General features: G+C 39.1%; 2 protein-coding genes across 3 annotated transcripts; one reads left to right on the top strand and one right to left on the bottom strand.

Moving 5' to 3' along the window:
- Nucleotides 1–10,923: 10,923 nt before the first annotated feature.
- Nucleotides 10,924–35,140, bottom strand: CUTC (cutC copper transporter). 2 transcript variants are annotated; one of them, XM_082635851.1, is made up of 9 exons: nt 34,969–35,140; nt 30,984–31,055; nt 27,750–27,809; nt 24,098–24,307; nt 23,396–23,431; nt 20,845–20,978; nt 15,900–15,927; nt 12,631–12,736; nt 10,924–11,461 (listed from the first exon to the last, which is right to left on the bottom strand). In XM_082635851.1, exons 1-9 carry the CDS (start codon nt 35,027–35,029, stop codon nt 11,347–11,349), a joined length of 822 nt encoding a protein of 273 aa, XP_082491977.1. In that variant the 5' UTR covers nt 35,030–35,140; the 3' UTR covers nt 10,924–11,346. The 2 variants fall into 2 exon arrangements, with proteins under 2 accessions (XP_082491977.1, XP_082491978.1); XM_082635852.1 differs by lacking the exon at nt 34,969–35,140 and adding an exon at nt 34,683–34,944.
- Nucleotides 35,141–35,237: 97 nt separating this feature from the next.
- COX15 (cytochrome c oxidase assembly homolog COX15) lies at nt 35,238–53,322 on the top strand. The gene is made up of 9 exons (XM_082635842.1): nt 35,238–35,421; nt 36,634–36,824; nt 38,818–38,940; nt 39,222–39,408; nt 41,253–41,420; nt 43,484–43,565; nt 45,715–45,869; nt 47,403–47,516; nt 48,438–53,322. Exons 1-9 carry the CDS (start codon nt 35,332–35,334, stop codon nt 48,567–48,569), a joined length of 1,242 nt encoding a protein of 413 aa, XP_082491968.1. The 5' UTR covers nt 35,238–35,331; the 3' UTR covers nt 48,570–53,322.
- The last annotated feature ends 660 nt before the right edge of the window (nt 53,323–53,982 follow it).

The raw sequence follows: 53,982 nt of genomic DNA, 5'->3' as shown, positions 1-53,982 counted from the left end.
GATGTGCACTGGAGAGAATAATACTCTTCTGAGTCCTGGAAAAAAAAAAGTGATATCAGAAAACAGAAAATGTCTACACAATTTTTTTTTTTAATTTTCAAGAGACTTTTAGAAAACAAATACAGTCAGCCAGGCCTCTGTACCCTTGGGTTCCACATTCACAGATTCAACCAATCACGGATCAAAAATATTTGAGAAAAAAAATTCCAGAAGGTTCCAAAAAGCAAAACTTGAATTTGCCATTCACTGGCAGCTATTTACATAGCATTTACATTGTATTTACAACTATTTGTATTTACATTGTATTAGGTATTATAGATAATCTAGAGATGATTTAAAGTATACAGGAGGATGTGGGTAGGTTACAGGAAAATACTACACTACTTTATACATGGGACTTGAGCATCTGCAGATTTTGGTATCCAGACCAGAGAGGTCTTGGAACTAATCCTCCCTAGATACTGAGGGAAACCTGTACTAATACAAAAGCAACCAAACAGGAAATACATCTGATAAAAATAACATGGAGGGGCAATATAAATAGTAATTATCACATGGAAAGCCACATAGCTTTACCAGCAATTAAATACGAGTAAATTATAAAAATTTCTGGAAGGATACAAAAGAAATTGTTAATGGTGGCTGCTTTCAGAAGAACTGGAGGAATGAATAAAATAAGCTAAAAGAAAGTACACATAAGGTGTTGAATTCTTTGGAATACTGGTTCCCCCAAAACAGTACCAAAACAACCCGTTAAGACAGAGCTGAGTTTATTCTTATCACAGTAAGAGATAGCACTACCTTAACATACACTGGCCTTTTTACTAGGAAGTTATTTAAATTCATAATACCAAATGCATTCTTATAATTTATGATTGGGCTAGTACTATTATTATTATTATAGACAGTTTTGTGAATTGAGAACATGAAAATGGCCAAATTAGTGAAAATTTGCTGGACAATATCTTTAAACCTACTGCCAAGACTGTAAAAAATGCATTTCTCTGTATGTTCATGTTTGTTCACACATATATGTAGAAATCTGGGGAGTGCTTTAAATAGCAGTTTCTTTACTTATTTGGGGGACATATATGAGAGAGATTACCAAGTGGTATTTGCAAAAGGAGTTTGAAGAGCCCCATATTTTATTTAAAGGAAAAATCTGTAATTTCAATCATATAATTTCAACTTTAAATTCTTTTACTATGGAGGTTGTATCCACAGAGCAGCAAGTACAGTGCTAGGCATATGGATATGAGCTATATAAATAAGATGTGCTATTCTCATAATCATTACTTTTGACCTGGGTTTGATCTGTAAAGGGAAGGGCCATCTCTTTTGCATCTTGTGAGTGGACCCCTGTGAATGGGTTGAAAGATCTCCAAATAGGATGACTTATTTATGGGTGTCCTTCCTATCTTCAAACACATAAACTGTAATTGACTTCAGAGCAATTTTGAAGTATAAAGTGCATTCTCTAAGATAGGTGTCTGAACTTCATTGAACTCTTTTTTTTTTAAGATTTAATTTTATTTATTTTTGGCTGCTTTGGGTCTTTGTTGCTGTGCGCGGGCTTTCTCTAGTTGTGGCGAGCGGGGACTACTCATTGTGGTGCACAGGCTTCTCCTTGTTGTAGCTTCTCTTGTGGCAGAGCACGGGCTCTAGGCATGCAGGCTTCAGTAGGTGCAGCACGCAGGCTCAGTAGTTGTGGTATGCGGGCTTAGTTGCTCCAAGGAATGTGGGATCTTCCCGGACCAGGAATCGAACCCATGTCCCCTGCATTGGCAAGCTGATTCTTAACCATTGCGCCATCAGGGAAGTCCCAAACTCTGACTGTTTTAATTAAGCTATAAAGAGGTTTAGAGGACTTTGAGCTCAGTCAAGCCAGTGGTTACCAGTAAGGTTGTTTTTCTAAAGATAGGATTTCCCTTGCAATTTTCAAACTGTATAGAGATTTGGAAAGTTCTTAACCCTATGCAAGAAGGTTGCTATGAAACCTTCATAGCAACTGCTGGAGGGGAAACTCACTCTCCAATTTTTTTTTTCTTTTAACCACCTTTACCCATTTTTTCCACCCCCACCTCTAGCAACCACCAATCTGTTGTCTATGAGTTTGCTTTTTTGTTTTAGATTCCACATGTGAGATCATACACTATTTGTCTTTCTCTGACTTATTTCACTTAGCATGATTCCCTCAAGGTCCATCCATCCCACCATATTGCTGCAAATGGCAGGATTTCTTTCCATCTTTTTTATGACTGAATAGTATTTCATTGTGTCTATGTGTATGTATGTGTGTATGTACCTTATGATTTCTTTTTTATTTTTTAAAAATTTTTATTGGAGTCTAGTTGATTTACAATGTTGTGTTAGTTTCAGTTGTACAGCATCTTACAATTTCTTTATCCATTCATTCATTGATGGGCACTTCTTTCCATGTATTGGCTATTGCAAATAATACTACACTGAACATGGATATCTTTTTGATAGTGGTTTCATTTCCTTCAGATAAATACTGAGAAGTGGAATTGCTGGATCATATGGTAGTTCTATTTTTAATTTTTTGAGGCACCTCCATACTGTTTTCCATAGTGGCTGCACCAATTTACATTCCCACCAACAGTGCAAGAGGGTTTCCTTTTCTCCATATCCCCACCAACAATAATTTGTCTTTTTGGTAATAGCCATTCTAACAGGTATGAGGTGATATCTCATTGTGGTTCTGATTTGCATTTCCCTGATTAGTGATGTTGAGCACCTTTTCAGGTACCTATTGACCTTTGCTTTGTCTTCTTCAAAGGAATGTCTATTTGGATCGATTCTTCTGCCCATTTTTAAATCAAATTGTTTTTTCTATTGAGTTGCACGGGCTCTTTATGTATTTTGGATTTTAACCCTTTATTAGATATATGATTTGCCAATATTTTCTCCCATTCCATAAGTTGCCTTTTCATTTTGTTGATGCTTTTCTTTGCTGTATAGAGATTTTAGTTTGATGTAGTCCCACTTATTTTTGCTTTTGTTGTCTTCGCTTTTGATCAAATCCAAAAAAACACTGCCGAAAATTCATTCTCCAATTATATTAGAACCCTTATAAAGGGTACACCCAACTTACTGTTGCTCCAATGAAAATATTTATTGGTTCACATAACCAAAAGCCCAGAGATAATGCAGTTCTCAGGGTTGATTTATTCCAATGGTTGTGCTCCATTTCCCTCTCATTCTTTTGGCTTTGCTCTCTTTTGGCATCAGTTTTATTCTCAAACAGGTAGTGGGACAGCTGCAAGTTTCAAGACTCATATTCACACATAACATATAGGAAAAGAAAGAAAGGGTCATTTTTCAGCAAGTGTCCTAGAAATAGAAGCCACTAGCAAACTTCTCCTGGCATCCCAATGGCCCAAATTTCTGAATCAATGCCTGACAAGGAAAATAAGTTTATCCTTAGATTACTCAGGCCCATCCCTGAAGCTGTGGGTGAGGTCGGCCTTTCCTAAATCACATGGGCTACATGCAGAGTGATTGCTACAACAAAATCAGAACTGGGAGAAGAAATGAGAGAGAGTTTCGGTAGGAAATCAATGATGTCCACTAGGAATAAACTCTTAGTTTTTTTCCAATTCAGATTCAGGATAATATGGGAAACAATGTCTACTATTTAGTGTCTTATTATAAAAAGGATTTTAAGCAACTTACAAAAATACACAAAATATAACAAGATAAAATGAGTAAAGAAAAAAAAGGATAGAAAAAGATAAAACAAGGGACAAGCCACTACACAAAATTTATTCAATATGATCCTGCTTACCTGTGGGATACAAGTTTGACTCTGAGCTTCCGTCAGTTGAAAGAGGAACTCTGAATCAGTAGCTGTATCAGTCAGGCCTCTTCTGGTTGCAAGTGTCAAAGATCCAAGTCAAACAGGCATAAATACAAAAAGGAAACTTATTGGCTCATTTAATAGAACACTCTGTGAATGGAACTAGCTTTAGGCACAGATGGGTCCAGAAACTCAAACAAGGTTCTCAGGACATTTACTTCTGTGTTGGTTTCATTCTCAAGTAGTCTCTTTTCACTTGCTGGCAAAGATGGCCTCAAAAGCTCTATGGTTTCACAGGTCTTACAGCCAGTGGTGATTCTAGTGAAAAGAGAGCACCAGAAGAAAATCCTTGGTTGGATTCTGTTTGGCCCTCTTTGTGTTGTGTTCCCATCTCCAGACTAAACAATGTGGACAAAGGAATGAGGCATTCTAACTTGTTAGCCTGGGTAAATGTGCCCTCTCCCATGAGCAGGGAGAGCTATATGATTGACAATCCTATCAGGAAAGCATTATCTTTCAGTGGAAGCTTCAGAAAGGAAAAGATAGGCAAACAAAATGTCTTGATAACAACGTAATTACATATACATAAGATATAAACAAACCAATTGTTCAGAAGCCCAGCTACTCCCCAGACGAACACTTAAGAAAAAATGTCTCCTCTAGGACCTCAACAACACAGTTGTATTTTGTACAACTGTCTTCTATTACATTTCCAATATAGACCAGTGGCATAATGCCAATGTGGTTCTTTTTTTTTTTTTTTAATTCTATGAGGGACTAGAGCAATGCAATCCAAACACAGAGCTCTTTGTGATTTTATCCAAGGATAAAATTTAGCATCTATACAGGAACAGATGGAATGAATATTCTTCAGGTGTCTTAGTCACAACTCTCAGTTGCAGGGAACAGAAATCCATTCAACCAGTGTAGCCATCTTACTGAGAGCTGTAAACTAAATACAAAACAAATAAGAAACGATATATTGCTTCTACCATTGTCTTCAACCATGCTGTATCAAAACTCTTTCTCTGCCCTTGACCACATCTCAGGCAGATCCTATAGCTTTTTGGTCTCTTTCAGGTTTAAAAGGTCTAAGCTAATTTAATCTAATTTAAAACTCTCTCACATTTACTTTTTTTTTTATTTAACAAATTTAATCAGTTATACATATACATATGTTCCCATATCCCCTCCCTTTAAAAAGCAGCTTTATTAAGATATAAATTACATACAATTCACCCACTTAAAGTTTATAATTCAGTGGTTTTTAGCATATTCACAGAGTTGTGCAACCATCACTACAATCAATTTTAGAACATTTTTACCACCCACAAAAGAAACTCACACCCAATTTAAAGTCCCTCCCCTTTCCTGGCTCAGGGACCAGCTACCGCTGGGGAGGGAAGTATCATTCTTTTTATCATTTTTCCTTGTTATTCAATTTCTCCCCTACAAATTCCAGGATTGGGGCAGGGAGGTGAGGACCCGGGGAAAAGAGGCAAAGGTAATTTTACTGATCTGGTAGGATGACCAAACTTGCCCAGTTTGCCTGGCACAGAGGAATTTCCTACGATATGGGACTTTCAATGGTAAAATTGAAAAAGTTCCAAGAAAACTGGGATGGTTAGTCACCGTATTGAGCTGGTGCTGTTTATAGTTCACTCTTGTTTGATCAATAGCTAACCATCACACTTTGTTACTGCCACTTTCCAGGTGGTCCAACCCTTAGCTCTTCTTTAAGGCACCTGGGTGACTTCCCAACTGCAATTTCCTAACACAGGTTATACACACTGGCTGACCTCTACCCCTCTCAAATCCTGTCTTTCAGCAGTATACTCTTCCATTGCTGGTAATGTTAAATTTGATTACTGGGTTAAGATGGTAACAACCATATAGCTCCATCATAATGTCAAGTTTCTACTTTCATGACTAGCAAATAACCCATAGGGTGATACTTTGGCACCATTTGGATATTCAGTCCCCAATCAACCTTTTACCTAATGGTTTCAACATTAATAGTCTCTGACTGATTTATTTCATTAGAGGTTGCAAAATGGTTATTCTCTAATTCGTGAAAGATGAGTAATGTTGCTGGGAATATTCATGTACAAATTTTTGCGTGGACATATTTTCAATTCTCTTGGAGATATATATATATATATATATATATATATATATATATATATATATATAATATTATATTATGCTATATAATATTAACCTAAGAATGGAATTGCTGGGCCATGTAACATAAAACTCTATGCTCTATGTTTAACGTTTGAGTAACTCTCAGACTATTTTACAAAGCAGCTCCACCATTTTACAATCCCACCAGCATCACACAAAAGTTCTACTTGCTACACATCCTTGCCAGCACTTGATAACGGTCAGTCTTTTGGGGTGTATAGTCATTCTAGTGGGTGGGAAGTGGCAGCTCAGTGGGGTTTTCATTTGCATTTCCCTAATGACTAATGATTTTGAGCATCTTTCCATGTGCTTGTTGGCCAACTGTACACCTTCTTTGGAGAAATGTCTACACAAATCCTTGTCCATTTTAAAACTGGGTTGTCTTGTTATTGTTGAATCCTAAGTATTTTTTATACATTCCGGATACAAGCCCCTAATCAGATATATGATTTGCAAATATTTTCTCCCATTCTGTAGGTTGTCTTTTCACTTTCTTGATGTTACCCTTTGAAGCATTATTTTTTCTTTCGTGACTTGTGCTTTTCTTGTCGTATCTAAGGCTTTGCCTAACCCAAGCTCACAAAGATTTATTAGTTTTCTTCTAAGAATTTTGTTTTAGCTCTTTTACTTAGGTCTATGATGCATTTGAATTAACTTTTGTACATGATGTAAGGTCCCACTTCATTCCTTTGCAAGTGTATATCCAGTGGTCCAGCACCATTTGTTAAAAAGACTATTCTTTCCCCAGGGAATTATCTTGCCACCCTGGTCAAGAATCAATTGCCTATAGTAAAAGGGTTTATTTCTGGACTCTCAATTCTATTGCATTGAGCTATATATTCATCTCTTTGCCAGTAACACATGGTCTCAATTATTGTAGCTTTGTAGTAAGTTTTGAAATCAGGAAGTGTAAGTCCTCCAACTTTGTTCCTTTTTAAGATTGTTTGGCTATTTTGGGTTCCTTGCATTTCCAGATGAATTTTAGGATTGGCTTGTTAATTTCTGCCACAAAGGCAGTTGGGATGCTGGTAGGGATTGCCTTGAATCTGTAGACCAATGGGAGAATACTGCTACCTTAACAATATTAAGTCTTCCAATCTATGAACATGGGATGTCATTCCATCTATTTATTTGTTAGATCTTTAAAAATTTCTTTAAAAAATGCTTTGTAGGGACTTCCCCGGTGGTTCAGTGGTTAAAACTGTGCCTTCCAATGCAGGAGGTGTGGGTACAATCCCTGTTTGGGGAACTAGGATCTCACATGCCATTGGGTGCAGCCAAAAAACTTAAAAAAAAAAAAAAAAAAAAAAGCTTTGTAGCTTTCAATGTACGGTCTTGCACTTGATTAAATTTTTTCCTAAGCATTTTGTCATTTTTGATGCTATCATAAATGAAACTATTTTCTTAATTGCATTTTAGGATTGTTAATTGCTAGCATAGCAATACAACTGATTTTGTGAATTGATTTTTATATCCTGCAAACTTGCTCAACTTTTAAAAATTTTTGTGTGGATTCTTTTCCACACAAAAGTATTTTCCATATATAAGATCTTGTCACCTATAAATAGATGACGTTTTACTTCTTTCTTTATAATCTGGATGCTTTTTATTTCTTTTTCTTGCCTAACTGCCCTGGCTAGGACCTCTAGTACAATGTTGAGTAGAAGTGGTAAGAGTGGACATCCTGTCTTATTCCTGATCTTAGGGAGAAAATATTAAGTTTGATGTTAGCTATATGTTCTGTTTTCTTACAGATGATCTTTATCAGGTTGAGGAAGTTCCTTTCTATTCCAAGTTTGCTGAGTGTTTTTATTATGAAAAGGTGTTAGATTTTGTCAAATGCTTTTTAAGTGTTGAGATGACCATGTGACTTTTGTGCTTTATTCTATCAATATGGTGTATTACATTGATTGATTTTTGGATATTGAACCAGCCTTGCATTCCTGGTATAAATCCTATTTGGTCATGGAGTACACAGTAAGTCCCCTATATATAAACCTTCAAGTTGCAAACTTTCAAACATGTGAACACGCATTCCCATGTCTAATCACGTAAATTAGTTTACCTGTCTGGTGTACGTTGTCACATGTGTGCACCCTCTACAAGTGGTTGTGCTTTTGTGTACTTTACCGTACAGTTCTGTTTAGAGTATAGTAGTACAGTATCTTTATTTCAAGCCCAGGATGTCCAGAAGCAAGCATAAAAGCAGTGGTGATGTAGCTGGTACTGGTATGATGAGAAAAAAAGAGCTACTACCCAGACATAACTGGATTGTTTTTTCAGGAGGGTAGATAAAATTGAATCCAGCAAGGAACCAGAACCTGTGCCATGAACGTCAGGCATGAGTGAAATGGCAGCTTGCCCTCTGTCTCCTATTGCTGACGATCCTTCAGCTCTACCATCTCCCACCTCCTCTCCTTCCTCCAGTCAGTAACTCTTCTTGTCTGGTGTTCACTTGATGCCAGCCCCTGTATGCCAGCTGTTGTACTGTACAACTGTACTTTTCAAGGTACTGTACTGTAAGATTAAAAATGTTCTCTTTATTTTTTGTATTTTTTTAATGTATTATTTGTATGAAAAGTGTTATAAACCTATTACAGTATAGTACTATATAGCCGATTGTGTTAGTTGGGTACCTAGGCTAACTTTGTTGGACGTATGAACAAACTGGACCTACAACTCGTATATGTAGGGGACTTACTGTAATTTTTTTTATGTTGCTGGACTCAGTTTACAGAACAAAGTGAAAAGTGGATCTCGATGGGGCAAACTGAAGATATCTAGCATAGTTCCCAAAGTCAGTAATCCTGATTCTCAATCCAGTGCTTTTTTTCCATTAGCAAAGTAAATCAACAGTATGAGTACACAATTGATGGTTGTAATGAGAAATGTATAAAAATATGAAGACATGGTTCCCTAGTCTCAAAATACTTATAATATTGATGAGAAGACATATATACATGAAATAATGAGTAAATATTTTAAAACAGGACTATGTGTAGAAAAAAAAATCAAGGTAAGGGGTTACCTTATACTTCTTTTATATTCACATAGTGGAGGGCACAAGCTATTGGCTTCAGTACTCAACACCTAGCTTCCTGGGAGGACTTTTAAACTATCAAAGACTGATACTAGGAAACTAACCTAGAAGAAAAGAACTTTAATGGGTACATACTATATACTTGGTGTTTTAATATATCCTTAAACCAGAAGCCATAGTTTAGTTATTATTCCTGATTTAAAGATAAAGGAATTAAAGTTCAAAAAATTAAGTTAACTTAAACTAGAAGTGAGGATATGATTCCAGGTGTGTCTGATTTGCCCAGGAGAATCGCTCTCTGTACTACATCCAGATACCAGAAGCATCCTTAAGCATAAGACTTAGAGGTTAGTAGCCTAGCATTCAAGTCTTGTAAACAACATTAATTTGTTATTAAATTTTGAGCAATTCATAGCACCTCTCAGATCCCTAGCTAATCTGTCTAAATAAAATACAGATAATAACATAGCCTGCTCTTATCTCTGGAGGATCATACAGTGAAGTCCAAGCATGGGGGAGGGTTAGGCCAAAATACTAAACATGATGTGTGTGCATGTGTACATGATACTTACATGTCTCTTTCTACATTCCAAAGCCAATATTAAAACTATTAACAGAAACCAATATTAACAGAAACCACTGAGGTTATTATTAATTTTTAAATAGTCTGCCTCTCATTTCTCATAAATTCCTTGGCAAATATTCTATGTTGAAATCGTACCTGAAAAAGTGAGGAAAGAAGTTAAGATTTAAAAGTGAGGGAAGGGGGACTTGCCTGGTGGTCCAGTGGTAAGGAATCCACCTTACAATGCAGGGGACGCAGGATCGATCCCTGGTCGGGGAACTAAGATCACACATGCTGCGGGGCAACTAAGCCCGCGTGCCACAACTACTGAGCTCATGTGCCTCAATTAGAGAGACTGCATGCCACAAACTACGGAGCCCACACACTCTGGAACCTGCGCGCCACAACTAGAGAAGAGAAAACCCGCACGCCACAACTAGAGAGGTGCCTGTGCACCATACCAAAGAGCCTGCGCACTACACCAAAAGATCCCACATGCCTCAACAAGATCCCACGTGCCACAACTAAGACCTGACGCAGCCAAAATAAATAAAATAAAAAAATAAATAATAAATCTTTTAAAAATAAATAAATAAATAAATAAAAGTGAGGGAAGGGGCACATTAAAAGAAAGGGAAGGCTTTTGGTATACACATTCATTGGTACCCAAGTTTGTGCATGCTATGTATAGAGGCTCCACTAACTAGCCTCATGACCAAGGGCAAGCTCTTCATATTATGATTCAGTTACTCTCCTAATACAGAAGCATCAGTGGGTAAGCTCTTCATATTATGATTCAGTTACTCTCCTAATACAGAAGCATCAGTTCTATTACCAGAGCGGTGTTTGTGTAAAATGAGATAATAAATATGGAAGTGACAGAAAAAACTAGAAATGAACCTCACCATTTGGGACCTGCCCATAGGAAAAGCAATTTTCATCACTAGAATTCAGTCTCCATATCTGTGGCCTCAGCGGAAAGAAACAGCTATTCTGATAACCTTCCTAACCTCTCCCAATTCTCTATAGATCTTTGTATATTGTTAGATGAACCTCATAGTTAAGCCATTTCTCTATCTGGGAGCAGAGGTAGAAGTAACCTGATGAACAACAGAGATCACTTCTGCCTTTCTAAGTCTGGGAACTTTTATATCCTACTTCCCAAGTCTAGGAATTTTTATGCTATACCATTTACTCTATATCCTTAGCATCCTGCCCAGGATCCAAAAAAGTACATAATAAAAAGAGAAAATAAAATTAAAAAAAAATCCTCCCTTTAATACTTGGCTACAGATAAGTAAGAGACTCTACCATAATAGAATGGCAATTTTTATTTTACAAATGAAAAGGCGAAATACTGCTACTGAGTTGACCATGAAGTCACATCTGAGTTGAATTTTCATACTTTGCAGTTGAATTTTCCCACCTTGCAGTTGAATTTTCCCAGCTCATCAGTTAATTCCACTGAAAACAGACTAAGCCTCCACTTGTGGAAGAAGCCTAGGCCAGATTTAACCATGATGATGGAGATGGTCGACAAGATTAAGCAAAGGAAATGACTGCATTCTGTTTCAAGTTCTTTTTCTTCTTGGAAACATTCTCCATGGTAATGTAAGACTTAAAACAAAGACTGTGACTGTCCTGGCCAGAGAAGGTTAAAGCTGCGTCATAGAGAACTGTAGACTATTCTTCTACCTTTGTCCAGTGATATCCATCTCTCTCAGAGAGGTGTGGCTAAACCAGAATATTCTTTGCAATAGCATTCAAAGTCCTTACTTGGGTCACATCTGTTACCTTTAGAGAATATTCTGATCTAGAAAGAGAGGCTCCCATAGCAACAGAGGAATTTCTGCAATAGAAGTAATAAAGGAACAGATAATTACATAAGTTGTTAAATGAGCTCTCCTACTGGCACTTCATTTTATAGGCAATTTCATGGCTCAAGAACAAAGTTAGGTCAAGGACCCTGAACTACTATATTTCATAATTTTTATTAATTACTTGAAACATTTAGTATCTAAATCTATCAGATAGTACACTTGATTTTATATCTGGAGTTGTAAATTCTAAGGCTCTTGCTTCTTTTACATTTCATTTTTTCCAACTTAGAAATAATCAACAATTAACTATTAAATATAGGAGTCTCTCAAGTATAATAAAAAAAAACATAATAGTTTAAATTCCTTAATAGTGATATAATTTCCAAATAACTGAAAATAGGGAATTCCCTGGCAGTCCAGTGGTTAGGACTCCATACTTTCACTGCCAAGGGTGCAGGTTCAATCCCTGGTTGGGGGAACTAAGACCCCACAAGCTGTGTGGCGTGGCCAAAAACAATAAAATTTTAAGAAATTAAAAAATAAAAATAAAATAACTGAAAATAGCAAAGGTGAGGAAAGACTTAAGTATTAACAGTAGGAAAGATAAAAATGACTACGGCTCTTCCATCCTTATATGATAGTTATTAACTTTGCTAAAGGAAATCACAGGTGAATGGCCACACATACATATCTGATTCATTTGAAGTTTAGCTGCTGAATTAGAATTTATTATTAACTGGTCTAAGTTCAGCAATGCCTTAAGGCTTTTTTTTTTTTTTTTTGCATTACGCGGGCCTCTCACTGTTGCGGCCTCTCCCGTTGCAGAGCACAGGCTCCGGACGTGCAGGCTCAGTGGCCATGGCTCACGGGTCCAGCTGCTCCGCGGCATGTGGGATCTTCCTAGACCAGGGCACGAACCCGTGTCCCCTGCATCGGCAGGCGGACTCTCAACCATTGCGCCACTAGGCAAGCCCGTGCCTTAAGGCTTTGAAGGTTAGCCTGTGTTCAGAAGAGCCTGCTTATTTAAGGCAGAAAAAGAACCACTCTGCAGTTAAAAAACTTCAAAAATGACTGTAATACTTACATACTAATCACAACATTCCATTCATTAATCATGCCATCAACTAAGGTTTTCCTGTTTGGGGAAGTAAAGATTAACTGCATTCATTTTTGCAGGAGTCAAAGAATATATTTTTACCGAAACTTCATTCCTGAATCTCTAGCCAACCGAGCGGAACAGTGGAATTCTGTAGCACCTGAACCCTCAAGGATCCTTTGTAGATTTCTGTCTGTTATGCCACCCCCTGTTGGAAAGAATAAGTAATATATTAAATAGAATATATTTTCATATAAGATTTAATGAATAATATGACTGCCAACTCTACCTGGAACCTCCATACTGAAATTTCTCATTGATTTGAGAATTATTCTCTCTTTACTCAGCTAGAATGAATTTAGAAAAAAAATGATGAAAAGGCAAGACTACAGACTCTGAAGAACAAAAGATAAGGTCAAAGAACCTTTATGACAGAATTTGACATGCCCACTGGTTTATATAACAGTGCTGTACGTTACTGATTTTAAATCTATAAAGATTACTCTAGGGAAAGGAAAATCACTGAGTGCTCTAACCCTGCTTCCCCTCAATTAAAGCAAAATCAAATTGAAGTGAAAGGTAAGATAGACTTGAGGAAGAAGTCACAAAAGCAAAGCCTCAGAAATGTATCTCAAAGAGAAAACCTCCAAGGTTCTTTCTCTGGCCCAGCATTTGATAAACACATAGATCTCACTGGAAATGGGAATAATGCAAGGTGTTATACAGCTTATTTATTATAATATCAACTTTTTGTTTCATTTTACAGAAGAATTTGATTCTACTTTATTAAAACTGCACAATCAAGTATTTTATGACTCATTTGTTTTAATGAACAATCTCTTAAATGTCTGTATATAAAGAATAATATTCTGAACTGATACCAGATTATAAATATAAAATCAGCTTATTCATCTTTATATCATTCTCTCCTAATATATAGGACGTATTCAATACATATTTTTAAATGACTGTTAAAATATGTACTTTTTATCTCAAGCTATTCAAGCTACTAAAATAACTTGACTTACACACTCTTTCAGACTCATTAACTTTTTCTTGGTGGTACAGTAATATCACTGAGCCCTAAGAAGCAGAAAGAACAGACTGAGAAGTCAGATTTAGATTGGAATCCTGGCTTTACCACTGTGGCCCTTCACAGCTATGTGATCTTAGATAAATTACTTAAATCCACTGAGCCTCAATTTTTTTCACCAAAGAGGGATAGTATTGCCTACTTCACAAACTTGTAAGGATTAAAAGACAAGTACATTATTTCCTTCTAATAAGTAACAAAATATCTGGCCACTGCTCAGTTATCAGAACATAAGTAATACATTTTCCAAACACAGACTAACAGGTGGGACTTGAAAGAACAGCTAGCTCAATATCCTCTCTTTATAAAGATAAGGAAACTGGAGCCTAAACTATATTGTAAACTTCATTATGAAAGTCCCTAGAGGGGAGTTACTAAGTTCTAGTTATCTTTATATTTCCCAATGATGGACACTCATTAGGCATTCAGGTTGACTTACCCAGGAATTTTTACTTGCTGGTAATTACTTACATGAAATTGTTATAATTTGTTTATAGATCTATTTGGTGAGCTCCTCAAGTAGAAGGATTACTTCATATACATTTCTGTGTTTTACACCTACCACAGAACCTGTCATATAATTAGCATTTTCTTGGTAAGGTTTGTTAAATAATCACAAATATTTTTGGATATAACATCTTCTTACCTAAGACTGTAAGCCTCTTGAGGAAGTAGTTTCTTGTGTAACTCTGTATCCCAAGTAGTGCCTTGCACATAGCACATAACTTAATAATTACAAATAAAGCAAAGGCAATCTTACGTTAACAACTGTCTGTAAGTCTGAGTATTAGTTGTCAAGTATAAATATATTTAGTCTTAAATGGAAATGCATCAGACTCAATTAAGTTTCTTTAACATTCCCTGATTCATCTACTAAGGGTCTCAACGTAACAAATAATATATGCTTTCTGTTTGCTCATGTTTCAGGAACTTGCTACAAGTCAAAGCTTTCCTAAATTTCTGACACTATCCATCTGTTTGGCTTCTTTTTAAAAGTTGGGCTATATCTCACTATCACCATTTTGACCTCTGGTCAGTCTTGGCATCATTGGTATTAAGACAACCAGACATTGTATGCCTTCTGATGTGATGAAATATGAAGTATTCAGAATTATCCATGAAGTATTCCTACCAAAAATTTTTAACCAGAATCTAAACAAGCAGTTTATAGGAAAATACAGAGGCTAGTCTAGGAAATCCATGCTAAACAATATCAAAAGGAAACAATCTGATAAATCCAGAAATTAGGACATTTTACGGGGTAAGTAGTTCAAACTTTTTAAATGTCATTTTTTTTAAAGCAGAAGAAGAAAAGGAAAACTTCTATATTAAAAGATATTAAGAAAGATAAAAACCAAGTACAATACTTGTTCCTTGATTGGATCCTGGTTTGAACATATCAGCTATAAAAAACATTCTGCGTATAATAAGAGAAAGGAGGGCATTGGCTGAGTATTAAATGGTATTAGGGATTTAGTGTTTATTTTGATAGATGTGATAATGGTATTGCGGTTAGAGTAAAATACCCTTATTTTTTTAGAGACGTATAAAGAGAAAATGTCATAATGCCTTTAATTTAATTTTAAAATACCTCAGGATAAAAAAAACATGAAACAAATGCGACAAAATGTTAAATCTAGAAATTGAGTACATGAGTATTCATAATGCTGTTTTCTTTTTTATACTTTCGAGAAATTTAATAAGAAAAAATTAAGATTGTCTTTATATTCATCTCATTCTGGATCTAGGTCATCTTATCTAATTCTTTAAAAACTGTTGACTTCTAATGAGCCATTATGTACTTCATTGATCTTAGAGTTATCATTAGGAGTATGTGATCCAACTGTTCTGACTACAAGGAAGAATTTCGTAATCAAAGATTTTCAGAAACTGAGTATTACATTATCCAGGGATATTACCTATGTTTGCTTATACCTTGTCAACAACTAGGACATTTGGCCCTAATGCAGCGTAGCAGCATCAAACTTGGTGTGCCTCACCAGAAATGAACATCTACATTCACAAAATTGTATACTTTGGGAAAGCAAACATGGAGAAACCCCAATCCTTATTTGCTCTTCTCTGAGCGAAACCCTACTAGAGTGTTCCTCATATAAAGTTTTAAATTGTAGCACAGATCCCCCAATCTTAAACATTTTAATCAAATTATATATTCTTTCCCAACACCATGGACTAATACTACCCCCCATACTGTCCTGCCTCTTTTGCTCTTTCTCACTATAGTGTTACACTAGTAAACAGATAGATAAATAAATACCTGGCATTACCACAATCCTGCCTTTTGCCTGAAAAAAGAAAAAAATAAACAATTTTAATATCCTTCTCTTACATGGGATAATAAGGCAGCAAAACAGAAACATAACTATATTAAATTTATTAAGTTACTACTAGTATCTAATTTTCAATAGACCTTTCTGTTTCTTTGGGATCTTGGGTAAGTAAAATGTTCAGGGTAGTAACTCCTTCTACCCAGAAAGGTTATTTTATTGTATTGCTTTAAAGACTTGTACTGTTACAAACACAAAGAATAGGAGAATAAAATATAAAAACTAAATAATCACACCACCTTAAGAAAACCCATTACTAGAGGCTCCCCTGGTGGTGCAGTGGTTGAGAATCCACCTGCCAATGCAGGGGACACGGGTTTGAGCCCTGGTCTGGGAGGATCCCACATGCTGTGGAGCAACTAAGGCCATGCACCACAACTACTGAGCCTGTGGTCTAGAGCCCACGAGCCACAACTACTGAGCCCATGTGCCACAACTACTGAAGCCTGCATGCCTAGAGCCCATGCTCTGCAACAAGAGAAGCCACCGCAATGAGAAGCCTCCCCACCACAACGAAGAGTAGCTCCCGCTCACCGCAGCTAGAGAAAGCGTGCGCGCAGCAACGAAAACCCAACAGAGCCAAAAATAATAAATAAAATAAATGTTTTAAAAAAGAAACAAAGAGGGCTTCCCTGGTGGCGCAGTGGTTGAGAGTCTACCTGCCGATGCAGGGGACGCGGGTTTGTGCCCCGGTCCGGGAAGATCCCACATGCCGCGGAGCGGCTGGGCCCGTGAGCCATGGCCGCTGAGCCTGCGCATCCGGAGCCTGTGCTCCGCAATGGGAGAGGCCACAACAGTGAGAGGCCCACATACCGCAAAAAAAAAAAAAAAGAAAAGAAAAGCCACTACTGAAAAATAACACTAATTCTGAGTTCTTGGCATGCGATGGAATGGAAGTAGTTGAATTTAAGTAAGATTTCAGCAGAAAAGAAAGAGGACAGCATAATCGTAAATTACTAGAAAAAATATCTGTTCAAATCATGTGTCCTCAACTAAATTCCCTAGCTTATTATACCAATTAAACAAAACCATAGGTCCATTTTATTGAATATTAAGTAATAAAACTGAACTATATGAATTGATTTAATTTCTGATAATAGGTGTTGAAATTTCCTTACTTTTATTCTAATTTTCATCCCATTTCCTAAATAAATTTCGGGGATACACCCAGTATCACTGAAAGTCAAAAGGAAATCACCTTTTTACAAATGCATACTCAGTGGAAACTCTAGTGGCAGGTAGGTAATAATGACAGAATAAAAATAACATATAATGTTATAACAAGCTCACTAACTTGCAGAATAATACCCTGATCAAATTGCTCTATCATGAAAGTGTTTATCAAATGTCACTTTACTCACTCCTCCATCCATCCAACAAATATTTATTAAGTGCCTACCGTATACCAGACACTGTTGTAGGTATGGAGAATACTGTGACTGAAGGGGTCCAAAATATGCCACTGTGGCATAAAAATTATTTTGAGCTAAAGGCTGAAATTCCTTATCTGCCTAAAAGCAGAGCCTCCCAAAAGAACTGAAAAAGAACTCAACTGTCATAAATCCCCTCACTGGAAGCAGCTCATCAGCACCACACCCAGACAGACAATATCATAAAACTATCCTATCTCCCATCTATTCTTCTAAGGATACAATAATCTTTCCAAGAAGTCATTTGTTTTCCCATAAGGGCCCTTTCTCCTTCCACTTCTAAGTCCCTAAGTGCTCTCTTCCCCCTCCTTCAACTCTTAGAAGATGGTATATAAGCCCCAAATTCTAAGCACCTCTTTGAGTCACATTTCTTTGTGAACTCCCATACATACATACACACGTGATTACAATCTTGTTTTCTTGCAAATCTATCTTTTGTCAGTTTACTTTGCAGGATCTCTAATACTGAACCTAGGAGGGTTCACTTTTTTTTTTTTAAAGAGGGTAAAGAAAAAGTTTTTCCTCCTTGACATCATGAGCAAGAGAAAGTTCCTATTCTCATGGGGCTTTCATGTTCAACGAAAACAGACAACAGATAGGTATATTTATAAAATATAAATATTTAAACATACAATGAAAAAAAAATAAAGCAAGGAAATGAAATAGAGAGTAAAAGGGAGAGGGGGCTATTTCATAAAATTTAATAATTGTCAGAGAAATAAGTGAAACAAGGCTGTTTAGTATCCTCAAACAGACTACAGCAAAATACCCACAAAACTAAATATTTACTATCTAGAACGCTGAAATGAGTTTAGGAGCAAAAAAGTCATATTTACTGTAACTGTTTCTTCCAACTGAAAGCTTTCTAAAACATGGACAAATGTTTAACGGGATGAATTCTATCACTTTTTTTTTTTTGGCCTTCCATGAAAGATTATTTAGAAGTATATGCTTACCTGAGGCTATCAAAGTGATTTACCAATACAGAGCAGTTGCTAAGTGTCAGACCTTGTGCTGAAGTAATCCACAACTATTCTAGGAGGTAGGCACTATTATTATGCTAACTTTGTAGGTAAGGAAACTGAAGTTTAGGATGGTTAGGTAAACTGCCCAAGGTCACTGTTAATAAGTGGCAAAACCAGGATTTAAACATAGACCTTTCTAATCCCAAATCCTATGCTTTAACCAGTATATTGTACTACTAAGTAACTGCTTCAAGAAGTAAAGTTAGCATGATCTCACTTCTATGTGGGATCTAAAAAAGTAAAATACACAGAAGCAGAGAATAGAATGGTGGTTACCAGGGATGAGGAGGTGAAGGAAATGGGTAATGTTGGTAAAATGTTGGTAAAAGGATACAAAGTTGCTATGTAGGATGAGTACATCTATAGATCAAATGTATAGCATGATGACTATAGTCAATAAAACTGTACTGAATACTAAAAATTTGCTAAGAGAGTAGATTTCAGGTACTTTCACCACACACACACACACACCACACAAGTTAACTATATGAACAGATGAATATGATCTTGACTGTAACCATTTCATTCTGTATATGTACATCAAAACATCATGTTGTACACCTGTTATATATACATATAATTTTTACTTAAAAAAAGTAAAGTTAGTGTATAAGCATATTTAACCCAGCTCTTCCTGCCAACCAGTGATTAAACTACAAATCTCTCTCTCTCTCTCTCTCTCTCTCACACACACATACACACACACACAAATATTTTGAAATGCAATATATGACTACAACAGTTATTCTCTACTCCATACTGAGTAGCCATTTTAAAATGGAAACCTGACTCATCAATCCTTCTATTTTAAAATCCTTTGGGCTTCCCCAGTGCACCAAGGATAAAATACAAACTCTTAAATAGTTTTCAAGGCTCTGGACAGTATTCTTCTCTTCACATTGAACATTATAGTCATTCTTCAATATCTTAATAAATTTTCACTTTTGTTTCTAGGCCTTTGCATATACTGTTTTGTCTACATCCCCCCCAACCCCACTCTCCCTCTCCCTATTCCCTTTTACATTGATGGCTCCTAATCATCCTTCAAATGAGTAAGACATTGCAGTGTGGATTTCTTTTCTTCTGGGAAGCTAACTACTGATAATCCCAATCCCTCAAATCTCGGGTTAATTCCTCTCCAATGTGCTCCCACAGCACTCTTTTTTTATATAGTACTCTATTAAAAGTGCCTGTTGTGCACTAGTTTGTAAGGGCAGTGACTACACACACACACATGCGTGCGTGCGCAGGCACCCCTTGGTCACCACCATAGTGCAAATGCCCTGCACCTTAATATATACTTAATAAATATTTATAAAACCAGTAAGTTCCAGTCTAGAAAAATTTATCTGATCCTCAGGTGAAATTTCTGAAAATTATTTTCATGGTTACAGAAAAGTAAACATAAGCAGATGTCTACACAAAAACACTAAATAATATTATTAATAATAGCAGTAATAATAATTACAGACACTAACATGTATTAAAATCTAATACATATCAAGCACTCTGCTAAGGCTCTTACCAAGAGCCTTTCTTATTTCTTATATTATCTCTTATCTCTACCAATCCTACCTGATCTCTACCAATCCTCAGAGCAACCCTATATAGGAGATATTAAACTTATCTCAATTTCACACAAGGAAACAGAGGCTTAAACACTAGTAATCTACTCAACATTATACAGCAACTGTGAAAACTGTCTCAAATCCAGAACATTCTCATCTCAAAGTCCACACTCACTAACTTAGAATGCCTCTGGACTGGTGTCAGAAAAACAGACATACCACAATTACAAAGCCATCTTCTGACTGTTCTACAAATGATGCGAACTCACAAGAGGAAATCATGTAAGAGAAAAATGTATTTCCTTCCTATCTTGGTAGTTGGGGAGAAATGAGAGAAGGATACAGTTTTAGTTTTTTTTTTTTTTTGGCCGTGCCATCTGGCATGCAGGATCTTAGTTCCCCCACCAGGGATCAAACCTGTGCCCCCTGCAGTGGAAGCGTGGAGTCTTGTTAATCACTGGACCACAAGGGAAGTCCCAGTTTTAGTTTTAGAATTCACCTCGAAATGATAATTTTCTCAAATTTTATGTGGGAACCCCTGAGTATACATAGGTTGACAGTAAGAAGATAGGGCTTAAACTATGCAACGCTGATGGCAGAAGAAAGGTAAAATTTGCTGTGGTTATCCAAATTAGATCAGTTATTTAGGCATTGTCTATAATTTGATCTTAAGAGCCTTGGCTACTAAAAATGCTCATGTGAAAGAAATAAAAATTAAAGAATATGTTATTTCCTGCTTGCTATGGAGTAACCACAGTCAGTAATACGTAGTTTCACAACCTCGCTGAACAGCAGAATATCAGAAGTAACCACAACAGAGTCTCAGGAAGAAAGGAAGGAAATTGTGTGTACCTGATCTATGAGTCGCTTTATTAGGGGTAGTCCTTCTAGTGCGGAACTGTCGCATCCACTGGTTAATACTCTTTCAAATCCCAAAGTTAAGAGGGTCTCTAGAGCTGCCATTGGATCATGAACCATGTCAAAGGCTGAAATAAATAAAACTGACATGAATTTTGAACAGATATCTCTAATACAGTGCTTTCCAAAATGTAGTATACACACAGTGGTATGCTGGACCTAGCTTGTCCTGGCTTGCAAGAGTCAGTTGTTAAATATTCAGGAATTTTGCAAGCATGACTGTCAATCCATTGGCAGCTGAAATTAGTCAAGGTGAAAGTACAAAACCACAGAAATCAACAAATGCTACAAATCAGGGCTCTTTTTCCCTGAGAACCAGTTTACCAGCATACCACAGTCAGCATGCCACCAGTGGTAGGCAGGATCATTTTAGATGGTACGCATTTGAACAGATGCATTTATTTAAAGGCAGATTAGAAGTGAAAAGTTTCCAATTTTCATTAGTTATAAAGTTTCTCTTTAAAATAAATTTACTTAAGATTTTAAGAAAATTATTAAATAAATTTGCACAAGCAGCCCTTGGATATGGTAAAATTGTAAACGTAACAGGCAAGTGACTCAAATTTGGGAGTCTGCTCTAAGGGTTCAAACAAACAGAATGAAAACATTACACTCACCAGTTCTAGAAAAAGCCTTGGGTCACATTCTCATTATTGACTAATATTTTATTCTAATCCATTTATCCCATGTACTCAAGACTCATAGTATAAGGATAGTTGTTTAGAACAGACTATATGAGGTTTCAGTTCCATCCTACTTTCTAAGAGACTTCTCTCCTCCTCACTGAGGAAACTGGCACTAGGAACCCCAAAGAAAACTACTTCTGCTTTGGTTCTCAGCACTGCTACATGGTACGCAAGTGCTAATCTATGGTGGATTAGGTGGTAGACCCCTTCCTTTCACCCTTTAGTGTATGTAGGCAGCTAAATGTAACACAGAGGATTTTCCTTTTTTGGTGGCAGTAACTTCTTAGTGATTACACTGTCATAATATTAAATACATGAGTGAAAAAAATGTGGAATACAGGACAATATAACAATAAAAAAACATGGAAATATTTTTGCTAAATTTATTGAAGGAAAAGACAAAAACTTTGAAATGATTTTCTTAGTTTAAGAACAGAAAAATATATTCTATATGGTGGGTTTATTTTGTTTGTTTGTTTGTTTTATTAGTTTCTGCTTTATAACAAAGTGAATCAGTCATACATATACATCTGTTCCCACATCCCTTCCCTCATGCATCTCCCTCCCTCCCACCCTCCCCATCCCACCCCTCCAGGCGGTCACAAAGCACCGAGCTGATCTCCCTGTGCTCTGCGGCTGCTTCGGTGGGTTTATTTTGAATTATTTAGCATATCAAATTTTAAACTATATATTTTTCAGATAAATGTTTACTAATTTAAATTACCTCATATTTTAAAACTTCTCTTTTTTTTTGGCTAGCTTCAAAGTTCTGACTTTTAAGCGATCTAACATCTTTTAGTTATTGCTAGTTTATGAGAAGCTTTGCTAAACAGCAAGTCAAGGAAGTTTTCTGGTGTTACTCATTTCATAAAGAAACAAGGATTACAAATGCTATATACCTAATTTCTATAAATGGATGCAAATCCTAGTGTCCACTCTCATCCTGATCTCTGGATGCTTACTCAAAAGGACAAAAAAAATTCAATAATTTCTCATGCATATCATCAAATAAAAAAAAAACCTGAAGACTTCTTTCTTTTCATGTGCAATGGCAGTGCCTCTGAAGGCAAAATTCACACCTGTTCCTCCATTTTACCAATGTTAGGCAAAAATGTATGGAAATTGTAACTGCCTGATTTAGAGATAAGAAGTATTTTCATATAAAATTACCAGATACTTTTTAGAAATCATTCTGATGCAGACAAGCTATCAATAATGTACAATAATTTTGTGCACTATAGTGAACATTTGTTCATTGATTATCCAGCACCTATTTCTTTCCTCTTCCTAATAGTACCCAATTCTTCATCAGATACCCACCCCCTCTCTGCCCATGAATCTTATATTCATCTGGGAAAGCTGACCTCACTCCTAGCTCCAGAATGATCTTATCTGGCTTAAGCCAAGTAGCACATTTCCTTTCATTGGCCACAGTGATTTATCCTTTTTGAGACTGCACATGACCTGAGGCAAACTAATAAAAATGAATCTCAGGATTCTTGCTTGGAAAGCTGTGACAAGCACATGCACTTGTAGGCGATGCTTACTCTCTCCCTCTATTATATGCCACCACCACCACCTTCTGCTTTTAACAACTTCTCATAACTAAGGCTTCATATTTTCTAGAAATTGTGCATCTCTAAATTTACAACTGTTAGTCCCATGACCAGTATAAAAAAACCAATTGGTAACACTGTAATGACACTATACAACTGTGTTCCAGAAAAAAGGTTGTGGCATTTGGTGAAATGAGAAAACTGACACCGTTCAACAGAACTTCTAAAATGGAAATGACTCACCTCGGTGGAAAGTGACTGGCAGAGGACGACAAATAGCTATATAAAGAAAATCACATGACAACATGAATGAAAAGATCATCACTGATCACTATTTACAGAATTCTCCATGTTAGAATGAACTTTTTAATACTTTCTTCTCTTAAGCGAAGACACTGGACTAAAATAATAAAAAAATGGCAACCTTCCAAATCCAAAAGTCCTATGTTTCCATTAATCTCTGATTTTCATTTAAAAAAAAAATAGTCATCCACTTCTTAAGAGGCACCAAATAAAAACTATATGATTTGGCAACTATAAGGGTAGCATTACATCTATTACTTACCCTTCTGAAAATCTTCAAGAAATACTCTGGCCTAGTAATATAAGTAGTTTGCTTCTGTCCTCTCTACATCTCCCCATCCTCACCAACTGTAATAGCTTTTCAACTTTTTGGTGCTGTGATTAAAGGAATCAAGGTAAATTTCCCTTAAACCCTAAAGGAACAGTAGCAGAACCCAATTGATAGTAACTGAGAGAGTCAGGAGGGCTATGTCACACATAGTCTCTACCCAAAACACCTAAATAGCTAGTGTTTAAAATAGGTTAGTATAAGTGTCTGCAGGTGTGAATGAAAAGTCAGTTTTGTGATTGCGTTTTTCTATATTGGGAGTATTCAATGCAATCATCATTAGAGGCTTTTTGGTCTCAGATACAAATTCTTACCCACAAGGGACATGCACAGTTCTTTGTCAATGTGTCCATCTTCAGTCAGTGCCCCAAATACCAAACCATCAGCACCATAAAGCTTGGCAAGACGAATGTCAGCCTTCATCACCTCAACTTCACGGTCTGAATATAAAAAATCACCTCCACGTGGCCGAATCATCACAAAAACTGGTATCTGGACATACTGCTTCACTACTTGAAGGACACCTATAAGAATAAAGCAGACTAATTAAAATTCAAATGTGAGCTAAAAGCTCAAGGAAGTCAATAAAATATTACTGTACTGGTCTTTTACATTTGCTCTGGTGTATCACTTCTACAAGAAATGGAAGAGTTGATGGAATAAACCATAGAAAGATGGATCTAAAGGAAAAAGGAGACACTGAGTAGAAAAACGTACATATAGTAGAAGTTACGTAATAAGAAAATCAAGGGTAAATAAAAAAGCAATTTAGAAAATAGAAGGAAGTTACTACATTTTAAAAGCACTTGTCAGTTGACTCAACTAAATTCTTTTACTGGAATGTGACACTTGAAAGTGTAATAACTACCAGGCTCCATGTTCTGCCAGTGTATTCCCTAAGATCCAGTTTCTCCTTCATAATGATTACAGCTCTATTTAAAACCTACTATAGAGGTGGTTACATAGTTCTAAAGTTTATGATTCCTTAATGGAAAACGGTATTTAGCAAAGCCTTTTTTTTTCTTTTTGCAGTACACGGGCCTCTCACTGTTGTGGCCTCTCCCGTTGCGGAGCACAGGCTCTGGACGCACAGGCTCAGCGGCCATGGCTCACGGGCCAGCTGCTCTGCGGCATGTGGGATCTTCCCGGACTGGGGCACGAACCCGTCCTCTGCATCGGCAGGCGGACTCTCAACCACTGCACCACCAGGGAAGCCCCAAAGCCTTTTTTTTAAATAAGAGATATGCAAAAGGGAGCGAAGTTGTACTTATTTGTGATTTTATGAGGAGATCTATGAATAAAAGTACCCAAATCTGACACAATTCGTGGCTAGTTCAGAAACACTCAATGGTATAAGATCTGTGGCAAGCACCATTAGTGTTTACCCAATGTGAATTTACGTCTTTTTCCTTGCTACAAGAACCCCAATTCTGCATGGGATAGCAATATGCCCATCACCAAGTAATGAATCATACATGACTGCTGTTGCAAAAAACAGACTGCACTCAAACAACAGGTATGTTCTAGGTATTTCACAGAGTGGCCAGGGAATGCCCTCCTTTATTTTAGAGAGAAGAGTCCAAAAGCCCATTGCATATATAAACCTTTTATACTAAATAACGCTATCATCCATCTCAGAGTAAAATATAGGAGTCAGAATTTCATATAGGGACTTGGGCTTCTGACCGAGACAGAGTAACAGGAACTGGATTTACCCTTCCCCCCATAAAACCAAAAAACAGACAAAACATACGAAACAATGGTTTGCAACAAAGGATAATGTTGCCTGAGAGATGGGAAACAAATGAGGTGAGCTCTCTGAATGACCCAGATTACCATCTTGAGAGTTTTCCAGGCCACAGCATAGGGAGGGGGAACCCAGGCGGAGGCCAGAGAATTCTCTGAGTTGAGGAGACAAAGCTGAGAGTCCAGGAAGACCAAGTGACTAGAGTTCACAGCAGAGAATAGCAGGGAGGAGAGAAAGAGAACCCTGGAGATCTGCACAGAACCACACCCCCCCTTCCCGCTAATATTCAGCTGAGTACCGATCGGCATATGCACGCAAGGAAACTACACAAAGCCAGAGAAAGACCCACTGAAAAGAATTAGAAGAAATAGTGCCTGTCATTCACACCAGGCCAGGAATAATGCCTGTTCCCACCAGCCACACAGGAAAATTTCAAGATTCATGGGGCACTGGGTAGAGTACACAGAAAGTCTTGCCTCAGTAGTGGGGAATAACACTATTCCAGACCCACTTAACAAATTTTAAAAACCCAATCCAAAATGAACAAACTGTTTCCAATACCTAACTGCTCAAGAATATTTATAGGAATACAAAAATATCCAGTATCCAGCAAAGTTAAATTCATAATGTCTTACATACAATGAAAAATTATCAGGTAGAAAAACAAGATACATCATTAGGTGAAAATCAATCAAACAAAACCAACCTAGAACTGATACAGATGTTAGAATTAGCAGCCAAGTCATTAAAATAGCTATTGTAACTTTATTCTATATGTTCAAAAAAGCTAAAAAGTGACATGAGAGATATAACAACAATCTCAAATATCTAGGGATGAAAACTACAGTGTGTGAGGTGAAAAATACACTAGGTGGGATTAACAGCAATTAGACATTGCAGAGAAAAGATCAGTAAACTTGAAAACAAAGGAATAGGATCTATAGAAAATGAAACAGAGAAAAAGTTTTTTTTTAAGAGTAGTTCATCAGTGAGCTGTGGAACAACTTTAAGCAGCCTTAAGTAAGTTAGTTGAAGTCTTTGAAGGAGGGAGTGGAGGACATTAAATGCTGAAAAATTTCCAAATGTGATGAAAAGTATAAATGCACATGTCCAAGAAACATGAAAAAAACTACACTCAGGTATATCATAATCAAATTGTTCAAAACCAAGAATAAAGAACAAAATCTTAAAAGTAACCAAGAGAGGGCTTCCCTGGTGGCACAGTGGTTGAGAGTCAGCCTGCCAATGCAGGGGACACAGGATTGTGCCCCGGTCCGGGAAGATCCCACATGCCGCGGAGCGGCTGGATCCGTGAGCCATGGCCGCTGAGCCTGCGTGTCCGGAGCCTGCGCTCCGCGACGGGAGAGGCCACAACGGTGAGGGGCCTGCGTACCGCAAAAAAAAAAAAAAAAAAAAAACAACCAAGAGAAAGACAAATTACACAGAAAAGAACAAAGGTTTGGATGGCAGATTTCCTGTCAGAAACAATACAAGCAAGAAGACAGTGGAGAAGCATCTTTAAAGTCCTGGCAGAATAAAACTGTCAACCTAGAATTCTACACCCAGCAAAAATATCTTTCAAAAAATGGGGAAAGGTGTTTTCAGATATACAAAAGCTGAAAGAGTAAATCACCAGCACATTGTACTACAAAAAATGTTAGAAGAATTACTTCAGGCAGAAGGAAAATGAAACCAGATGAAAATATAGATCTATACAAAGGAAGAGCATCAGAAATGGTTAATTACACATGGGTAAATATGATGTCTTCTTATTATTTCAGCCTCTTTAAAAGATAACTGGCTCTTTAAACAAAATAATAACAATGCAGTGTGGGGTTTTTAACATATGTAAAAGAAAAATGTATGACAACACACAAAGACTAAGAGGGGTGAAATGAAGACAAAAGTCAGTATACCAAGGATGCCAGAATGGAAAGATAAAAAAAAAACACAGTCCTTCACATTACTGCAGAGCATATGAACCAATATTAACAGTAACTTAATCTCAACTTTATGATATATAAGGGAAAAAAACATCTATTTGATCACATCTGTGATAGACAAGTTTATTTGCAACCATAAACATTTCTAACTGATACAATATCCATGGCATAGTTAACATGTTAGTAACTTCAGTAAAAGATCCCAATGAAATAGATTATCAATTGTCTCCAGGCTCTATAAACTCCTATGAGAAAATCCGAAAAATGGACACTTACCCATGCTGGGTGTGGTTCCTCCTTCCACTAAGCCAGAACATAATTCAATGCGATCAGCACCTATAATAAGAAAAGCATTGCTAAGCATAATAATTTTTTTAATTAAAAAAATTAAGAAAAAATTTCAAAAGCATTGCTCAAAAGTTATTGTCCAAAATAAACTCTTATTAAACAGCAAACTTAACATTTTTTTCTAAATATAGAACAGAGTCTTAGAAACTGAGAGAAATAAAATTATAAAACTAGAGTAAAACTCTATTTTTAAACCCAACTATATTCTGCAACCCACATTGTTACTGACAAATTTAAGAGTTAATTCAAGTTAAGCTAGGTCTCTTAAAATTTTGTATTATAGGGTTGCTTCTCTATGTACAAGGAAGTGATTTACAATAAAGAAGTTTCTGGATTGACCACAGTGGAACACTGACTCTTCATTGATTAAAAAAATAGCAACTTTGGGGGCTTCCCTGGTGGCGCAGTGGTAGAGAGTCCGCCTGCCAATGCAGGGGACATGGGTTCGTGCCCCGGTCCGGGAAGATCCCACATGCCGCGGAGCGGCTGGGCCCGTGAGCCATGGCTGCTGAGCCTGCGCCTCCGGAGCCTCTGCTCTGTAGCGGGAGAGGCCACAACAGTGACAGGCCCGCGTACCACAAAAAAAAAAAAAAAAAAAAAAAAAAAGCAATCTCGGGACTTCCCTTGTGGCGCAGTGGTTGGGAATCCTCCTGCCAGTGCAGGGGACACAGGTTTGAGCCCTGGTCCAGGAAGATCCCACATGCCATGGAGCAACTAAGCCTGTGCACCACAACTACTGAGCTTGTGCTCTAGAGCCCATGAGCCACAACTACCAAGCCCACGTGCCACAATACTGAAGCCCACATGCCTAGAGCCCGTGCTCTGCAACAAGAGAAGCCACCGCAATAAGAAGCCTGCACACCGCAACGAAGAGTAGCCCCTGCTCACTGCAACTAGGGAAAAGCCCGTGTGCAGCCATGAAGACCCAGTGCAGCCAAAAATAAATAAATAAATACATAAATTTAAAAAAATAAAATAAATAAAATAAAAATAAAAGATGAAAATCAGTTTCTTCAACAAACTATAAGGAAAGAAAAGAAAGAATTAAAGAAAGAAAAAAGGGAAACATAGACTGAAACAGACATATCAAAAAACTATGTTTATATCTTGATTCAAAGAACTGTAAAACAAAACAAAACAAAACTGTGTGAGCCAACTGGGGAAAGCTGAAAACTAACTGGGTATTTTTGATGATATTAATATTAATATTAATAAATATTATTTTAAAAAGATGTTACTGATATTTGGGTTATTATTATTATTTTTAAAGGTTATTATTATTTTTTTTTAAACCTTTTAGAGATACTGAAATATCTGCAGATGAAATGACATAATGTCTGGGATTTGCCTCAAAATAATTTGGGGATGGGAGAGGGAAGGTAGGAATATAGATCAGAGGTCAGCAAGTGATGGTCTGCAGGCCAAAGGCTCACAAGCTTCTTTTTGTTATGGCATTCAAGTTTAACATGTTTTTGTGTATTTTTAAAATTTTATTTATTTATGGTCATGTTGGGTCTTCTTTGCTGCACACGGGCTTTCTCTAATTGTGTCGAGTGGGGACTACACTTCATTGCAGTGCGTGGGCTTCTCATTGTGGTGGTTTCTCTTTTTGTGGAGCATAGGCTCTAGGCACGTGGGCTTCAGTAGTTGTGGCATGTGGGCTCAGTAGTCACGGCTCGTGGGCTCTAGAGCGCAGGCTCAGTAGTTGTGGCGCATGGGCTCAGTTGCTCGGTGGCATGTGGCATCTTCCTGGACCAGGGCTCGAACCCATGTCCCCTGCATTGGCAGGTGGATTCTTAACCACTGCCACCAGGGAAGTCCTGTTTTCGTGTATTTTTAAAAAACATACATTTCATACAACTGACCCATATCATACAATTCACCCTTTTACAGTGTATAATTCAATGGTTTTTAGTATGCTCACAGAATTTTGCAACCATTGTCACCAATTTTAGAACATTTTCATCACCCCAAAAAGAAACCTCACACCCTTCAGCAGTCACTTTCCCTTCTCCCCATGCTCCTCAGTCCTCGGCAACCACCAATCTATTTTGTCTATAAAAAAATTGCCTATTCTGGATGTTTCATATAAGTCGAATCATACAATATGTGGTATTTTTTGACTGCTTTCTTCCACTTAGAATAATATTTCAAGATTCATCTATGTTGTAGCTTGATCAGTACTTCATCCTTTTTTTATTGCCAAACTGAGAATGGTTTTTACATTTTCAAAGGATTTTTTAAAAAAACAAAGAAGAATATATGACAGAGACCAAATGTGGCCAGCAAAGTCAGAAATATATTCTGTCTTGCTCTTAACAAAAAAGTTTGCTCACCCCCAATATAAATGAAAGATTGGCCATATACTGAAAATGATTAAAGCTGATGGGTACCTGGTGATTCATTATACTATTCTCTCTACTTTTGTATATGTTTGAAATTTTCTATATAAAGTTTAAAATTTTTTCTGATCCTGAAATGATGGGAATTCCTGTGCTTCCTGTTAAAGCAAGCTCAGGGTGCAAAAGAAACCATGAGGTAAAATATATCATGTTCAAAAAAAAAAGATTATGATAAAAGTCCTCACAATGAAAAAAGCATCAAATCTCTAAAATCAGTGGGCTGAAAAAAATTAAATCTTTGCTAAGTTCAATTTTTAAAAAGTTATTTAGGGCTTCTCTGGTGGTGCAGTGGTTAAAGATCTGCCTGCAAATGCAGGGGACACAGGTTAGATCCCTGGTCTGGGAAGATCCCACATACCATGGAGCAACTAAGTCCATGTGCCACAACTACTGAAGCCTGCCCACCTAGAGCCCGTGCTCCACAAGAGAAGCCACCGCAATGAGAAGCCCACGGACCACAACGAAGAGTAGCCCCTGCTCTCTGCAACTAGAGAAAGCCCGCATGCAGCAACGAAGACCCAACGCAACCAAAAAAAAAAAAAAGTTGGTTAGTAAGCACTATTATAGACACCTGACTCAAAATGTAACCTACTGGGGAAGAAAGACTAGATGATCAGTAGGTTTTCTAGTTGGTTGGTTGTTTTCAAAAGGATTACTGGGATCCTTAGAGAACACAAAGGTTCCTGAGGTCAGTTCACAGGATTCATTTTCAGACTTTTAAAAGGACTGACAATTGCCATGATTTTCTAATTTCTCTTACCTCCTCTTTCTGCATTTACAGCTGACTCCACTGAATCAACACACACCTCCATAAGAAACCCATTTGCTGCTCCTAAAATATACAGAGAACAATGAAATTTCATGATGATACTATCCATACAGACCAAGTGACCACAAATATTTTACATTTTGCTGCCAAAATCCAAATGTCTAATAATAGGTAAGTATGTAAGTACACTAGGGCTCATGAATGCAATAAAATACCATATTAATTGTTAAATTGATGTCTCTGGACTGCAAAATAAAAACACAGACATATGTATAAGAAATATTGAGAAATGCCCATCGACAGACTAATGGATAAAGATGTGGTACATATATATAAGGGAATATTATTCAGCCATAAAAAGGAACGAAATTGGGTCATTTGTAGAGATGTGGATGGACCTAGAGACTGTCAAACAGAGTGAAGTAAGTCAGAAAAACAAATATCATATATTAATGCATATATGTGGAACCTAGAAAAATGGTACAGATGAACTGGTTTGCAAGGCAGAAACAGAGACACAGATGTAGAGAACAAACATATGGACACCAAGGGGGGAAGTGGCAGGGGTTGGGGTGGTGGTGGGATGAATTGGGAGATTCGGATTGACACGTATACACCAATATGTATAAAACATAACTAATGGGCTTCCCTGGTGGCGCAGTGGTTGAGAGTCCGCCTGCTAATGCAGGGGACATGGGTTCGTGCCCCGGTCCAGGAAATTCCCGCATGCCGCAGAGCGGCTGGGCCCGGGAGCCATGGCCGCTGAGCCTGCGCGTCCGGAGCCTGTGCTCCGCAACGGGAGAGGCCACAACAGTAAGAGGCCTGCGTACCACCACCAAAAAAAAACACATAACTAATAAAAACCTGCTGTATAAAAAAATTAATTCAATTAAAAAAAAAGAAATTATACTGAGAAAAATATACACTGAATGCCAAGTTAATCTTCCTAAAACACAGACCTCATCATCACATTCCAGGTCAAGATTCTTTCGATGCTTCTCAACAACTGCAGAATATGTTTAAACTTCTTCATAAGGTATGTATGTTTAAGAGCAGGAATGGATCTCAAATCCTGACCAGACAACTGACTTGTGTGATTCTAGACAAATACTTAGCCTAAGTTTTCTATAAAACAGAATAGGTTTTAGTACCTACCTCAGAGTAGTGAGGATAAAATGAGATAATTCATTTAAAGTGTATAGTACCCACTAAGTATACAAAAAGTACTAGTTGTCATTCATTAACTATACATTATTTCCTCTGTATGCCTCAAGTTCCCCCTGATCCCCATCCTTGCTCTTGGTTATGCCATCTCCTCAATCCACAGTGCTTCCAGCTCTATCTTTGAATGCTAAAATCTTCCAAGGTTCATGTCAAATCACATTTCCATGATATTTCCTCTCCCAAAGTAGGAAATTGTATCTCCCTTTTTTGAACTCATATAACTCTTCATAAACTATATGTTCCTCTTTAAAACACTAACTCTATCTCTTTAATACATTATTTTCTCATATTATTATTTATGTAGATAGGTGTCTGATCACTCTTACTTAACCTAAACTTCCTAAGTAAAGTCTTTATGTGAGAAATCTTTATTATTACCCACAGTAAGGACATTGTCTACCACAGTACACAATAGACACACGAAGATTTACTAAAGGCTGAATATTTATAAATTCATAAAAATTCATGTATTTACACTAAAGAGTGTGATAAAACAGAGTTTTGAATTTTTTCTATAAGTTAAGCACATACTGTTTTAAAAAATTAAAACTACTGAATGCATACTTAATAATGCCTAAAAGAATGTTCACCACCTACTGATAATTGTTAGTACTAGGTGGTGAGATTTAAAATTACTTTTACTTTCTTCTTTTTACCTTTCTATATTGTTTGATTTTTTTCTACCCGATGTTGCTTTTATAGTTTTTTTAAAATCAATTTTCAATTTGAAAAACAAAAATCTGTCGTCCACTAACATCAAACTGTAACTGCCTCATTTATTTAAGAGAAGACTATCAGAAAGAGCTAAGTGACACTCTGTGCTCTTAACCAACAGCACTGCATTAATTCCATGGGTTTCCTGATAGCCACCCACACCAGCTGTCAGATCAATCTAACTGAACAGTGCTGCAGAGGTACCATTTGCCTCACACAAGAAAACACCTTGGTGGGAATTCCCTGGCGGTCCAGTGGTTAGGACTCCGCGTTTTCACTGCCAGGGCCCGGGTTCACTACCTGGTAGGGGAACTAAGATCCCGAAATCTTGTGGCTCAATCTTGGCCAGGAGAGGGTGGGGATGCACACTTACAGAACAAACTTACCAGGGGAGAAGGATGGGGGGGGGAGGGACAGACTGGAAGTTTGGGATTGACATGTACACACTGCCATGTTTAAAATAGATAACCAGGGCTTCCCCGGTGGCGCAGTGGTTGAGAGTCTGACTGCCAATGCCGGGGACACGGGTTCGTGCCCCGGACCGGGAAGATCCCACATGCCGTGGAGCGGCTGGGCCCATGAGCCATGGCCGCTGAGCCTGCACGTCCGGAGCCTGTACTCCGCAACGGGAGAGGCCACAACAGTGAGAGGCCCGCGTACCGCAAAAAATAAAAGATAATAAATAAATAGATAGATAGATAACCAACAGGACCTACTGTAGTGCACAGGGAACTCTGCTCAATACTCTGCAATAACATAAATGGGAAAGAATTTGAAAAAGGATACAGGAAAATGTATAGCTGAATCACTTTGCTGTACACCTGAAACTAACACAACACTGTTAATCTACTCTACTCCAATATAAAATAAAAATTAAAAAAAGAGTAAGGCAATTGTCCTAAAAAAGGAAGTTACTTGTAGGGATCAAAGAAGAGGACATTTGTTTGGAGCAGCAGTTCTCAAAGTGGGGTAGTCCAGTTAACTCTGGACTAGGGCACTCTAACACACTTTCAGAGTCCGTACAGTGAAAATTATGTTCATAGTAATACTGAGACTTTGCCTTTTTCACTCTCATTCTCTCACAAGCGGAGTGAAGTTTTGGGGAGGCTACTTGACCTGTCAGATTGAATGCAGAAGCAGGTATGAGAATTCCATTTAGCCAGATGTTAAAGAGATCTGCAAAAATACAAAACATTGGGACTATTCTCACTATTTTTTGTTTGCTCAGGAAAATGGTGATTTTTTTTTCATAAAAAATGTTGTGTTAACATGTAATGGGTTTATGTTTTTTTCTAGTTAATAAATATTTTTTTAATTCCTGTTTTAATTTCTAACGTGGACAATATCGATAGATTTAACCTATATAAATAAAAGGTCTTTGAGGGTCTGAATAATTTTAAGAGGGCCAAGGGGTCTTGAGATTAAAAAGTTTGAGAACTGCTAGTTTGGAGAAACCAAGAGTTTACGGAGGACGGATGTGCCAAATTCCCTAACACCCGCTATGCCAGCGCACCCTGGCCCGTTAGAAAGAACTCCGGGCTTGGGGCAGTTAAGCTCTGCCACTTGGGAGGGGTGTGGCTTTAGGGGCAATCCTCGACCCCGCCGCAGAAGCTACAGGTTATTAAGCGGTCCCCACAGGTTTGGCACTGAGCTCCGCGCTCGACACTGAACCATCACAGCGGTGCCGTGAGGGGGTACTGGTATCCTCAGTGGAGAAGGGAAAAGCGAGGCGGAGAGAAGAAGTTAACCAACTTGAATACGGTCGCACGACGAGATGTGGTGGCGCCGGGATTCGAACCCACATATCTGGCTCCAGAGCCGGGCCACTCTCGCCACCAGCCCCCGGGTTTCCACACGTTTAAAGCCGGAATGACAGAATATACCGCACGGGGGCGGGGGGGGGGTGGTTGCTGAGAGGAGCAGGAGCAAGTACTTCCAGGGATATCGCGATTAATCCCCTGGCCAGAACCACCGCCGGGCCCGGCCCTCACCCCGGAGCGAAGTTGGCCGACCGCCCCCTCCCCGCCCCCTTCCGCACCCGCCTTCCCGGACGGTATCCGCGCTCGCTTCCGCCCGGACGAGGCTCCCTGCCTCTTCATGCTGCACGCGTTCCTCCCACTTGCGTCTTCGGTTTCCACTCAAGAGTCCGGGTTCCAGCGCGCGCAAGCAGACAGGCGCGTCCTCACGGCTGCGCACACCCCAGCGCGTCCCCGATTTCCACGCCCCAGCAGCCCCCGCGAAAGCCCAGGAGCTAGCGCAGGCGCAGTCACTGCTCGCCCCGGCCTTCTGAAAAGGAGGGGCTCGTTCTGCGTGACCCGGTAGTGCTTCTCCAGTCGGTGGCGGAGAAAGGAGACCAGGGAGTGCAGGAGTGTGGCGGTGGCAGTTGTGCACTGTTCATAGTATGCAGCGATTACTCTTTCAGCCCTTAAAGGCAGTGATGGGGAGCCCGTGTCTCCGGCTCTTGATTCCTGGGGCGGCGCCTAGAACACAGGTACCGCACAGCAGCGGACTGAGTCGCGGAAGCTGGCATGGGGTGAAAGGGCCAGGACAGAGCTAATAATTCTCACATGTCACGTTTCCGTAGCTCCTTGGAGTTCACGACGCATTTACTTATGTCTAGGGCCCCTGAGTTCGGATCTGGACTTACCACTTAGTAGCTGTGGGCTATTAGCCAAGTTGGGTAACCTTTCTGTGCCTCAATTTATTCATCTGCAAAATGGGGATAATAGCACCTACTTCATAAGGGTTGTTGTATTAAATAATTTAATATACATAGAGGCTTGGCACATAGTAAAAGCTCAGTGATTTTTACCCATATATTTGATTTTTGCTCAAAGCTCCCGGATAGGCTAGGGACTATAACCCCATTCTACAGAGAAAAGTAAATTGAGGCTTAACTTGTCTAAAGTTACTTAGTTAATTAGAAGCAGAATAGGGAAAACATGGGTGTTTGGACTCTTAGAGATAGAGTCAGGAGAGGGCGTCTATTCGCTGAACTAATAATTATTGCGTGATTAATGTGTGTTAGGAACTGGGAAGCAAAAGATAAAATACCAAAAGTTTCCTGCCTTAGAAGAAGGCTCAGTTCATTCATTTGTAACTGATTTGTCAAATCTTTATTTAGGTCTTGTTATGTAAGGGAACTGTGTTTGAAACGAAGTGTGCAAGAGGGAAAGAGCCAGACTGACTAGACATTGCTGTCCCACAGCTCATAGCTTAGTGGGAGATGGAGACAAACCTCTGTGTACTGAATGGTACATTACAGTGTGTGATGGAGAGGTATAGTGTGCTGGGAGAGTGACCTATTGCAGATGTGGGGGAGTCTGGGAATACTTCCTAGAGGAGGTGACATCTAAGCTGAGATCTGCAGTAGATATTATCAGTCAGGGGACCAGTAGTGCCCCGGTCAGAGAAAAATCATATTTAAAGACCCATAGGAGAAAGAAAATAATCCATATTTAGGTGTAGAGTTAAGTCTGGGGGAAATATGCAGAGACCAGAAGGTTCAGGTGGTGTGGGGATGGATTGGAGGCAGTTGGGGGTGGATGTAGTCCAGATAAGAGATGATAATTTACCAGGGCAGTAGCAGTGGAAATGGGGCCATTCAGGGTACTCCACACCAGATAGAGATTGAGTGTGAGTAGCAGTGGAGTGAAGCCTTTCCCTCTTTCTCCAGTTGTAATTTGTCTGTCTTGATCCTTAGTGTGGTTGCAGCTGTGGGATCAGGCGCCCCTTGAGGCCAGGGCAATACAGCACCATCTCTGAAGTAGCTTTGCAACCTGGAAGGGGTACAGTGTCCCATCCTTCAAAGGCTGCTGAGCGGGTGGTGGGCCGATGGCTCCTGGTCTGCAGTGGAACAGTGGCTGGAGCAGTTATTCTTGGTGGAGTAACTAGGTGAGTAGTTTGTTCATAGTGAGTCAGCTATTTGAGTCATCATTAAAGTGCAGGATGACGGAGGGGCAAAGGACATTAGAAATCATTTCATCTAGCTCCCTCATTTTACGTATGAAGAAACTGAGGCCTACAGAGGGAACAGGTCTGATGGCTTGCCCAGCCCTAGAACAGTTTAGGGTTTTACTAGTAGAAGCCCTTCATAAAGACTGGTTCAGGTCTTACCTGTTAGCTGTGCATTGTTTGTGTATATTGCCCCCTACAATCAGAGTTCAAATTTGTCACAAAAATTTTTGTACAGTTTGTTTGAATTAAGTACAGATAAGTTCCATACCTCTCAGTTGGTTCCTATGCATGCCTCTTAGGTCTCCTTAAATCTATAAAGAGATTTTATAGATTTGGATTCTACTCCCTCCACCTCTCCCACCCCCTTTGCAGTTTTTTTGTTGTTGAAGAAACCCAAGTCATTTGTCCTTTTGGAGTTTCTCACAGTCTAGATTTTGCTGATTGCATACTTATGTTGTTTAACATGTCCATTGTCCCTGTATTTCCTGTAAACCACTTGTTGCTTGATCCGATTCAGGTTGGGGGGCAGGGGGCAAAATACTTCACAGGTGATTAGAACATTCATAAATATCTGGTGTCTGTTAGAGATGTCAACAGCCATTGATGATCATTGCCTAAATACATTATTTCACTAGAGTTGCAAAATTGTAATAGGTATTTTATTCTATAAAGAGAAACTTTCTCTCATCAGCAATTTGGTTATCCTAAGGTACAATGTGTTAGGAAAGGCAAGATAAACACTTGATTCCTTTCCTTTTATTTACCAATTTTCAAAATAAGAAATTGGTTCCCAAGCACTCTCCAAAGGTGACCAATAAAGTGAGTTTTTAAGTATTAGGAGCTCCTCGTTTTAAATATATTTGATATGTTTCAATCCATTGTACTGAGATTTGCCCAAATTGTCCCATCTTCATCAGTGGGAACCTCCTCATACTGGCTCCAGAGTCTTTTTGACAGGACCCTAGTAACCTTTGATTCCTTGCTTTCTGGATAAGATGTTCCAGGTTTGTCTTGTACATTTCCCGCCTCAGACCAGAAATCAGCTTTTTTACTTTTGGAACCCTGACCCCTTTTTGTGAAAATACTTTATAGTGTTAATAAAGTTTGTGTTCCTCAAATTCTCTCCACATTCCCTGTGCCCTTATTTCAAAATACCTATGTGTTATATAGGCTGTTATGGGAAACTGCAACAAATTTGAGTTGTATTGTCTTTAAATTCACTCAATAACCTAAACCGATTTATATCTGTAGCAGTCTCTTCTCCCTGTGTAAATGATATTGGTTGGGGCTTCCCTGGTGGTGCAGTGGTTAAGAATCTGCCTGCCAATGCAGGGGGCACGGGTTCGAGCCCTGGTCCGGGAAGATCCCACATGCCACGGAGCAACTAAGCCCGTGCACCACAACTACTGAGCCTGCGCTCTAGAGCCCGCAAGCCACGACTACTGAGCCCGCATGCCACATGACTAAGCTCACGCACCTAGAGCCCGCGCTCTGCAACCAAGAGTAGCCCCCACTCGCCGCAACTAGAGAAAGCCTGCGCGCAGCAACGAAGACCCAACGCAGCCAAAAAATTAATTAATTAATTAATTTAAAAAAATAATATGGGTTATGCATTTAGGACACATTTCTTTCGTCTAAGGGTTGGTTTTATCTGTCAAGGAATGCTAGCGAAAGAAGTAAGGAGAGTTTAATGAAATAGTACAAGGAGTAAAGAAATTTGTACCTGATAGCAGCTGCTTCTGACAAAATTCTAAGCAGTAAGAAGACAGCAAGTTGTCAAAAGAGGAAACGATGAAACGATGTGTTTACCTTTATAGGGGTAAAGTTCAGATCCACTTGCTGCTGTAAACCATTTATGAATAATCCAGTGTGGTGCACACACATATACACACTCAAGTTTAATACACTCAAATTTCTTTCCTATCTTAAGGTTGACAGAGTCTGGCCTCTCAATGGTAGATTGGCATTTAATAAAGGAGATGAAGCCACCTACAAGCCAAGAAGAATGGGAAGCAGAATTCCAAAAATATCAGCAGTTTCCAGAATTTAAAATGTAAGTATTATAGAAAATCGGGTAAACTTCCCACGCAATCTTTTGCTTATTTAAACATTTTAGAATGTTTAGGTTCCATTATTTTTCGATATTTGGTTCAGTTATGTTTAGTGAGCTCCCTACTCTAAACCTCCAATTCCAAAGTGATTCTGAGGTGGCCGATGAGGAAGAGGGCAGACCAGTCAAGCTTTAAAATCGAGAATGTTCCTACATTCTATCAGGAAATAAAAATTAGATGAACTTTTTTCTCTTTCTTATTTTTGACGTCCCTTTTCACCCAGCTTGAATCATGATATGACGTTGGCAGAATTCAAGTTCATCTGGTACATGGAGTACTCGCACCGAATGTGGGGTCGCCTTGTAGGCCTCGCATACATCCTGCCTGCTGCCTACTTTTGGAGAAAGGGCTGGCTCACCCGTGGCCTGAAAGGACGTGTTCTTGCCCTCTGTGGTTTAGTTTGCTTCCAGGTGAGATTTACTCAAGTTTGGGAAACCAGAGATGTTCTCAGGAGCCTCCAAGTTGGCATTGTTTTTAATGAAGTAATCTTTGAAACAGTGTAACAAAGTGGGTAAGAGCATGGATTTTAGTGTCACAGGCCTGGTTTCAAGGCCCAGCTCTGTCACTTAGTAGGGCATGTTGTCTAACCTCTGTAGGCTGTGCTTTCCTTACCTGTAAATGGGGATAATAATAGAACCTACCACTTAGGTTCTGTGAATATTAAGTGAGATCATGCATGTCAAGTGCTTAGAGTAGTGCCTGGAATCAGGAAGCACTGAGTAAATATGTTTTTATGTCACAAGAATTGGAGTTTCTTTTCCATCATGGCTTTCTTCCTGGGTTCTTGTATCCTCCCTTTTTCTAACTTGCCTGCTCTATGGGGAAGTGGGATCCCTATGCTAGAATGGCTATAGAAGCAAATAGGGAAATTCCAGAAGAGAGAAACATTCTGTGGGATGAAGAATCTTAGAATACAGATGTAGCTGAGAGCTGAAAGTATAAATGGTGATTAAAATTATATAAGTTGAACTTCTCTCTTTTCTTAAGGAAAAGGGCTTTGAATGACTCCCACAGTTAAGGGGTTAGGGAAGCCTGAGAGCCAAGGAAAGGAGTGTTAGAGAAGACATATGTGAGTATTTGGGTCAAGGTATACAGGCCCTAAGGGAGAGTCTCAGAGCATCAAAGAAATACCAAAATTTGATCAAGAGGAAGCTAATTGGTTGATTTAACTCCAAGTGGTAAGAATACGAACCAATGAAAAGGAATTAAGGAGGGAGATGTAAGAGACAAAATAAAGGTGATAGAAAAAGATAATAAAGAGTTAGACATTAATAAAAATCTAATAGAAACTAGGAAGGATTGATGAAACAAAGTGAAAGTTTGTTTCAGAATTAAAAAGAAAAATAAAACCTACTTAAGATAGACTTCCAGGGAGGCAAAAATTTGAAGATGGCAAGATAGGATTATGGGAGGAGGAAAGTGAGGGCTGGCAAATCACACTGTATACTCCCTCATCTTCCAGTGTCCTGTGCAGATGAAATCACGATCATTAGAACATGTAGGGTAGTCTTGAAGGGGGAAAGAAATACCCAAAAAGACTTCCTGAGGAGTATATATTTAGAAAAGGTGGGATTCTCCCACCTCTTTAAACATGATTATTGGCTGGGGAGAGTCAGGGTGAAAGGGTACCTTATCTGATATGACTAGAGCTGACAGTTGTTTGGTTACTTGAAAAAGTCAGTTAAAACAGGGAATCATAGAATAATAATACATACCTTAAACTTTTCAACTTAAACATGTACTTTCATTACCATTTTTTAAAAGAGGAATAGAAATTTAGACACTTGCAAACCAATTTGCCTGAAAAGCCTTATAGATTTTTATGACGTCCCCCCAAACCTTTATAATTGTCTTTTTCCACCTAACATGACAGTAATTGTTTTTAAGCAGTTACCTTTGTGAGGTTTCTCCAAAGCATCTAGTTTTTGTAAAATCAAAATGTCTTTTTACTTTCATATTTCACTGGTTTACATAATGTTAAATTATGCCAAGTATTTGTAAGCTTTTGCCCAAATACACTTTTGTGTACTTTTCTATATTTGGCTTCTACTTCAATAAAATGTTATTCTAAACAGTGGTGAAGTATTTTTGGTGCTGTATGTGGAAATTGGGTAGGTCTTGATTCCTGGGATACTGGGGATATGGGAGGGTATGGAAAGGAGGAGTCAGGTAGGAGTACTCACTTTCTCAGAGAGTAAAGTTGAATAAACAGCTTCAACCTTGTTTTGTTTGCCTCTTCTCTTTTTGGTTGCAGGGCCTGTTGGGATGGTATATGGTGAAAAGTGGCTTAGCAGAGAAACCAGATTCCCATGACATCCCTCGGGTCAGTCAGTACCGCCTTGCCGCCCACCTGGGATCGGCCCTTGTGCTTTACTGCGTCAGCTTGTGGACCTCGCTTTCACTGCTGCTACCTCAGCACAAGGTGAAGTCAGTCTGTATTGTCTACCACATCTGTACAGATGCTGCCAGGGTCAGAGAAATGGAAATTCTGGTACTAATGGGAAGTTATTTGTCAAAATGCATGCATTCCCTTAGTAACACCTATCAGTTTTACCAGAAGCTAGATATAACCAAAGTTTAGAGAAACATTGAACTTTGGGACTCTGGATAGCTTTGGGACGGCAAAGTAAAAACTGCAGTTATTCTTTTGGGCTGGAGCAGCTTATTCAAAGGAGAATTAGTATAGGTGCCAAATATTTTGTCAGCATTGCCTATCAAGAAAGATGAAAAGATGAATTTTAGAAAAAGGAAAGAGTACCAACAACAAGAGATACCCCAACCACTTTATTTCTGACTCCCAGAGGGATGATGGATGGAGAGGTGAGGAAGACCAGAACGAGAGCTATTTGTAGACCTTTAGTGGTGTACAAGAGTGACGTTGAGTTGTTTGTTCTTTATATGGGGACCCTACCATTCAGCAAATCTCACAAAATAGTAAACCGTAGTGATCTTGCTTAAAAGTATTTTCTCTGTATGCTGATTAAAGGAAAACACTAGGGTTTTTTTTTTTTTTTAGGTATTTTTTAAATGAGTATTATTTTAGGTATTAAAGTCATGGTTAGCCTGGATAACCTGTTCATGGAGTGAAGTTTAGGATGATAGTAGGACTTTTAAATAGAATCATCCAGTAGGTACTTGGAGCCAGTGGTCCGAATCCCAATAAGGACAGGAGATGTTGACTTGGCAGTCATCCCACAGGGAAGCCAGGTGGGGCTGAAACATTGGTATAGTAGATAATCCACACCTGAGTAGTTCCTGTTCTTCTTACTTTCAAAGCCAGACATCTAAAATGAATTGACTACATCTGTAGCTGTACATCCTGACAACCCATTCTTGTTTTCCAATTCTTGTCATCTGGCTTCCCCACCCACCCCTATATATACCCAGCCACACATTCACCTCCACACTTACACACATGCCCACACTCTCCTAAATACTCTCCACCGAATGGTACTCTTAAAGATTACCAATGACTTTTTAATTATTAATTATTTTTCTCTTTTTGTTTATTTATATTCTGCACTAATTACAGAAAGGATTTGAGATGCTAGTCAACCACATAGAACTGTGCTGTCCAGCACAGTGGCTACTAGCCACATGTGGCTATTTAAATTCTAGTTAAAATTAAATAAAATTAACTATATAAACAAACTTGTTATCGACTTAAACTTTAAATAAAATTAACTTAAAAAAATTTTTCAGTTGCTCTAGCCTCATTTTAAATCCTCATTAGCCATATATTAGACAGCACAGATAATAGAACATTTCCATCATCACAGAAAATTCCAATGGACAGTGCTGATATACTGTCCTGCAAAATCTTAGTAATGATGCCTAACTCTTCACATACTAGATTGTAAATCATTTGAGGGCAGCACTCTGACTTTCCTTTGTATCTTTATGGTTATCTGTGTATAAAGTTCTTACTAAATATTTGTTGATTCACTGATTATTATCACAAGTCGGCTACAGTAGAAATAAAAACAAATTTTGGCTTTACCCAAAACACTAAATGCAAGAATCTCTACTCTAGGCATTTTGTGCAGTTTTGATTCTGATTATATTTGCTAAACATGAATTATTACACACAGCATGAAAATCCAGTTCTGTACCTTAAGTCACATCACTTTAACCATGGTGAAGTATTTTCCCGTGAACAATGCAGATCATTCAGTTACTGAACAGATATATATTGAATACCTATATGCCAACTACTGGGCTAGGATTACTATAATAAGCAAGTCAGATGGCAGTTCCTGCCTTCACAAAACTTACAAGATAGCAGGGAAGACAAATAGTAAATGTATAAATTTAATAAAATTTAGATAGAATAAAATAGAATATCTACTGGGAGTACTTAACCTAGTCTAGGGGTCAGAGGAGATCTGACCTCAGATGGTCTCTGGGGTTTGGCTTTGGAGATCTTTGCTGCCTTTCATAGTTCCTGCATTCAGTTTATCTGTGTGATTTTCTTTTCTTGTTTAGTTGCCTGAAACGCGTCAACTCCTGAGGTTGAGACGATTTGCTCATGGAACTGCAGGCCTGGTGTTCCTTACAGCTCTCTCAGGTAGGACTCTTCTTATCAAAGTTGGCCTAGCTTCATTCCACATCAGGTGGGATTTCTTGCCTAATGCTTTCCTCCTGTATCTTTATATTTCCTTTTCATACCTGCCTCTATCATATACCACCATCTTCATCCTCTTGTTTTCTATTCCTTCCTCCCTTCCCCAAATCCTGCTTTCCAGTTAGTTGAACAAAAATATTGAGTATCTATCTGGATCCAGACTGTCTAGGTTCAAATCCTGGCTTTACCACTTGTGAACTACATGACCTTGGACAAGCTATGTAACCTCTCTGGGCTTCATGACCTCATCTATAAAATGGGGAAGATGATAATAGTTTGAGTAATATATGTGAAGTGCTTAGCACCTCACATGTAGCAAAGGCTATGTAAGTGTTAGCTGTTGTTATTATATAAACATTATTGTTATTATTATTTTTTTTTTTGGCTGCGTTGTGTCTCTGTTGCTGCGCGTGGGCTTTCTCTAGTTGCGGCTAGCAGGGGCTACTCTTCGTCGCAATGCGCGGGCTTCTTATTGCAGTGGCTTCTCTTGTTGCAGAGCATAGGCTCTAGGTATGCGGGCTTCAGTAGTTGCAGCACGTGGGCCCTAGAGCGCGCGGACTTCAGTAGTTGCGGTGCCCAGGCTGTAGGGTGCGTGGGCTTCAGTAGTTGTGGCTCATGGGCTTAGTTGCTCCGCAGCATGTGGGATCTTCCTGGACCAGGGATCGAACCCATGCCCCCTGCATTGGCAGGCAGATTCTTAACCACTGCGCCACCAGGGAAGTCCCGACATTATTGTTATTATTACACTACACCAAGATGGGTCCGACAAAAGCCTGTCCTCAAAGATGGCCTTAGATGGGGAGTTTACTGGGGCAAAGAGACTAACACAGATCTTTATCATTCTTTAAATCACACCTCTACCTCTCTTACTCTGGAACTGCCCTATACAATTATCAGTAGCCTCGTGTGACTATTTAAACTTAAGTTACTTAAAAGTAAATAAAATTCAAAGTTTAGTTTCTCATTCACATTAGCCACATTTCAAGTGCTCAGTAGCCACGTGGGTGGCTAGCAGCCATTGTATTGGATGGATGACAGATATAGAACATTTCCATCATCTTAGAAAGTTTGATTGGACAGCACAGCTCTAAATAAAACCATCAAACCAGTGATCCACCCAAGCCTCCTCCCCTTTTTTGGTGGAAGAACATGAATTTTGACTTTATAAATGCCATTTATAAAAATAAGGAATGTGATTTAACATACCTGAATCTTTGATCATAAGTAATGGATCAGTCATCCATTAAATTCATGGATACCTTCTTTGTGTGTTTACCCAGGATTTAGTTTATAAGATTTTTTTGAGCACTTGAGGAAGACAGATAATAAACAACAAAACATAACATGTCAGATAATGTTTGGTGCTTCGAAGAAAAATAAAGCAAGATAAGGGGATAGAGGTGGGGTGGGGGAGGGCTATCTTATGCAGTATAGGATAACTGGGGAGATCTCTTTGATAAGGTGACATTTGAGTGGAGACTTGAGGAAGTGAAGGAGTAAATTAACTAGTTCCAGAATAGATGAGTAGTTCTCAGTTGGGGAGGTAAGCAGGACATCACAAGCACTAAGGGAACTTTTCTAAACTAATATGCCTCCTCTAGAGCTTCTAGTCCACCCCTCTAGGGGAGGCATGCCAGAATCTTGGGGTGGGAATAGGTAAGGATGCAGCGTTTTTTGGGGTTTTTTTTTTAAGTTTCCGTGGTGATTGTGATATATATTCCGTTTGAGAACCTGTGCTACTGATCTTTCTATTCTCTGACTATTCCTTTTGTCTAACTCTGGGATAATAAACATTTTCTGTGTCAGAACTAGTATTTGGGGCTTCCCTGGGGCGCAGTGGTTGGGAGTCCGCCTGCCGATGCAGGGGGCATGGGTTCGTGCCCTGGTCCGGGAGGATCCCACATGCCGCGGAGCAGCTGGGCCTGTGAGCCATGGCCGCTGCCTGCGTGTCCAGAGCCTGTGCTCTGCAGCGGAAGAGGCCACAGCGGTGAGAGGCCCACGTACCGCAAAAAAAAAACAACAACAACTAGTATTTGATCTTTGATCTCTTCTTTCTTTCATTTTAATAAATACTTTTTACCTTGGAATACAGGGGCTTTTGTGGCAGGGCTGGATGCTGGGCTTGTTTACAACTCCTTCCCCAAGATGGGAGAATCTTGGATCCCAGAGGATCTCTTTACCTTCTCCCCTCTCCTGAGGAATGTTTTCGAGAATCCCACCACGGTGCAGTTTGATCACCGGATTCTGGTAAGTCTGGCTGGTGGTGACTGGCTACTAAGCACAGGGAGCCTCTTCCCGGCTCTACGGCGTCTGAGCACTGATGGCAACACTGAGACGGTAGAGTGGGAATTAGATTTCCTTTTCTTTTTAGAAGAAATTTAGTACCAGTTTTCTGATGGGACGTTTTTGTCTTAATCACCCACACCCCTCTAGCCAAATTCTGACTTTCAGGATACTGCCACCTTCTGAAAGATTCAAATATGCCTTTTATCATCTGGCAAATGATAACTCCCCTCAATCCTGCACATGCATAGGAGAGTCATTTTAGCAAAAATGAGGCTGAGTAGAGAAGAGAGTACAAGACGGTGGTTGCTGAACACACAGCTGTCAGGGCCGAACCAAGACCCCAAGGAGCCAAGAGCATCATAAATACTCATTTTATTTAAGCCAATATTTATTAAGGGCCTGCTGTAAGATCAGCTTGGTGGCCTGGGCACGCTAAATTGGAGCAGGGAGAGATGAGCAGCAGGGAGCCCCGGGAGGCAGTAGTGCTACTGTATAGTAATGCCGTGAGAGTGACGGGCTTCAGGGCTAATGGTGGGACTGGGACTGGAGAAGCTTGGTGAATCTGAGAGAGGTTGTAGGGAACGGACGACTGGCTGCAGGAATAAAGGGAAAGAAGGATCACGGGAGATCCCAGAGTTTCTTCTGTGGCATGTTTAAAACGCACCAGGAGAAGTGGGACTATTGGAAGGAGCGTTGAGCTAGAGACAGAGGATGTCATCAGACTGGGGTACGTTGAGAGTGAGATGATAGTAGTGCACCCAGAGAGAGGCCCAGGGGCCTCATACCCAGATGGGACGCCGGGGCTTGGGCAAGTTACCTTGTGTGGGCTCAGTCCCCACTGCCGCACAGCATTTTGGAATAAGTCAGGTCTGGTTGAAATTGTCATCGTGGACAGCTCTGAAAAGGAAAAGAAATGAAACTGGTATAGAAAGTGATAGAAAAACATTCTGCTTGACATCATGGAAGGGGGATGGAAACCCTCCTGCCAGCTGCAGACCCTCTTTCTGAAGAGGTGGAAATGAAAAGGAGACTTCAGATCATTTTCAGCCCTCGCTGGCAGCACCACCACCTCCTCTAGCCACAGCCCAGGGAAACAATAACCTTCATGTGCTGGTGTTAGCCCTGTTTTAAAAATACAGGATTGGAGTAGAGATAAAATTAGGGATAAGGATGACAAGAATAATTTAAAAACTGAGGGCCACACCTGGGGGACACCCACATTGGAAGGTGGATAAGATTGCTGAGAGTAAGTGTGTATAAAGTGGTACGTGCAGAAACTTTAGGTGGAGCCATGCCTGGTTGGCATTGAAGTGGCAGACAGAAGAGGAGCGTGGAAGAAGCGGAGGAGGAGTAATCAGGTGGTTCTCTGCCTGGGAGGGGAAAGTGCTTAGTGGTTATTCAGTGGATCTGGTGGAGTTACCTGTAAGGTGAGCAGAAACCAGGAGGGTGGGACATTTCTTCCTGGCACTTGATGAGGCTCTTTCCTCCCTGCAGGGAATCACTTCAGTTGCTGCCATTACAGCACTCTACTTCCTCTCCCGGAGAATTCCCCTTCCTCGAAGGACCAAGATAGCAGCAGTGACTCTGCTAGCTTTGGCATACACACAGGTATAAACCACTCTTTTGTTCTGAAGGTGTCCCCAAAACAAAATTTAAAAAGAAAGGTAACAGACTAGGAGAAAATATTTTCAATATTTATAGTAGACTAAAAGGTTAACAACCAGAAACTAAGTAAAGGATATTAATACGCAATTCTCACAAGAGGAATGAAGAATGGCCAATAAATATGAGAAGCTGTTTAGCCTCACCTGTGATCAGAGAGGAACAAATTAAAGCAATGTGTGCCATTTTGTACCTGTCAGATTGGAAACAAAAGAAAAAAAAAAGGTAAGCAGATGTTGGCATGGGTATAGGAAAAGGGATACCTTTGTATATTCTTAGCGAGAGCATGAGTTGGTATAGCTCTTTTTAGTGGGCGTTTGGCAATATCTTTTGAAGTGTTAAGTGTTTAGTCCTTTCATCAAGCATATTGACTTATTAATGCCTGCCCTGTCCAAGGAAATTCATTGTGGAATTACTGTGATAGTGAAAAATTGGAAACAGCCTAAATAAACATCTATGGTATATCCATACTGTGCAATACTGTACTGTAGTTTAAAATAATAAGATCTCAAGACATACATTAAGTGAAAAAAAGCAAGTGACAGAACAATATATTTTTTTAAAAGCACCAAGCTGTTTTTCTATAAACATGTATACAAAAGTATAGGTGTGTAGAAACTGGTAACAGTGGCTACCTTTGGGGAGGAGAACTGGGCTAGATGAAGGATAATTAAAAGGAATTTTAGGTTTATCTAATTTGTTTGAATTTCCTTTGTTTTAAGTCTACTTGTGAAATTTAACAATATATTTTGTAACATTCTGATGGGAGAATGTGGAGGATTTGTGTATCTGGTTATCCATGCCAGTCATTTCAGCTCTGAATATGTGGTTCCTACTTGGCTTACTGCTTTCTTTCCTTTGTAACAGGTGGGCTTGGGGATTAGTACTCTGCTGATGTACGTCCCAACTCCTTTGGCTGCCACTCACCAGTCGGGCTCCCTGGCTGTGCTCAGTGTTGCCCTTTGGCTCATGAATGAACTCCGAAGAGTCCCAAAATAATTCTCAAGGATCAGCTTCCTAGGACTGAAACTGTGCTTTTGAGAGATTATCAGAGAACACAAGAACTTGAGCTTTTCTGAGAGGATGACCTTGGCATTCCAAGCAGTTTCCAAATTGGTCAAGTTATGTAAATTGTTTGCCTGTTTTTGGGACAGTCACTGAATCAAGAAAGTCATTAAGTATGGTTATGCTAAAGGTTCCTTTTTAAATCCATTACTTTTTGTGTTGAAAATCGGATTTAATGTAGAGAAAGAATTGTCTGTCATTTGCTTCTTAATAGGCTCTGTCTCAGGATTCTTAAAAGTTGACAAGCTGTTGGTTCTACATGCATAATCTCTGTCTCCTTGACCTCCTGAGTCCTGGATTCTGCCTATGTAGAAATTCTTTATGGACTCAACTTCACTTCCATCACGTAAAGATTCAAAGGGATAGATTGGCATACCCTGAAGTAGCCAGATAGCCTTCAGCAAGAAATAGCTGCTGTCTTCTAGTGTTCTGATTTTCAAAACTGGGGAAAGCACTAACCTAGTTCCTCCTGAGATAGGGCTGTTACATTACTAGGTGAGATGAATGGAATACAGTATAAATCAGTTCCTGAAAGGGTTTCTCAACAGCCTCATGGATAAGAAAAATATGGCCTTGATGGTGTAGTACATGGACATCTATTCAGGTATTTAAACAAATTGTTGATTAATGAATGTGTGATTTTGGCCTCTACTGATATTTCACAGGGCTCTTATTCAACTTTATCTTTTAAATCAGCAATTTGAATGAAGGCATCAGAAAGATTTGAGAGTGGAGCAACCCAACATTGTTGATGTAATAGAAGACAGTTACAACTCAAAATAGTTCCAGAGTGGCACCATCATGAAATTAAACAGGTCATAAATGTAGCATCTTCATTTAAATTATAAATAGCTTGTATAAATTTGGGGTAGAGAAAACTGGCTTATCATTTTATGTAAAAAAGACTTAGGGGAGGGACTTCAGTTGGACACAGGCTCGACATGAACCAGCCATATGATGACACTGATAAAAATTAGTGGTGTTTCAGATTTTATCAATAGAAGTGTCACAGCCATGGTCAGAAGACCTCAGTGCAAATGCTGCATCTCACTCTGGGTACCACATTTTTTAAGGAGGATATATATCCAGACAAAGGGACCAGGATGGTGAGGAGTCCAGAACGTGTTTCACACAGGGAATACTTGAAGGAACTAGGGGTATTCAGCTGGAGGAGAACGTTCAGAGAGAAAACAAGAATCCTTCCCTTGAGAAGTTGAAGCCCCTTCATGCAGAAGAAGGAATGAGCTTCCTTTGTGCTGCAGAGCTGGGAGCCATGGGTGAAAGTTGCAGAAAGTTAGTTTTTAGTTTTGTAGAAGGCAAGAGTCAATTGGACCAAATCAAATGCCCACTAGGGTCAGGCTGGTGCTGACTGGCAAACTGGAGAGCAGGTGCCTGAATAAGGGACTACACTACTGCTGAGTGCTGGCGTCTTGCTGCTCCGCAGGTCCGGAGTTGTCAGATCTGATTTTTCAAAGAAACTATACATCCAGATTTTTATGTGAATGCGCTCAAGTCTTTTAGAACATTATGCAGGCTAAACAGATCTGGGAGCCATAAATGACCTAAGATTTGCCCCTGTATAATCGCTGGACTAATAATCTCAGTTCCCTTTCAACTCCAATATTGTCTGGGTTTCAGTGTGACCAATAGTGTATCATTCTCAAATGGTTCTTAGCAAAATACAATTAGACAGTTTGATTCTTAAAAAGTCCTGCCCCCCTGGAGCTGGTTCCCAACTTCTCTCATGTTAGAATCTTTCAGAATCCTATCCCCAGCCTCAGCCAAGACCAATTAAATCACAGTGTCTGAAAGCAGTAATAAGCGAATTCCCCAGGTGATTCTGATGTGCAGAGTTTGTGAACCACTGCCCTAGGCCTTAGTAGCCTAGTTACCTTAGAAAGTTTTGACCAGTTTATTCCCATTCCCTCCAAATTTCCACCCCACCCTATCATCTCATTTAATCTTCTTTGTTGATCCTGTTAGTGTGCTAATGGGGTATCACCTCTTCTAGATAGAATTCTCTAAAGAAGGGGAGCTGCAGTCACTGGGGCAGGTTGCCATACCATCATCTCCTGATCCCCAAATTAAGGTTGTTCTTAGTTAATAACGGAGTCTGCAGAGGGCAGCCTGATCCAACTCAAAGAACCACATGCTAATGCTGCTACTGCTCACTCCAAAAAAGTAGCACTGAATGAATTAAATAAGTTTAAGTTGCAGATGTTGTACTTCATTGTTTCTTTTATTAAAGATGAGTAAGTTTGGAAAAACAGATCTGGTTGCATTGAGTGATATAACTGTATTATGCCCATCTATGAGCTCCTGGTGAATGGATATTATCTGAATTATTTTTGTTTGCATTATTCCCAGCACCAGACACATACCAAATATTGCACGAATGAATGGAAAATGGATGATTACAAACTGATGTCCCAGACACTGCTTTCAAAATAAGTCATCATACCTAGAAGATGAAATGGATTTCCCTTAATATTTTCAAAAGTCTCTCAACAATTCTGTCAGTTGTTTTTAAAACATCAAAGGAGATTAATACACCTGGCTTTCTTAATCAACCCAGAATATCTTTGTCTTTAACTTAGACTGACAAATGCTGTCGATTTTGTTAGGGGTAATAATTAGCCACTGCCTAAAGTGATGCTGGCTGCAAAGACCAACACTGATGATCATAATAGTAGGATAACCAGTTTATCTTCAGCAATCCTTCCAGTCCTGGCATGAATGGTGGGTTGTATACTGGCATATATAACATATATACCCATATCCCTGCATAAGAATGTGTCCCCTCTCTAATATGCATTGCACATTTTGTTCAACACTGATTTAACAGTATTTATCAGAATTTCAAGAACTGTTCAGCAAAACTATTATTTAATGTGAAGTGTTAGAAAAACATACAAGCTTAGCAACCTCCAAAAGTGATGCCATGCAGGCACCCTTTGGTTTCTTAAAGCAAAAAGGGAGTTTTTAGTTGTGGATCATAATAAAAAGATGTCTTTCAACACTGCAGGATCCAATGCTCAAGGCAGAAATCATGGAGGAGACAAGGCATATACTTCAGGACTGCAACTAAAGGGGAATTATAGGATAAGAATTTCAAACACAACATAATGACAAATTCCAGAAATCAAAGTGTTTGGGATCCTTGCTCGCAGAGAAAGATTTTTATGAAGCTAATTAGGGCCAGAGCCTTCACCATCAGCAGTCTTTACAGGCTAAACTCTGGCAGGTGCTCTGTAGGAGAGGCTGCTTAGGAAGGTATCAGGGCTACTTTACACTGGAAAAGTGGAGAGTGGAGAGGAGCGGTAGGCTGCCACAGGGCTTATGAGTGGCTGCACTACTTAAAAAGGAGAGGCTCAGCTTGCCTGAAGCGATGCATACGTGGCTATAATCATCCTGTGAGTCTGAAATTTTTTTCAATTTTGGTCTTTATAAAAATGGCAAGCAACGATTGAATACATTTTAAAAGTAGAAAACCCTTTAAAAGTACGGGTAATGATTCAATTTTACAAATAAAATGGTATTATTGCTCAGACTTCCAGAGAAACAAAATGGTCAATGGATGTATTCCTCCTCTGTCCCTCTAATAATGGTACTGAGAAATAATGAAATATTAGGGGGAAACGTGTAATAATACAAGGGAAGTGTATTCGGATATTTAAAAAAAAGAGTCCTCATTTTTTAACAAATATATTTTATAATACCAACAAATACTCACACGTTTGTCAGAGCACATGGCCCTAGTGGCAGGACTATGAAATTAGCATAACCTGAGACTAGTTTAGGAGAATTTAAAACATTTGCTGCTACTTCTACCTTAATTCTTAATTCCAACTGAAGTTTCATCACACTACAGCAAAAAGGGAAATTAGATGCTAGTTCTGAATTCGTTTGAAAAGAAGTCTAGAAACAGCAAGAAGAAACAGCACTCTGTTTCTGTAAGGGAGTCTAGGAACTGCCCAATAATTACAACCAAGTTCCTTAATGAGGTAGCTCTAATAAACATTTATATCTTAAATAATTTAGATTGTAACTATAACATGAATTGCTTGGATGCTGTGGTTAAGAAAATTGTACAAAATTAAGCAAATTGTTTAAAAAAGAGATGTCTAAAATTTTAAATTATTGAAAGAAATAAAGAAGCTAGAATGGATGTAGTGAAAACCTGATACTATTTTTAACAAAGCATTTCTTTCATATTTTATTCCTAAATGTGAGCAATCACAAATGAATATCAGAAGCAGTTATAAAGACTGTGCATGGCTAGTTGCAGTCAGCTGTATTATATATACTGTGTTGAAACACACAGTCTTGCAGAAGATTCTGTCAATGATCATTTCATTGTATTACCACTGTTCTGGGTGTCAATTTCATCATATGTAAAATCATGGGGGTTAACCAGAAACCTCTAAAGTCTCAGCTTTAAAAATCTCATTTTCTGGAGATTGGTTCAAGATGGCGGAGTAGAAAGACCTGCTCTCACTCTCTCTTGCAAGACCACCGGAAACAAAACTAACTGCTGGGGCTTCCCTGGTGGCGCAGTGGTTGGGGGTACGCCTGCCGATGTGGGGGGCGCGGGTTCGTGCCCCGGTCTGGGAGGATCCCGCGTACTGCTGGGCGGCTGGGCCCGTGGGCTGTGGCCGCTGGGCCTGCGCGTCCGGAGCCTGTGCTCCGCGATGGGAGAGGCTGGAGCAGTGAGGGGCCCGCGTTCCACAAAAAAACTAACTGCTGAACAATCATCGACAGGAAAACACTGGAACTCACCAAAAAAGATACCCCATACCCAAAGACAAAGGAGAAGCCACAGTGAGATGGTAGGAGGGGCACAATCACAATAAAATCAAATTCCATAACTGCTGGATGGATGATTCACAAACTGGAGAACACTTATACCACAGAAGTCCACCCACTGGAGTGAAGGTTCTGAGCCCCATGTCAGACTTCCCAACCTGGGGGTCCGGCAACAGGAGGAGGAATTCCTAGAGAATCAGACTTTGAAGACTAGCGGGATTTGATTACAGGACCTCGACAGGACTGGGCGAAACAGAGACTCCATGCTTGGAGGGCACACACAAAGTAGTGTGTGCATCGGAACCCAGGGGAAGGAGCAATGACCCCATAGAAGACTAAACCAGACCTACCTGCTAGTGTTGGAGGGTCTCCTGCAAAGGTGGGGGGTGGCTGTGTCTCACCATGAGGATAAGGACACTGGCAGCAGAAGTTCTGAGAAGTACTCCTCAGCGTGAGCCCTCCATGAGTCCACCATTAGCCCCACCAAAGAGCCAGGGTAGGCACCAGTGTTGGGTCACATTAGGCCAAACAACCAACAAGG

Source organism: Mesoplodon mirus, assembly GCF_964341445.2.
Source record: "Mesoplodon mirus genome assembly, chromosome: 2".
In the NCBI taxonomy this organism is placed as follows: Eukaryota; Metazoa; Chordata; class Mammalia; order Artiodactyla; family Ziphiidae; genus Mesoplodon; species Mesoplodon mirus.
The sequence above is the reverse complement of the archived record's forward strand: the minus strand, read 5'-3'. Positions and strand labels throughout refer to the sequence as shown.

Excerpts from the sequence above, each read along its gene's own strand:
- CUTC (XM_082635851.1), bottom strand. The coding sequence starts at position 35,029 with ATGAAGAGGCAGGGAGCCTCGTCCGGGCGGAAGCGAGCGCGGATACCG. Across the intron at positions 31,056-34,968 it reads GATACCGTCCGGGAAGGCGG|GAGCAGCAAATGGGTTTCTT; the intron begins GTGCGGAAGGGG and ends TGTATATTTTAG. Across the intron at positions 23,432-24,097 it reads ACTGTGCATGTCCCTTGTGG|CTATTTGTCGTCCTCTGCCA; the intron begins GTAAGAATTTGT and ends TTCTTTATATAG.
- COX15 (XM_082635842.1), top strand. The coding sequence starts at position 35,332 with ATGCAGCGATTACTCTTTCAGCCCTTAAAGGCAGTGATGGGGAGCCCG. Across the intron at positions 45,870-47,402 it reads AGTTTGATCACCGGATTCTG|GGAATCACTTCAGTTGCTGC; the intron begins GTAAGTCTGGCT and ends TCCTCCCTGCAG. Across the intron at positions 47,517-48,437 it reads TAGCTTTGGCATACACACAG|GTGGGCTTGGGGATTAGTAC; the intron begins GTATAAACCACT and ends CCTTTGTAACAG.